Raw genomic sequence first — 72,089 nt, 5'->3', positions numbered from 1 at the left:
GGGAAACCACCCCAGCGCCGGGGCCGCCGGCCGCGCCCCATCGTCACGGCTCGTTTTCCGTGTGCCCGCGACATGCCCCGAGCCAGAACGGGCCCTGTTCCACGCGGAACTGGGCGCTGACCAGGGCTGCCCAACGCCGGCCAATTCTCACGAGCGTTCTGCCCAAATCGATCCCGATTTGGGCAGAACGCTCGTGAGAATTGGCCGGCAAACGCCCGCGAACACACTTCGGGCACCACAGGGCCGCAGGACCGCCCTCCTGTGCCTTGCACGGGATCCAGTGTCATCACCTTCCAGCACCACCAGGAGTTCCAGAAGGCAGGCACCAGGGAAGCCAACGCCTCCCACTCTTCAGCCTCCAGGGGTCCCTTCCCTGCAGCCGGCAGCAGGGTTCGGTCCCAGCCCGAAACCTTGGCTCGGGCCAAGACCTGCTTCCTCAGCCTTCCCTTGCCAGGGGACTGAGCCTGGGGGACTCCTCAAGGGGAACCCTGAGTCCTGAGCCACGAGTCGCCGACCGTCCCGGCGACAACGCCACCTTTCGCGGCGTCGTCCCATCCCTGGAGTGAGAGATCAATCCGTTCCCCCACAGAGGCCAGCCCCCTCCACGGGCGCCCCGGCCTCCCGCTACTGCGGATGCTGACGCCCGGCCACAGCGCCTCCATCAACTCTGCTCGGGGAAACCTCCCCGGCGCCGGGGCCGCCGGCCGCGCCCCATCGTCACGGCTCGTTTTTCGGCCGCCCCGGCCGCCCGCCACGGAGCAGGCGGACGCCCGGCCACGGCGCCTCCATCAACTCTGCTCGATGAAACCACCCCGGCGCCGGCGCCGTCGGCCGAGCCCCATCGTCACGGCTCGTTTTCCGGGTGGCCGCGACATGCCCCGAGCGAGAAAGTGCCCTGCTCCACGCGGAACTGGGCGCTTACCAGGGCTGCCCAACGCCGGCCAATTCTCACGTGCGTTCTGCCAGCATCACCTTGATCCCAAAACCAGACAAGCATCCCACCAAAAAAGAGAACTACAGACCAATATCCTTGATGAACACAGATGCAAAAATTCTCACCAAAATTCTAGCCAATAGGATTCAACAGTACATTAAAAGGATTATTCGCCACAACCAAGTGGGATTTATTCCAGGGCTGCAAGTTTGGTTCAACATCCACAAATCAATCAATGTGATAGAACACATTAATAAAAGAAAGAACAAGAACCATATGATACTCTCAATAGATGCTGAAAAAGCATTTGACAAAGTACAGCATCCCTTCCTGATCAAAACTCTTCAAAGTGTAGGGATAGAGGGCACATACCTTAAAATTATCAAAGCCATCTATGAAAAACCCACCACCATTCTCATTCTCAATGGAGAAAAACTAAAAGCTTTTCCGCTAAGGTCAGGAACATGGCAGGGATGTCCACTATCACCACTGCTATTCAACATACTACTAGAAGTCCTAGCCTCAGCAATCAGACAACAAAAAGGAATTAAAGGCATCCAAATCGGCAAAGAAGAAGTCAAACTATCACTCTTCGCAGATGATATGATACTATATGTGGAAAACCCAAAGGACTCCACTCCAAAACTGCTAGAACGTGTACAGGAATTCAGTAATGTGTCAGGATATAAAATCAATGCACAAAAATCATTTACATTGCTGTACCCCAACAAGACAGAAAAAGAGAAATTAAAGGAGTCAATCCCATTTACAATTGCACCCAAAACTATAAGATACCTAGGAATAAACCTAACCAAAGAGGCTAAGAATCTATATGCAGAATTCTCTAAAGTACTCATGAAAGAAATTGAGGAAGACACCAAGAAATGGGAAAAAGTTCCATGCTCCTGGATTGGAAGAATAAATATTGTGAAAATGTCTATGCTACCTAAAGCAATCTACACATTTAATGCAATCCCTATCAAAATTCCATCCATTTTTTTCCAAGAAATGGAGCAAATAATCCTAAAATTTATATGGAACCAGAAAAGACCTCGAATAGCCAAAGGAATATTGAAAAACAAAGCCAAAGTCGGTGGCATCACAATTCCGGACGTCAAGCTCTATTACAAAGCTGTCATCATCAAGACAGCATGGTACTGGCACAAAAACAGACACATACATCAATGGAACAGAATAGAGAGCCCAGAAATAGACCCTCAACTCTATGGTCAACTCATCTTCGACAAAGCAGGAAAGAACGTCCAATGGAAAAAAGACAGCCTCTTCAATAAATGGTGCTGGGGAAATTGGACAGCCACATGCAGAAAAATGAAATTGGACCCCTTTCTTACACCACACACGAAAATAGACACCAAATGGATGAAGGGCCTCAATGTGAGAAAGGAATCCATCAAAATCCTTGAGGAGAACACAGGCAGCAACCTCTTTGACCTCAGCCGCAGCAACATATTCCTAGGAACATCGGCAAAGGCAAGGGAAGCAAAGGGCAAAGATGAACTATTGGGATTTCGTCAAGATCTAAAGCTTTTGCACAGCAAAGGAAACAGTTGCCAAAACCAAAAGACAACTGACAGAATGGGAGAAGATATTTGCAAATGACATATCAGATAAAGGGCTAGTATCCAAAATCTGTAAGGAACTTAGCAAACTCAACACCCAAAGAACAAACAATCGAATCAAGAAATGCGCAGAGGACATGAACAGACATTTCTGCAAAGAAGACATCCAGATGGCCAACAGACACATGAAAAAGTGCTCCACATCCCTCGGCATCAGGGAAATACAAAGCAAAACCACAATGAGTTATCACCTCACACCAGTCAGGATGGCTAAAATTAACAAGTCAGGAAATGACAGATGCTGGCGAGGATGTGGAGAAAGGGGAACCCTCCTTCACTGTTGGTGGGAATGCAAGCTGGTGCAACCCCTCTGGAAAACAACATGGAGGTTCCTCAAAATGTTGAAAATAGAACTATCCTATGACCCAGCAATTACACTACTGGGTATTTACCCTAAAGATACAAATGCAGTGGTCCGAAGGGGCACGTGTACCCGAATTTTTATAGCAGCAACGTCTACAATAGCCAAACTATGGAAAGAACCTAGATGTCCATCAACAGAAGAATGGGTAAAGAAGATATGGTATATATACACAATGGAATACTATGCAGCCATCCAAAGAAATGAAATCTTGCCATTTGCAACGACGTGGATGGAACTAGAGGGTATCATGCTTAGTGAAATAAGTCAATTGGAGAAATACAACTATCGTATGATCTCCCTGATATGAGGACATGGAGATGCAACATGGGGGGTTAGGCGGATAGGAGAAGAATAAATGAAACAAGATGGGATTGGGAGGGAGACAAGCCATAAATGACTCTTAATCTCACAAAACAAACTGGGGTTTTCTGGGGGGAGGTGGGGTTGGGAGAAGGGGAGGGGGTTATGGACATTGGGGAGGGCTATCGTGAGTGCTGTGAAGTATGTAAACCTGGCGATTCACAGACCTGTACCCCTCGGGATAAAAATACATTATATGTTTATTAAAAAAAAATTGGAAGGGGAGGCGAACCATAAGAGACTATGGACTCTGAAAAACAACCTGAGGGTTTTGAAGGGGTGGGGGTGGGAGGTTTGGGGAACCAGGTAGTGAGTAATAGGGAGGGCACATATTGCATGGAGCACTGGGTATTGTGCAAAAACAATGAATACTGTTATGCTGAAAAAAAATAAATTTATTTTAAAAAAAATGAAAAATCCAGAGTACACCAGCTATCTCTACACCTTAAAGAGCTGGAGAAGCAACAACAAATAAAACCAACTCCACACATAAGAAGGGAAATAATCAAGATGAGAGCAGAGATCAATGAGGTAGAAACCAAAGACACAGTAGAACATATCAATAAAACTAGAACCTGGTTTTTTGAAAGAATCAATAAGATCAATAAACAATTGGCCACACCAATCCAAAAGAAACGAGAGAAAGCCAATATTAATAAAATTATGGATGAAAAGGGAGAGATCACAACTAACACTGGGAAGTAGAAACAATCATCAGAAGTTATTATCAACAGTTATATGCCAATAAGCTAAGCAAACTAGATGAAATGGGTGCATTCTTGGAAAACTATAAACTCCCAAAATTGAACCAGGAAGAAGTTGACAACCTGAATAGATGGATATCTAGTAACAAGATCGAAGTTGTCATCAAAAACCTCCCAAAAAACAAGAGCCCAGGATCTGACGAATTCCCTGGGGAATTCTATCAAACTTTCAAAGAAGAAATAACACCTATTCTCCAGAAACTGTTTCAAAAAATTGAAGCAGGAAGAAAACTTCCAGACTCATTTTATGAAGCCGGCATTACCCTGGTCTCCAAACCAGGCAAAGACCCTACCGAAAAGGAGAATTTCAGACCAATATCACTGATGAATATGGATGCAAAGATTCTCAACAAGATCCTAGCAAACAAAATCCAAAAGTACATTAGAAAGATTATCCACCATGACCAGGTGGGATTCATCCCTGGGTTGCAAGGATGGTTCAACATTCGCAAATCAATCGATGTGATAGAACAAATCAATAAGAGAAGAGAGAAGAACCACATGGTCCTCTCAATGGATGCAGAAAAAGCATTTGACAAAATCCAGCATCCGTTCTTGATGAAAACACTTCAAAGTATAGGGATGGAGGGAACATTCCTGAACTTCATAAAATCTCTCTATGAAAGACCCACAGCAAAAATCGTCCTCACTGGGAAAAAGCTTGTAGCTTTCCTGTTGAGATCAGGAACACAACAAGGATGCCCATTGTCACCACTCTTGTTCAACATAGTATTAGAAGTCCTAGCAATGGCAATCAGACAACAAAGACAAATAAAATGTATCGAAATTGGCAAGGAAGAAGTCAAACTCTCTCTTTTCACACATGACATGATTCTTTGTTTGGAAAACCCCAAATATTCCACCACCAAACTGCTAGAACTCATACAGCAATTCAGTAACGTGGCAGGATACAAAGTCAATGTACAGAAATCAGTGGCTTGGGGCGCCTGGGTGGCTCAGTGGGTTAAAGCCTCTGCCTTCAGCTCAGGTCATGATCTCGGGGTCCTGGGATCGAGCCCCGCATCGGGCTCTCTGCTCAGTGGAGAGCCTGTTTCCCCTCTCTCTCTCTGCCTGCCTCTCTGCCTACTTATGACCTCTGTCAAATAAACAAATAACATATTAAAAAAAAGATTTAAAAAAAAAGAAATCAGTGGCTTTCTTATACAGTAACAATGAAAATACAGAAAGGGAAATTAGAAAATCGATTCCATTTACTATAGCACAAAGAACCATCAGATACCTGGGAATAAACCTAACCAAAGAAGTAAAGCATCTGTTCTCGCAGAACTACAGAACACTCATGAAAGAAATTGAAGAAGACACAAAAAGATGGAAGACAATTCCATGCTCTTGGATCAGAGAATAACATTGTTAAAATGTCGATACTGTTTAGGGCAATCTATACTTTTAATGTCATTCTGATCAATAATCCTACCGTATTTTTCAAAGAGCTGGAGCAAATAATCCAAAAATTGTATGGAATCAGAAGAGACCCCGAATTGCTAAGGAAATGTTGAAAAACAAGCAAACAAACAAACAAACAAAAAAACCTGGCAGCATCACATTACCTGATTTCAAGCTTTACTACAAAGCTGTGATCACCAAGAGAGCGTGGTACTGGCATAAAAACAGACACATAGACCAGTGGAACAGACTGGAGAGCCCAGATATGGACCCTCAACCCTATGGTCAAATAATCTTCGACAAAACAGGAAAAAATATACAGTGGAAAAAAGACAGTCTCTTCAATAAATGGTGCTGGGAAAACAGGACAGGTATATGTAGAATAATGAAACTCAACCATTCTCTTACACTCGAAATGGATAAAAGACCTCATCATGAGACAGGAATCCATCAGAATCCTAGAGAACATAGGCAGTAACCTCTTCGATATCAGCCACAGCAACTTCTTTCAAGATATGTCTCCAAAGGCCAAGGAAACAAAAGCGAAAATGAACTTTTGGGACTTCATCAAGATCAAAAGCTTCTGCACAGCAAAGGAAACAGTCCACTAAACAAAAAGGCAACCCACGGAATGGGAGAAGATATTTGTAAATGACAGTACAGACAAAAGGTTGAGATCCAGGATCTATAAAGAACTTCTCAAACTCAACACACACAAAACAGATAATCATATCCAAAAATGGGCAGAAGATATGAACAGACCCTTCTCCAACGAAGACATACAAATGGCTATCAGACACATGAAAAAATGTTCATCATCACTAGCCATCAGGGAGATTCAAATTAAGACCACATTGAGATACCACCTGACACCAGTTAGAATGGCCAAAATTAGCAAGACAGGAAACAACGTGTGTTGGAGAGGATGTGGAGAAAGGGGAACCCTCTTACACTGTTGGTGGGAATGCAAGTTAGTGCAGCCACTTTGGAGAACAGTGTGGAGATTCCTCAAGAAATTAAGAATAGAGCTTCCCTATGACCCTGCAATTGCATTGCTGGGTATTTACCCCAAAGATACAGATGTAGTGAAAAGAAGGGCCATCTGTACCCCAATGTTTATAGCAGCAAAAGCCTCGGTCGCCAAACTGTGGAAAGAACCAAGATGCCCTTCAACGGACGAATGGATAAGGAAGATGTGGTCCATATCCAAGATGGAGTATTATGCCTCCATCAGAAAGGATGAATACCCAACTTTTGTAGCAATATGGACGGGACTGGAAGAGATTATGCTGAGTGAAATACGTCAAGCAGAGAGAGTCAATTATCATATGGTTTCACTTATTTGTGGAGCATAACAAAGAACAAGGAGGACATGGGGAGATGGAGAGGAGAAGGAAGTTGTGGGAAATGGGAAGGGGGGGTGAACCATGAGAGACTATGGACTCTGAAAAAGAACCTGAGGGTCTTGAATGGGTGGGGAGTGGGAGGTTGGGAGAACAAGGTGGTGGGTATTAGGGAGGGCACGTGTTGCATGGAGCACTGGGTGTGGTGCAAAAATAAGGAATACTGTTACGCTGAAAAGAAATAATATAGATAGATAGATAGATAGATAGATAGATATTGAAAGTGAAAAAAAAAAAAGGAATGTGCTGAACCTACAGAGCAGAAGAAACCAGAATGCCTCCCTGATGCCACCCCCAATACCGGCGCCCCTGAGGAGCAGGAACGAGGAGTCTCACGGTCCTGCAGACTCACGCCCTCAACTCAGGCATCGGGATTGGTCACCACTGTGCCGGCAGATCCGGGCCGCCATGCCCCTGTGACCTAAACCTAACCCTCGGTTGGGTGTTCAGGCTTCAGTCCCCAGAGGACTGGCTCCCTAGCCCTCCAGACTGGGGACCCCATATTCCCAACGTAGGACTCTGGCTGCCACCCATGATGAAACTTGACCACATGGACCTTTGCAGAACGCTCCTTGCCGGAGAAACCTCCATGACCCCTAAAGCCAACCACATCTTCTGAGCACCCCCACACCACAATTCCTTAGCCTTACAGGCCGCCAGAACAATGCCCTCAGCCCAGCCCTCCAGAGAGCCTGAGTCCGTGCTGGCACATCAGGCCTGCCATTCTCCCAGGACCAAACCCTAAGCCTAGGTTGGGTGTTCAGGTTCTAGAACCCTGACACCCAATTCCACCCATGGGTGGGAGCATCAAACTGATGGCATGACTCAGCTTCTCAACCAGTAGGAGATTCCATTTGGTGCTCTCCAACACCCTCAGATCCCTAGGAACCGGCCATGCTGCCCTGAGGCCATTCCCGCCATCTTTGCACCTCCAGGCCAAAAACCCAGGGCCTGAGAAGCCTCCGGAGCCCTGCCCTCAACTTAGCCCTTGAGTGAGCCAATATCTGTGCTGGCAGATCCCACATGCCTTCTCCCTAAGACAAAACCTTAACGCTAAGCCTAACTCTAATACTAACTCTAGCCCAGGTTGTGTGTTCAGGCATCCCTCCTCCATAGCCTGGTCCCCCAAACGGCCAGATGGGGGACCCCTGAGCTGCACCCCATAATTGCACCTGATCCCAGGAGGAAACCCTGCCCTTTAGAAATGTGTTGAACCCGCAGAGCGGGAGAAACCTGCATGCCTCCCAGAGGCCACTGCCACTTCTGGCACACCCAAGGACCAGGAACCAGGACTCTCACAGTGCTACAGACTCGCGCCCTCAACTCACGCATTGGGAAGCAACACCACAGCGCCATCAGATCGGGGCTGCCTTGCCCTTACAACCCTACCCTAACCCTAGGTTGGGAGTCAGGCTTCTGTCCCCTGAGGACTGGACCCCTAGCCCTCCAGACTGGGGACCCTGGATTCCCAATGCAGGACTCTGGCTGCCACCCACGATGAAACTGGACCATATGGCCCTGTGCAGTATGCTCCTGGCCACAGAAACCTCCATGCCCCCTTAAGCCAGCCACGCCTTCCAAGAAATGCAACACCACAAACCCAGAGCCTGACAGGCCACCAGAGCAATGCCCTCAACTCAGCCCTCCAGAGAGCCTGAGCTGCACTGGCAGGCCTGCCATTCTCCCAGGACGAAACCCTAACACTAGCTTGGGTGTTCAGGCATTGGACCCAGAGGCCTGACACCCAATTCCTCCCATGGGTTGAGCATCAGACTGTCGGCAGGACTCAGTTCTCAGCCAGGAGGAGACCTTTTCATTTGGTGTTCTCTCACACCCTCAGAGCAGTAGCAACCAGCCATTCTCCCTTGAGGCCATTCCCACCAGCTTTGCTCCTCCAGGCCAAGAACCCAGGGCCTGAGGAGCCTCCTGAGTCCTGCCCTCAACTCAGCCCTTGGGTGAGCCTGTATCTGTGCTAGCAGATCTGACATGCCCTGTCCCTAAGCCTAACACTAACCATAATACTAAACCTAGCCCAGGTTGTGTGTTCAGGCGACCATACTCTGACTCCTGGTCCCCAAGGCCCCAGATGGGGGACCCGTGAGCGATACCCCATCATTGAACCTGACACCAGGAGGAAACCATGCTGTTTAGAATTGTGCTGAACCCACAGAGCGGGATAAATTTGAATGTCTCCCTGAGGCCACCCCACTTCCCGCGCCCCCAAGGACCAAGAACCAGGAGTCTCATGGTCCTGCAGACACACGCTCTGAACTCAGGCATTGGGATGGGTCACCACAGCGCCAGCAGATTGGGGCTGCAATGCCCCTACAACCTAACCCTCTCAGCAGGACTCACCCCCTCAGCCAGAAGGTGACCTTTCATTTCGTGCTATCTAATGCCCTGAGAATTGTAGAAACTGGCATGCTCCCCTGAGGCGATTTCCAACATCGTTGCCCGTACAGCCCAAAACCCCAGTGCCCGAGGAGCCTCCTGAGTCCCGCCCTCAACTCAGCCCTTGGGCGAGCTGATATCTGTGCTTGCATATCCGACATGCCTTGTCCCTAAGACATAACCCTAACCCTAATCCTAATACTAACCCTAGCCCAGGTTCGTGCTCAGGCATCATCCTCCCACAACTGGTCGGTCCTCAAAACCCCAGATAGGGGACCCCTGAGTTGCACCCCATAATTGCACATGATCCCAGCATGAACCGTGCCGTTTAGAATCGGGCTGAAGCCACAGAGCAGGAGAAGCCTGCAAGTCTCCCTGAGGCCAAAGCACTTCTGGACCCTCCCAAGGACCGGGAACCAGGAGTCTCAAGGTCCTGCAGACATAGCCTCAACTCAGGCATCAGGATGGGTCACCACAGCACCGGCAGATCGGGGTTACCATGCCCCAAAGACTTAACCATAATGCTAGGATGGGTGTTTATGCTTCGATCCACAGAGGCCTGGCTCCCTAGCCGTCCAGACTGGGGACCCTGTACTTGCAATGCTGGACTCTGGCTGCCACCCACAAGGAAAATGGCCCACATGGCCCTGTGCAGTACGCTCCTGGCCGGAGAAACCTCCATGCCCCCTAAAGACACCCACACCTTCCGAGGTCCCACACACCACCGCCCGGTGCCTGATGGGCCACCAGAGAAATACCCTCAACTCAGCCCTCTGGAGAGCCTGAGTCCGCACTGGCACCTCAGGCCTGCCATGCTCCCAGGACCAAACCCTAATACCCTAGCTCAGGTGGTCAGGCTCTGGACCCCAGAGGCCTGATACCCAATTCCATCCCAGTGGATAGGATCATCAGACTGATGGCAGGACTCAGCCTCTCAGCCAGGAGAATAAATGAAATAAACCATTTCATTTAGTGCTATCTAACACTCTCAGAGCCCTAGAAACCAGCATGCTCCCCTGAGGCCACTCCCACCATCTTTACCTTCTAGGAAAAAAACCCAGGGCCTAAGGAGCCTCCTGAGTCCCGCCTTCAACTCAGCCCTTGGGTGAGCCCATATAAGTGTTACCAGATCCAACATGCCTTGTCCCTAAGACATAACCCTAACCCTAAACTTTTTATTTTTTTTTAAGATTTTATTCATTTCTTTGACAGAGACAGATCAGAAGAAGGCAGAGAGAGGACGAAGCACGCTCCCCGCTGAGCAGAGAGCCTGATGCGGGGCTGGATCCCAGGACCCTGAGATCATGACCTGAGCTGAAGGCAGACGCTTTAACCAACTGAGCCACCCAGGCGCCCCACCCTAACACTAATCTTAACACTAACCCTAACCACAAAACCTAACCCTATGCCCTAAACCTAACATAACAACCTCGGAGCAGTAGAAACCATCATGCTCCCCAGAGGCGATTCCCACCTTCTTTGCCCCTCCAATCCAAAAATCCAGGGCCTGAGGAGACTCCTGAGTCCCGCCCTCAACACAGCCCTTGGGTGATTCCATATCTGTGCTGGCAGATCTGACATGCCTTGTCCCTAAGACATAGGCCTATCCCTAAGCCTAACCCTAAACCTTACCTCTAACCCTATCCCCTAACTCCTAACCCTAACCCTAACCCTAACCCCTAACAACTAACCCTAACCCTCTCCCCAACCTCTATCCCTAACCCTAACCCTCCAGACTGGGGATTCCAAAGTCACAACACAGGACTCTGCCTGCCCTCCAGAAAGAAAGGTGCATGAGCACCTAAACACACCCGCCATTGGAAATGCCCCAGACATAATGCCAGATTCTGCCACAACGCCAGATGCATGTCATCCACTCAGCCCTGAGGGAGCCCGCCTCAACACAGCATATCAACGGCATATCAGAGCTGCCATGCCCCTAGGCCTTAACCCTAATCCTAGGTTGGGTGTACAGGCTTCCGTACCCAGAGGCCTAGCCCCCAAACCCGCCAGATTGTGGATGCATGAGACTCACTCTGGCAGTCTGGAGGCTGCCTATGCTGTTACAGTGCCATTTGGAGCTACTCAGACCTCAGAGCAAAAGATAACTTCATGCCCCCCAAGGCAAGCCCCAGCATCTGAGCCCCTCCTGAACACAAACCCAGATTCACACTAGCCACCTATCACCGACCCTCAACTCAGGCCACCGGGGAGTCCGCCTCAGCACTGGCAGATTGGGCCTGTCACGCCCCAAGACCTTAACCTTACTTTGAGTTTCCAGGCTTCCATCCCAAGAGGCCTAGCCTCCAGGCCCCCTGGATTAAGGACCCCTGAGTGACATTGCAGGACTCCAACAGCCACGCAGGATGAAACCTTGCAGTTTGGAGCTGCTGAATACTCAGAGGGTGAGAAACCTTCAAGCCCCCGTAAAGCTATCCGCACAATTTGCGGCACCCCAGGCCAGAAAGCTGTTTTCTATGAAGCTACCGGACATATGCCCTCAACTCAGCCCTGAGGGGAGCCCATCTCAGCGCCGGCAGATTGGGCCTGCCATGACCCTAGACCCTAACCCTAACCCTAGGTGGGGTATACAGCCTTCCGTGCCCAGAGGCCTGTACCCCAAGCCCATCAGACTGAGGATGACTGAGACTCCCGCCAGCACTCCTCCAGCCTCCTAGGGCAAAATGGTGCCATTTGGAACTGTGCAGGAACCTCAGAGCAGGAGAAAGCCGCCTGCCCCCCAAGGACACCACTAGCTTCTTTGCCCCCACAAACACAAACACAGACCTCAATTCCTGCCTGATTCCCACCCTCCATTCAGCCTATCCAGGAGACCACCTCAATTGCAGCAGATCGGGCCTGCCAAGTCCCTAAGCCTTAACCCTAACCCTAGTTTGGATTTTCAGGCTTCCATCCCAAGAGGCCTGGCCCCCACGCCCCCCAAATTAAGGACTTCTGAGCATCACCACAGGACACAGCCTGTCACACAAGTGGAAACCTTGTGGTTTGGAGCTGCAATGAACCCTCAGATGGGGAGAAACCTTCATGCCACCCTAAAGCCACCCCAACAATCAACAGCCACTCTGGCCATAGAGCTGGATTCCGTCCCGCCACCAAATGCATACCCTCAACTGAGCCCATAGGGGATCCCGCCTCAGCACTGGCAGATCAGGCCTGCCATTGGCCCTAGGCCCTAACCCTAACACAAGTTTGGGTGTTCAGTCTTCCATTCTGAGGGTCCAGGCAACAAAATCCCCTGGATTAAGGAATCTTGACATACACCTCAGGACTCCGCTTGCCACACAGTAGGAACCTGTGCCTTGGAGTTGTGCTGAACCCTCAGAGAGGGAGAAACTTGCCCCTCTAAAGGCACTCCCATCATCTGCACCCGTCCCCCCGGCCATAAACCAGATTCTGCTGAGCTGCCGGATGCATGCCATAAATTCAGACCCTAGGGCGTCCCACCTCAACATAAGCAGATCGGGCCACCATGCCCCTAGGCCCTTACCAGAACCCCTCTTTAGGTTTTCAGGCTTCCATCCCAGGGGGCCTGGCTCCCATGTCCCCCCAGATTAAGGTCTACTGAGCGCCACCACGGGACTCCACCTGGCACTCGTGAGGAAAACTTGTGGTTTAGAGCTGCACTGAACACTCAGACGGGGAGAAACCTGCAAACCCCCGTAATGCCACCCCACCATGAGTCACCCCCATGGCCATAAAACCAGATTCTCCTGCGATGCCAGATCTATGCCCTCAACTCGACCCTTAGGGGAGCCCGCATCAGTACCGGCACATCGGACCCGCCATGCCCTTCGGCCCTAACCATAAACCTAGGTGGGGTGTACAGGCTTTCATGAACAGAGGCCTGTCCCCCAAGCCCGCCAGATTGGGCACCTCCGAGACTCATGCCAGTAGAGATTAAGGATTCCTCGTGACACCCCAGGACTGCGTCTGCCACACGGGAGGAAACCATGCCATTTGGAGCTCTGCAGAACCCTCAGGGTAGGAGAAACCTGCATGCAACCCTGAGGTCACGCCCAGCTTCTGTGGCATCCCTGGACACAAACTCTGAGTCTGACATGCCACCTGATACTCACCCTGAAGTCAGCCCACCAGGGAGCCCACCTCAGCAGTAGCAGATTGAGCATGCCACGCCCCTACGCCCTTACCGTAGCTCTAGTTTCTGATTTCGGGCTTCCATCCCAAGAGGCCTGGCCCCCAAACTCCCCAGATTCAGGACCCGTCTGTAACAAGCCAGAAACCTGAATGCCATGCAGGGGGAAGCCATGACATTTGAAGCTCCAAAGTTTCCTCAGAGAGGGAGAAACCAGCATGCCCCTCTAAAGCCACCCCCACGATCAGCCGTCCCTCTGGCCACAAACCCTGACTCTTCTGCATTGCAGGATGCATTTCCTCAACTCAGTTCTGAGGGTATTCCACTTCTGTGTCGGCTGATCAGGCCTGTCCTGCCCAGCCCATTACCCTTAACCCTATGTTGCATTTTCAGGCTTCCTTCCCCAGGGGCCTATCCAGCAAGCCCTCTAGATTGGTAAACTTGGAGCCACACTGTAGGAGTCTCCCTGCCACCCAGCAGGAAACTTGTCCCTTTGGAGCTGTGCAGAACCCTCAGAGCCAGAGAAACCTGCATGACCCCATTAGGACTCCCCCACATTCTGCAGCCCCCTGGCCACAAACCCAGAGCCTGATTCACCACCTGACCCCCATTCTCAACTCAGCTCCTTGGGGAACTCACCTCAACACCAGAAGTTCGGGCCTGCCACGCCACTAGCTCAGCTCTGCTCATGGATACCACCAGCTCTAGGCAGACCTAGAACTCCCCTGTCTGCGGCAAAGCTCTGGGATTCCCCCCTCCTTCTTCCCAATTTACACTGGCCCAGGCATTCATGAGAAAGGGGAAGGCTACCTCTTGAATGCTTAATACCTCCTTTCCTCTTCAGCCCTATTTCTCTCCACTTACCTTTGCACCTGGGCAAACTGAAAGTAACATATCAATGGAACATGTACATGCTCTGAGATCTAAATCTTTCATGGCAACTTTCTGAGGGCTCCTTATGCAAGAGGAAACTAGTGTATCCTGCCACAGAGTGTTTCATAATGAACAGCTACAGAACAGGAGAGCAAAAGTCATTCCAGTTTTACCTCAGTCTTCATGAAGTAGAATATGGTCTTCTTTTCTTTATTGACTTCAATTCCAATTCGTTTCCATGCAGTGTTCATTCCTCTCCTTCAGGGGTAGGATTTTGTGATTCCTCACCTGCATAGAACACCCAGAGCTCATCACAACAAGTACTCTCCCTAATAGCTGTCACCCACTCAACCCTTCGCCGCACACCCCTGCCCCCTAGCAACCCTCGATATTGCTCTAGGTTAGAGTCTGTTTCCTCATTGGCCTTTCTCTCCTCACTATGTTCATCTGTTTTCTTTCTGAAATTCCATAGAGGTCAAGATATAGGCTATTGGTCTTTTCTTACTGATTTTACTTAGCTAAATCCACTGTAGATCCATCCACATCCTTGCAGATGGTAAGATTTCATCCTTTTTGAACCTGGATCCTATTCCATTAAGAAGATGTGGGAGAATGAATACGCACACACACACACACACACACACACACACACACACACATATGATATATACGAGTGATATATATATATATATATATATATATATATATATATATCACTCATCAGTGAATGGACATTTGGTCTCCCTCCATTGTTTTACAATGGTTGATAATGCTGCTGTAAATATCACGGTGCTTATACCCCACTGAATGTGCATTTTTGTGCCCTTTAGGGAAATAACTAGGAGGGCAATTGCTGGATCCTACTGTTGTTCAGTTCTTAGCTTTTGGAGGACACACTGTATTCTTTCCAAGAGTGGCTGCAACAACACGCATGCCCACCAACAATGTAGGAGGGTTCCGGTTTTGTTTTTATATTTTTTTAGATTTTATTTATTTATTTGACAGAGGTCACAAGTAGGCAGAGAGGCAGGCAGAGAGAGAGGACGAAGCAGACTCCCCGCTGAGCAGAGAGCCCAATGCGGGGCTCCATCTCAGGACCCTGAGACCATGACCTGAGCCGAAGGCAGTGGCTTAACCCACTGAGCCACACAGGTGCCCCCGAGGGTTCCACTTTAAGCAGAACATTCCCTGCCAGCAATTTCCTAAGGAGGAAATGTAAAACCTGTGGGAAAAACTGACTCACTGAGCATCAGGAAAGCAGCCACAGAAATTCAGCCCAGGGTTCCTGACACCAAGTCCCTGGAAGCCACCAGAGTGCCTTTATCCAGGGAAATTCCCAAAGACTCTCCTTCTGACTTCACTACCCATGAAACTGCAGAGAAAATACAGCATGTCCAACCATATATAGCCGTTTGAGTGAACCTAGGAAGACAAGCATCCCTTTTAAATTGTCCAAGAAAGACTCCTTGGAATCATTTTGAATTTTCCCTCTGCCCTCATTGGAACTCTTTGGATTCAAAGACGAATCCATTAGGATACATCACCTTGGACAAAGAAGAAGCCATCATCCAAGTCTCTATCTGACCACAAACAGCCACCTCACTCTAGATGCCAGCCGTTCCACCAGAGCCTAGGCCCAGTGGAGTAAACACTGTTCGATGAAGGAATACTTTCTATGTTCAAAAGGCACACCAAGTCAATCTCACCTTTCCTTTCGAATCCAAGGGATTTCCTAGGAAAGAGATGTTCCAAATACCTTTGTAAGCCAGAAATAAACAGAGAAAATGAGATCCCTGCCAGGTGCTCCCTGCAGAGAAGCTCAGGAGCTCTGGCACCCGCACGAGATTGCTTACAGCTGGTTCAGGGTGCCATTTGTGAGCTCCACTGGAGACAAGAGAAAAGCCCAGGAAATTTGGGGTGAAAGGGAATTTTTACCTGCCATCCTGGCATGGATGTGACATTGTGGCCCACGGGCCTGCTGTTTTCTCTGAACACTGACGTCCTGGGACAAGCTGCATGACTGACTCAGACGCTGACTTCCAAACTTCAGGTCTCATGGAGCCAGAGTGAAGAAGGGTTGTCAGGTGCAGATAAGCAGGCGTCTCCCACCTAAAGCCTGCACACCTGCTCTGATTCCTGGGAGAAGGAGAGACACAGGCTTGTTTCTTAACTGGTCATTCACTTCCCTCTCAAGCTGGCCAATGCCCTTGTCCTTTTTGGAGAAACAAACATACTTTTCCAAACAGACACTCAGCTCCTCGGTTACAAATGCACCATGAGTCGGGTTTGATTCCCCTGGCTCCAGAGCCCAACTGGGAGGACCCTCCTGAACGATCCTGACAGCACATTACCAGCAAACCTGGGGAAAGAGGGCACAATGCTGAGTGGGGGACAGGCTCCATCAATTCTTACCACCACCCTTGAGCCTGGAGAAACAGAGACTATACAGCTCACCACTCCGTCCTGTAAAAACAAGCTGTAGTGCCTCATGTTTCAGGGTCTCTCACCAGGCACCTCCGCCCTGCCTTCAGAGCCAGCAGGCTGCAGGGACTTCTCTTCATGTGTGTTTCCCATGGCAGCTCGCCGCTGCCTCCAGTGGTGGCAAGCAGCATCGCCATGCCTTCCAGGGTATCTCACACCACGGCTCACCACTCCCTCAAGTGGCGTGAACTGACACTGCCGGGCCTTCCATAGACTCATTTTTTTTTTATTTGTTTATTTACAGCATAACAGTGTTCATTGTTTTGGCATCACACCCAGTGCTCCATGCAGTACGTGCCCTCCCTATTACCCACAACCTGATTCCTCAAACTCCCACCCCACCCTGCCCCTCTAAAACCCTCTGGTTGTTTTTCAGAGTCCATAGTCTCTCATAGTTCATCTCCCCTTCCAGTTTCTCTCAACTCCCTCTCCTCTCCATCTCCCTATGTCCTCCGTGTTATTTGCTATGTTCTACAAATAAGTGAGACCATATGATACATGACTCTCTCTCTGCTTGACTTATTTCGCTTAGCATAATTTCTTCCAGTCCCGTCCATGTTGCTACAAAAGTTGGGTATTCATCCTTTCTGATGGAGGCATAATACTCCATTGTGTATATGTACCACATCTTCCTTATCCATTCATCCGTTGAAGGGCATCTTGGTTCTTTCCACAGTTTGGTGAGCATAACCATTGCTACAATAAACATTGGGGTACAGATGGCCCTTCTTTTCACTACATCTCTATCTTTGGGGTAAATACCCATCAGTGCAATTGCAGGGTCAAAGGGAAGCTCTATTCTTAATTTCTTGAGGCATCTCCACACTGTTCTCCAAAGTGGCTGCACTAACTTGCATTCCCACCAACAGTGTAAGAGGGTTCCCCTTTCTCCACATCCTCTCCAACACACGTTGTTTCCTGTCTTGCTAATTTTGGCCATTCTAACTGGTGTCAGGTGGTATCTCAATGTGGTTTTTTTTTTAAAGATTTTATTTATTTATTTGACAGGCAGAGATCACAAGCAGGCAGAGAGAGAGAGAGAGAAGTAGGCTCCCCGCCGAGCAGAGAGCCCAATGTGGGGCTGTATCCCAGGATCCTGGGATCACGACCCGAGCTGAAGGCAGAGGCTTTAACCCACTGAGCCACCCAGGTGCCCCTCAATGTGGTTTTAATTTGAATCTCCCTGATGGCTAGTGATGATGAACATTTTTTCATGCGTCTGATAGCCATTTGTATGTCTTCGTTGGAGAAGGGTCTGTTCATATCTTCTGCCCATTTTTGGATATGATTATCTGTTTTGTGTGTGTTGAGTTTGAGAAGTTCTTTATAGATCCTGGATCTCAACCTTTTGTCTGTACTGTCATTTGCAAATATCTTCTCCCATTCCGTGGGTTGCCTTTTTGTTTGGTGGACTGTTTCCTTTGCTGTGCAGAAGCTTTTGATCTTGATGAAGTGCCAAAAGTTCATTTTCGCTTTTGTTTCCTTGGCCTTTGGAGACATATCTTGAAAGAAGTTGCTGTGGCTGCTATCGAAGAGGTTACTGCCTATGTTCTCCTCTAGGATTCTGATGGATTCCTGTCTCATGATGAGGTCTTTTATCCATTTCGAGTGTAAGAGAATGGTTGAGTTTCATTATTCTACATATAGCTGTCCAGTTTTCCCAGCACCATTGATTGAAGAGACTGTCTTTTTTTCCATTGAATATTTTTTCCTGTTTTGTCGAAGATTATTTCACCGTGGAGTTGAGGGTCCATATCTGGGCTCTCCACTCTGTTCCACTGGTCTATGTGTCTGTTTTTATGCCAGGACCACGCTGTCTTGGTGATCACAGCTTTGTATTAAAGCTTGAAATCGGGTAACGTGATGCCGCCAGTTTTGTTTTTGTTTTTCAACATTTCCTTAGCAATTCGGGATCTCTTCTGATTCCATACAAAATTTAGGATTATTTGCTCCAGCTCTTTGAAAAACACCGGTGGAATTTTGATCGGAATGGCATTAAAAGTATAGATTGCTCTAGGCAGTATAAACATTTAACAATGTTTATTCTTCCAATCCAAGAGCATGGAATTGTCTTCCATCTTTTTGGGTCTTCTTCAATTTCTGTCATGAGTGTTCTGTAGTTCCTCAAGTACAAGTCCTTTACCTCTTTGGTTAGGTTTATTCCCAGGTATCTTATGGTTCTTGATGCTATAGTAAATGGAATCGATTCTCTAATTTCCCTTTCTGTATTTTCATTGTTAGTGTATAAGAAAGCCACTGATTTCTGTACATTGACTTTGTATCCTGCCACGTTACTGAATTGCTGTATGAGTTCTAGTAGTTTGGGGGTGGACTCTTTGGGGTTTTCCATATAAAAAATCATGTCATCTGCGAAGAGAGAGAGTTTGACTTCTTCCTTGCCAATTTGGATACCTTTTATTTCTCTTTGTTGTTTGATTGCCGTTGCTAGGACTTCTAATACTATGTTGAACAAGAGTGGTGAGAGTGGGCATCCAAGCCCATTACAATAACGTCAGACCTTTTCACAGAGACCTGGCAAGCCAGGAAGGGCTGGCAAAATATATTCAGAGTACTAAATGAGAAGAACATGCAACCAAGAATACTCTATCCAGCAAGACTGACATTTAAAATGGATGGAGAGATAAAGAGTTTCCAAGACCGGCAAGGCTTAAAAGACTATGCAACCACCAAGCCGACACTGCAGGAAATATTAAGGGGGGTCCTATAAAAGAGAAAAAATCCCAAGAATATCATTGAACAGAAATATAGAAACAATCTACAGACAGAAAGACTTCAAAGGCAACATGACATGAATCAAAACCTATCTCTCAATAATCACTCTCAATGTGAATGGCCTAAATGCGCCCATAAAACGACACAGGGTTGCAGATTGGATAAAACGACAGGACCCATCCATATGTTGTCTACAAGAGACCCATTTTGAACCTAAGGATACACCCAGACTGAAAGTGAACGGATGGAGAAGCATCTTTCATGCCAATGGGCCTCAAAAGAAGGCCGGGGTAGCGATTCTCATATCAGATAAATTAGATTTTAAACTAAAGACTGTAGTCAGAGATACAGAAGGACACTCCATAATTCTTAAAGGGACTATCCGCCAAGATGATCTAACAATTGTGAATATCTATGCCCCCAATATGGGAGCACCCAATTCCATAACAAAACTATTAATCAAGATAAAAAGTCATATTGATATGAATACAATAATAGTAGGAGATCTTCATATGCCTCTCTCAGAAATAGACAGATCATCGAAGCAGAAAATTAAAAAAGAAATAAGAGCATTGAATGAAACATTGGACCAGATGGACCTCATAGACATATACAGAACATTCCACCCTAAAACAACAGAATACTCATTCTTCTCAAGTGCACATGGAACCTTCTCCAGAATAGACCACATACTGCGTCACAAGGATTGAGGATGCCTGATACTCATGCTGGGAATCTGCCTGCCACGCAGGGCACCGCTGTGCTGTTTGGAGCTGCGCTGAACCCTCAGAGCTGGAGAAACTTCCATGCACCCCTGAAGTCACCCCGGCGAACAACGCCCGGCGAACAACGCCCGGCGAACACACTTCGGGCACCACAGGGCCGCAGGGCCGCCCCCCCGTGGCCCTGTCCGGGATCGCGTGTCTCGCGTTCCGGCACCGCCAGGGGGAGCTCTGGGAGGCGGGCCCCGGGGAGCCCGACGCCTCCCGCCCCTCAGCCTCCGGGGGTCCCCTCCCTGGCGCCGGCAGCTGGGGCCGGGCCAGCCCCGAAAGCCGGGCCCGGGCCCGGGCCTGCTTGCTCAGCCTTCCGTTGCCAGGGGCCTGAGCCTGGGGGCCTCGGCATGGGGAACCCTGAGTCCCGCGCCACGATTCTCCCCGACCGTCCCATCGACAACGGCACCTTTCGCGGCTTCGTCGCAGCCGTGGAGTGAGAGATCAATCCGTTCCCCCACAGAGGCCAGCCCCCTCCACGGGCGCCCCGGCCGCCCGCCACGGCGGAGGCGGACGCCCGGCCACGGCGCCTCCATCCACTCTGCTCGGGGAAAACTCCCCGGCGCCGGGGCCGCCGGCCGCGCCCCGTCGTCGCGGCTCGTTTTCCTGGTGCCCGCGACATGCCCCGAGCGAGAAAGGGCCCTGCTCCACGCGGAACTTGGCGCTGACCAGGGCTGCCCAACGCCGGCCAATTCTCACGAGCGTTCTGCCCAAATCGATCCCGATTTGGGCAGAACGCTCGTGAGAATTGGCCGGAAAACGCCCGGCGAACACACTTCGGGCACCACAGGGCCGCAGGGCCGCCCCCCCGGGGCCCTGGCCGGGATCGCGTGTCGTCGCGTTCCGGCACCGCCAGGAGGAACTCCGTGAGGCTGGCGTGGGCAAGTCGACACCTCCCGCTACTCAGACTCTGGTGATCCCCTCCCTTCGCTGGCAGCTGGGGCCGGGCCAGCCCCGAAAGCCGGGCCCGGTCCAGGCCTGCTTGCTCAGCCTTCCGTTGCCAGCGGCCTGAGCCTGCGGGCCTCCCCATGGGGAATCCTGAGTCCCGCGCCATGAGTCCCCCGACCCTCCCGGCGCCATCGGCCCCTTTCGTGGCTGCGACACAGCTGTGGAGCGACAGATCTTTTTGTTCCCCCAGAGAGGCCAAGCCCTTCCTGGGCGCCCCGGCCTCCCTTCAAGGCGGAGCCGGATGCCCGACCACAGCCCCTCCATCAACTCTGCTCCGAGCTAGCTCCCCGGCGCTGAGGCCCCCGGCCGGGCCCCGTCGTCTCGGCGCGTTTTTGGGTGGCTGGGACATACCCCGAGCGAGAAAGGGTCCTGGGCCACGCGGAACAAGGCGGTCCCGATGGTTGTCCAACGCCAGCTAATTTTCATGAGCGCTCTGCCCAAATCGATCCCGATTAGATATGGACCCTCAACTCTATTGTGATATAATCATCGAGAAATCAGGAAAAAATATTCAATGTAACAAAAGACATTCTCCTCAATCAGTGGTGCTGGGAAAACTGGACAGCTATATGTAGAAGAATGAAACTCGACCATTCTCTTACACCATACACAATGATAAACTCGAACTCGATAAAGGAGCTCAACGTGAGACAGGATTCTCTCAGAATCCTAGAGGAGTTCATAGGCAGTAACCTCTTCGATATCAGCCACAGCAACTTCTTTCAAGATATGTCTCCAAAGGCCAAGGAAAGAAAAGCGAAAATGAACTTTTGGCACTTCATCAAGATCAAAAGGTTCTGCACAGCAAAGGGAACAGTCCACCAATCAAAAGGCAACCCACGGAATGGGAGAAGATATTTGTAAATGACAGTTCAGACAAAAGGTTGATATCCAGGATCTAGAAAGAACTTCTCAAACTCAACACACACAAAACAGATAATCATATCCAAAAATGGGCAGAAGATATGAACAGACACTCCTCCAACGAAGACATACAAATGGCTATCAGACACATGACAAAATGTTCATCATCACTAGCCATCAGGGAGATTCAAATGAAAACGACATTGAGATACCACCTGACACCAGTTAGAAAGGCCACAATTAGCAAGACAGGAAACAACGTGTGTTGGAGAGGATGTGGAGAAAGGGGAACCCTCTTACACTGTTGGTGGGAATGCAAGTTAGTGCAGCCACTTTGGAGAACAGTGTGGAGATTCCTCCAGAAATTAAGAATAGAGCTTCCCTATGACCCTGCAATTGCACTGCTGGGTATTTACCCCAAAGGTACAGATGGAGTGAAAAGAAGGGCCATCTGTACCCCAATGTTTATAGCAGCAAAGGCCTCGGTCGCCAAACTGTGGAAAGAACCAAGATGCCCTTCAATGGACGAATGGATAAGGAAGATGTGGTCCATATACAAGATGGAGTATTATGCCTCCATCAGAAAGGATGAATACCAACTTTTGTAGCAATATGGACGGGAGTGGAAGAGATTATGCTGAGTGAAATAAGTCAAGCAGAGAGAGTCAATTATCATATGGTTTCACTTATTTGTGGAGCATAACAAAGAACAAGGAGGACATGGGGAGATGGAGAGGAGAAGGAAGTTGTGGGAAATGGGAAGGGGGGGTGAACCATGAGAGACTACGGACTCTGAAAAAGAACCTGAGGGTCTTGAATGGGTGGGGAGTGGGAGGTTGGGAGAACAAGGTGGTGGGTATTAGGGAGGGCACGTGTTGCATGGAGCACTGGGTGTGGTGCAAAAATAAGGAATACTGTTACGCTGAAAAGAAATAATATAGATAGATAGATATTGAAAGTGAAAAAAAAAGGAATGTGCTGAACCTACAGAGCAGAAGAAATCAGAATGCCTCCCTGACGCCACCACCAATACCGCCGCCCCTGAGGAGCAGGAATGAGGAGTCTCACGGTCCTGCAGACTCACGTCCTCAACTCAGGCATCGGGATTGGTCATCACTGGGCCGGCAGATCCGGGCCGCCATGCCCCTGTGACCTAAACCTAACCCTCGGTTGGGTGTTCAGGCTTCAGTCCCCAGAGGACTGGCTCCCTAGCCCTCCAGACTGGGGACCCCATATTCCCAACGTAGGACTCTGGCCGCCACCCATGATGAACCTTGACCACATGGACATTTGCAGAACGCTCCTTGCTGGAGAAACCTCCATGACCCCTAAAGCCAACCACATCTTCTGAGCACCCCCACACCACAATTCCTTAGCCTTACAGGCCGCCAGAACAATGCCCTCAGCCCAGCCCTCCAGAGAGCCTGACTCCGTGCTGGCACATCAGGCCTGCCATTCTCCCAGGACCAAACCCTAAGCCTAGGTTGGGTGTTCAGGTTCTAGAACCCTGACACCCAATTCCACCCATGGGTGGGAGCATCAAACTGATGGCATGACTCAGCTTCTCAACCAGCAGGAGATTCCATTTGGTGCTCTCCAACACCCTCAGAGCCCTAGGAACCGGCCAAGCTGCCCTGAGGCCATTCCCGCCATCTTTGCACCTCCAGGCCAAAAACCCAGGGCCTGAGAAGCCTCCGGAGCCCTGCCCTCAACTCAGCCCTTGAGTGAGCCAATATCTGTGCTGGCAGATCCCACATGCCTTCTCCCTAAGACATAACCTTAACGCTAAGCCTAACCCTAATACTAACTCTAGCCCAGGTTGTGTGTTCAGGCATCCCTCCTCCATAGCCTGGTCCCCTAAACGGCCAGATGGGGGACCCCTGAGCTGCACCCCATAATTGCACCTGATCCCAGGAGGAAACCCTGCCCTTTAGAAATGTGTTGAACCCGCAGAGCGGGAGAAACCTGCATGCCTCCCAGAGGCCACTGCCACTTCTGGCACACCCAAGGACCAGGAACCAGGACTCTCACAGTGCTACAGACTCGCACCCTCAACTCAGGCATTGGGAAGCATCACCACAGCGCCATCAGATCGGGGCTGCCATGCCCTTACAACCCTACCCTAACCCTAGGTTGGGTGTCAGGCTTCTGTCCCCTGAGGACTGGACCCCTAGCCCTCCAGACTGGGGACCCTGGATTCCCAATGCAGGACTCTGGCTGCCACCCACGATGAAACTGGACCATATGATCCTGTGCAGTATGCTCCTGGCCACAGAATCCTCCATGCCCCCTAAGGCCACCCACGCCTTCCAAGAAATGCCACACCACAAACCCAGAGCCTGACAGGCCACCAGAGCAATGCCCTCAACTCAGCCCTCCAGAGAGCCTGAGCCGCACTGGCAGGCCTGCCATTCTCCCAGGATGAAACCCTAACACTAGGTTGGGTGTTCAGGCATTGGACCCAGAGGCCTGACACCCAATTCCTCCCATGGGTTGAGCATCAGACTGTCGGCAGGACTCAGTTCTCAGCCAGGAGGAGACCTTTTCATTTGGTGTTCTCTCACACCCTCAGAGCAGTAGCAACCAGCCATTCTCCCTTGAGGCCATTCCCACCAGCTTTGCTCCTCCAGGCCAAGAACCCAGGGCCTGAGGAGCCTCCTGAGTCCTGCCCTCAACTCAGCCCTTGGGTGAGCCCGTATCTGTGCTAGCAGATCCGACATGCCCTGTCCCTAAGCCTAACACTAACCATAATACTATACCTAGCCCAGGTTGTGTGTTCAGGCGTCCATACTCTGACTCCTGGTCCCCAAGGCCCCAGATGGGGGACCCGTGAGCGATACCCCATCATTGAATCTGTCACCAGGAGGAAACCATGCTGTTTAGAATTGTGCTGAACCCACAGAGCGGGATAAATTTGAATGTCTCCCTGAGGCCACCCCACTTCCAGCGCCCCCAAGGACCAAGAACCAGGAGTCTCATGGTCCTGCAGACACACGCTCTGAACTCAAGCATTGGGATGGGTCACCACAGCGCCAGCAGATTGGGGCTGCAATGCCTCTACAAACTAACCCTCACAGCAGGACTCACCCTCTCAGCCAGAAGGTGACCTTTCATTTCGTGCTATCTAATGCCCTGAGAATTGTAGAAACTGGCATGCTCCCCTGAGGTGATTTTCAACATCTTTGCCCGTATAGCCCAAAACCCCAGTGCCCGAGGAGCCTCCTGAGTCCCGCCCTCAACTCAGCCCTTGGGTGAGCTGATATCTGTGCTTGCATATCCGACATGCCTTGTCCCTAAGACATAACCTTAACCCTAATCCTAATACTAACCCTAGCCCAGGTCTGTGCTCAGTCATCCTCCTCCCACAACTCGTCCTCAAAACCCCAGATAGGGGACCCCTGAGTTGCACCCCATAATTGCACATGATCCCAGCATGAACCGTGCCATTTAGAAATGGGCTGAAGCCACAGAGCAGGAGAAGCCTGCAAGTCTCCCTGAGGCCAAAGCACTTCTGGACCCTCCCAAGGACCGGGAACCAGAGTCTCAATGTCCTGCAGACATAGCCTCAACTCAGGCATCAGGATGGGTCACCACAGCACCGGCAGATCGGGGTTACCATGCCCCAAAGACTTAACCATAATGCTAGGATGGGTGTTTATGCTTCGATCCACAGAGGCCTGGCTCCCTAGCCGTCCAGACTGGGGACCCTGTATTTGCAATGCTGGACTCCGGCTGCCACCCACAAGGAAAATGGCCCACATGGCCCTGTGCAGTACGCTCCTGGCCGGAGAAACCTCCATGCCCCCTAAAGACACCCACACCTTCCGAGGACCCACACACCACCGCCCAGTGCCTGATGGGCCACCAGAGCAATACCCTCAACTCAGCCCTCCGGAGAGCCTGAGTCCGCACTGGCACCTCAGGCCTGCCATGCTGCCAGGACCAAACCCTAATACCCTAGCTCAGGTGGTCAGGCTCTGGACCCCAGAGGCCTGATACCCAATTCCATCCCAGTGGATAGGATCATCAGACTGATGGCAGGACTCAGCCTCTCAGCCAGGAGAATAAATGAAATAAACCATTTCATTTAGTGCTATCTAACACTCTCAGAGACCTAGAAACCAGCATGCTCCCCTGAGGCCATTCCCACCATCTTTACCTTCTAGGAAAAATACCCAGGGCCTAAGGAGCCTCCTGAGTCCCGCCGTCAACTCAGCCCTTGGGTGAGCCTATATAAGTGTTACCAGATCCAACATGCCTTGTCCCTAAGACATAACCCTAACCCTAATCTTTTTATTTTTTTTAAGATTTTATTCATTTCTTTGACAGAGACAGATCAGAAGAAGGCACAGAGAGGACGAAGCACGCTCCCCGCTGAGCAGAGAGCCTGATGTGGGGCTCGATCCCAGGACCCTGAGATCATGACGTGAGCGGAAGGCAGAGGCTTTAACCAACTGAGCCACCCAGGCGCCCCACCCTAACACTAATCTTAACACTAACCCTAACCACAAAACCTAACCCTAACCTCTAAACCTAACATAACAACCTCGGAGCAGTAGAAACCATCATGCTCCCCAGAGGCGATTCCCACCTTCTTTGCCCTTCCAGTCCAAAAATCCAGGGCCTGAGGAAACTCCTGAGTCCCGCCCTCAACACAGCACTTGGGGGAGTCCATATCTGTGCTGGCAGATCTGACATGCCTTGTCCCTAAGACATACGCCTAACCCTAAGCCTAACCCTAAACCTTACCTCTAACCCTATCCCCTAACTCCTAACCCTAACCCTAACCCTAACCCTAACCCTAACCCCTAACAACTAACCCTAACACTCTCCGAACCTCTATCCCTAACCCTAACCCTCCAGACTGGGGATTCCAAAGTCACAACACAGGACTCTGCCTGCCCTCCAGAAAGAAAGGTGCATGAGCACCTAAACACACCCGCCATTGGAAATGCCCCAGACATAATGCCAGATTCTGCCACAACGCCAGATGCATGTCATCCACTCAGCCCTGAGGGAGCCCGCCTCAACACAGCATATCAGCAGCATATCAGAACTGCCATGCCCCTAGGCCTTAACCCTAATCCTAGGTTGGGTGTACAGTCTTCCGTACCCAGAGGCCTAGCCCCCAAACCCGCCAGATTGTGGATGCATGAGACTCACTCTGGCAGTCTGGAGGCTGCCTATGCTGTTACAGTGCCATTTGGAGCTACTTAGACCTCAGAGCCAAAGATAACTTCATGCCCCCCAAGGCAAGCCCCAGCATCTGAGCCCCTCCTGAACACAAACCCAGATTCACACTAGCCACCTATCACCGACCCTCAACTCAGGCCACCGGGGAGTCCGCCTCAGCACTGGTAGATTGGGCCTGTCGCGCCCCAAGACCTCAACCTTAGTTTGAGTTTCCAGGCTTCCATCCCAAGATGCCTAGCCTCCAGGCCCCCTGGATTAAGGACCCCTGAGTGACATTGCAGGACTCCAACAGCCATGCAGGATGAAACCTTGCAGTTTGGAGCTGCTGAATACTCAGAGGGTGAGAAACCTTCAAGCCCCCGTAAAGCTATCCACACAATTTGCGGCACCCCAGGCCAGAAAGCTGTTTTCTATGAAGCTACCGGACATATGCCCTCAACTCAGCCCTGAGGGGAGCCCATCTCAGCGCCGGCAGATTGGGCCTGCCATGACCCTAGACCCTAACCCTAACCCTAGGTGGGGTATACAGCCTTCTGTGCCCAGAGGCCTGTACCCCAAGCCCATCAGACTGGGGATGACTGAGACTCCCGCCAGCACTCCTCCAGCCTCCTAGGGCAAAATGGTGCCATTTGGAACTGTGCAGGAACCTCAGAGCAGGAGAAAGCTGCATGCCCCCCAAGAACACCACTAGCTTCTTTGCCCCCACAAACACAAACACAGACCTCAAGTCCTGCCTGATTCCCACCCTCCATTCGGCCTATCCAGGAGACCACCTCAATTGCAGCAGATCGGGCCTGCCATGTCCCTAAGCCTTAACCCTAACCCTAGTTTGGATTTTCAGGCTTCCATCCCAAGAGGCCCGGCCCCCACGCCCCCCAGATTAAGGACTTCTGAGCAACACCACAGGACACAGCCTGTCACACAAGTGGAAACCTTGTGGTTTGGAGCTGCAATGAACCCTCAGATGGGGAGAAACTTTCATGCCACCCTAAAGCCACCCCAATAATCAACAGCCACTCTGGCCATAGAGCTGGATTCCATCCCGCCACCAAATGCATACCCTCAACTCAGCCCATACGGGATCCCGCCTCAGCACTGGCAGATCGGGCCTGCCATTGCCCCTAGGCCCTAACCCTAACACAAGTTTGGGTGTTCAGTCTTCCATTCTGAGGGTCCAGGCAACAAAATCCCCTGGATTAAGGAATCTTGACATACACCTCAGGACTCCGCTTGCCACACAGTAGGAACCTGTGCCTTGGAGTTGTGCTGAACCCTCAGAGGGGGAGAAACTTGCCCCTCTAAAGGCACTCCCATCATCTGCACCCATCCCCCCGGCCATAAACCAGATTCTGCTGAGCTGCCGGACGCATGCCACAAATTCAGACCCTAGGGCGCCCCACCTCAACATAAGCAGATCGGGCCACCATGCCCCTAGGCCCTTACCAGAACCCCTCTTTAGGTTTTCAGGCTTCCATCCCAGGGGGCCTGCCTCCCATGTCCCCCCAGATTAAGGTCTACTGAGCGCCACCACGGGACTCCACCTGGCACTCAGAAGGAAAACTTTTGGTTTAGAGCTGCACTGAACACTCAGACGGGGAGAAACCTGCAAACCCCCGTAATGCCACCCCACCATGAGTCACCCCCATGGCCATAAAACCAGATTCTCCTGCGATGCCAGATCTATGCCCTCAACTCGACCCTTAGGGGACCCCGCATCAGCACTGGCACATTGGACCTGCCATGCCCTTCGGCCCTAACCATAAACCTAGGTGGGGTGTACAGGCTTTCATGAACAGAGGCCTGTCCCCCAAGCCCGCCAGATTGGGCACCTCCGAGATTCATGCCAGTAGAGATTAAGGATTCCTCACTGACACCCCAGGACTGCGTCTGCCACACAGGAGGAAACCATGCCATTTGGAGCTCTGCAGAACCCTCAGGGTAGGAGAAACCTGCATGCAACCCTGAGGTCACGCCCAGCTTCTGTGGCATCCCTGGACACAAACTCTGAGTCTGACATGCCACCTGATACCCACCCTGAAGTCAGCCCACCAGGGAGCCCACCTCAGCAGTAGCAGATTGAGCATGCCATGCCCCTACGCCCTTACCGTAGCTCTAGTTTCTGATTTCGGGCTTCCATCCCAAGAGGCCTGGCCCCCAAACTCCCCAGATTCAGGACCCCCCTGTAACAGGGCAGAAACCTGAATGCCATGCAGGGGGAAGCCATGACATTTGGAGCTCCAAAGTTTCCTCAGAGAGGGAGAAACCAGCATGCCCCTCTAAAGCCACCCCACGATCAGCCGTCCCTCTGGCCAGAAACCCTGACTCTTCTGCATTGCAGGATGCATTTCCTCAACTCAATTCTGAGGGTATCTCACCTCTGTGTCGGCTGATCAGGCCTGTCCTGCCCAGCCCATTACCCTTAACCCTATGTTGCATTTTCAGGCTTCCTTCCCCAGGGGCCTATCCACCAAGCCCTCTAGATTGGTAAACTTGGAGCCACACTGTAGGAGTCCCCCTGCCACCCAGCAGGAAACTTGTCCCTTTGGAGCTGTGCGGAACCCTCAGAGCCAGAGAAACCTGCATGACCCCATTAGGACTCCCCCACATTCTGCAGCCCCCTGGCCACAAACCCAGAGCCTGATTCACCACCTGACCCCCATTCTCAACTCAGCTCCTTGGGGAACTCACCTCAACACCAGCAGTTCGGGCCTGCCACGCCACTAGCTCAGCTCTGCTCATGGACACCACCAGCTCTAGGCAGACCTAGAACTCCCCTGTCTGCGGCAAAGCTCTGGGATCCCCCCTCCTTCTTCCCAATTTACACTGGCCCAGGCATTCATGAGAAAGGGGAAGGCTACCTCTTGAATGCTTAATACCTCCTTTCCTCTTCAGCCCTATTTCTCTCCACTTACCTTTGCACCTGGGCAAACTGAAAGTAACATATCAATGGAACATGTACATGCTCTGAGATCTAAATCTTTCATGGCAACTTTCTGAGGGCTCCTTATGCAATAGGAAACTAGTGTATCCTGCCACAGAGTGTTTCATAATGAACAGCTACAGAACAGGAGAGCAAAAGTCATTCCAGTTTGACCTCAGTCTTCATGAAGTAGAACATGGTCTTCTTTTCTTCATTGACTTCAATTCCAATTCGTTTCCCTGCAATGTTCATTCCTCTCCTTCAGGGGTAGGATTTTGTGATTCCTCACCTGCATAGAACACCCAGAGCTCATCACAACAAGTACTCTCCCTAATAGCTGTCACCCACTTAACCCTTCGCCCCACACCCCTGCCCCCTAGCAACCCTCGATTTTGCTCTAGGTTAGAGTCTGTTTCCTCATTGGCCTTTCTCTCCTCACTATGTTCATCTGTTTTCTTTCTGAAATTCCATAGAGGTCAAGATATAGGCTATTGGTCTTTTCTTACTGATTTTACTTAGCTAAATCCACTGTAGATCCATCCACATCCTTGCAGATGGTAAGATTTCATCCTTTTTGAACCTGGATCCTATTCCATTAAGAAGATGTGGGAGAATGAATACACACACACACACACATATGATATATACGAGTGATATATATATATATATATATATATATCACTCATCAGTGAATGGACATTTGGTCTCCCTCCATTGTTTTACAATGGTTGAAAATGCTGCTGTAAATATCACGGTGCTTATACCCCACTGAATGTGCATTTTTGTGCCCTTTAGGGAAATAACTAGGAGGGCAATTGCTGGATCCTACTGTTGTTCAGTTCTTAGCTTTTGGAGGACAGACTGTATTCTTTCCAAGAGTGGCTGCAACAACACGCATGCCCACCAACAATGTAGGAGGGTTCCGGTTTTGGGTGTTTTGGTTTTTTTTTAGATTTTATTTATTTATTTGACAGAGGTCACAAGTAGGCAGAGAGGCAGGCAGAGAGAGAGGACGAAGCAGACTCCCCGCTGAGCAGAGAGCCCAATGCGGGGCTCCATCTCAGGACCCTGAGACCATGACCTGAGCCGAAGGCAGTGGCTTAACCCACTGAGCCACACAGGTGCCCCCGAGGGTTCCACTTTAAACAGAACATTCCCTGCCAGCAATTTCCTAAGGAGGAAATATAAAACCTGTGGGAAAACCTGACTCACTGAGCATCAGGAAAGCAGCCACAGAAATTCAGCCCAGGGTTCCTGACACCAAGTCCCTTGAAGCCAACAGAGTGCCTTTATCCAGGGAAATTCCCAAAGACTCTCCTTCTGACTTCACTACCCATGAAACTGCAGAGAAAATACAGCATGTCCAACCATATATAGCCGTTTGAGTGAACCTAGGAAGACAAGCATCCCTTTTAAATTGTCCAAGACTCCTTGGAATCATTTTGAATTTTCCCTCTGCCCTCATTGGAACTCTTTGGATTCAAAGACGAATCCATTAGGATACATCACCTTGGACAAAGAAGAAGCCATCATCCAAGTCTCTATCTGACCACAAACAGCCACCTCACTCTAGATGCCAGCCGTTCCACCAGAGTCTAGGCCCAGTGGAGTAAACACTGTTCGATGAAGGAATACTTTCTATGTTCAAAAGGCACACCAAGTCAATCTCACCTTCCCTTTCGAATCCAAGGGATTTCCTAGGAAAGAGATGTTCCGAATACCTTTGTAAGCCAGAAATAAACAGAGAAAATGAGATCCCTGCCAGGTGCTCCCTGCAGAGAAACTCAGGAGCTCTGGCACCCGCACGAGATTGCTTACAGCTGGTTCAGTGTGCCATTTGTGAGCTCCACTGGAGACAAGAGAAAAGCCCAGGAAATTTGGGGTGAAAGGGAATTTTTACCTGCCATCCTGGCATGGATGTGACATTGTGACCCACAGGCCTGCTGTTTTCTCTGAACACTGACGTCCTGGGACCAGCTGCGTGACTGACTCAGACGCTGACTTCCAAACTTCAGGTCTCATGGAGCCAGAGTTAAGAAGGGTTGTCAGGTGCAGATAAGCAGGCGTCTCCCACCTAAAGCCTGCACACCTGCTCTGATTCCTGGGAGAAGGAGAGACACAGGCTTGTTTCTTAACTGGTCATTCACTTCCCTCTCAAGCTGGCCAATGCCCTTGTCCTTTTTGGAGAAACAAACATACTTTTCCAAACAAACACTCAGCTCCTCGGTTCCAAATGCACCATGAGTCGGGTTTGGTTCCCCTGGCTCCAGAGCCCAACTGGGAGGACCCTCCTGAACCATCCTGACAGCACATTACCAGCAAACCTGGGGAAAGAGGGCACAATGCTGAGTGGGGGACAGGCTCCATCAATTCTTACCACCACCCTTGAGCCTGGAGAAACAGAGACTATACAGCTCACCACTCCGTCCTGTAAAAATAAGCTGTAGTGCCTCACGTTTCAGGGTCTCTCACCGGGCACCTCCGCCCTGCCTTCAGAGCCAGCAGGCTGCACGGACTCCTCTTCAGGTGTGTTTCCCATGGCAGCTCGCCGCTGCCTCCAGTGGTGGCAAGCAGCATCGCCATGCCTTCCAGGGTATCTCACACCACTGCTCACCACTCCCTCCAGTGGAGTGAACTGGCACTGCCGGGCCTTCCATAGACTCATTTTTTTTTTTTATTTGTTTATTTACAGCATAACAGTGTTCATTGTTTTGGCATCACACCCAGTGCTCCATGCAGTACGTGCCCTCCCTATTAACCACCACCTGATTCCTCAAACTCCCACCCCACCCTGCCCCTCCAAAACCCTCTGGTTGTTTTTCAGAGTCCATAGTCTCTCATGGTTCATCTCCCCTTCCAGTTTCTCTCAACTCCCTCTCCGCTCCATCTCCCTATGTCCTCCGTGTTATTTGCTATGCTCCACAAATAAGTGAGACCATATGATACATGACTCTCTCTCTGCTTGACTTATTTCGCTCAGCATAATTTCTTCCAGTCCCGTCCATGTTGCTACAAAAGTTGGGTATTCATCCTTTCTGATGGAGGCATAATACTCCATTGTGTATATGTACCACATCTTCCTTATCCATTCATCCGTTGAAGGGCATCTTGGTTCTTTCCACAGTTTGGTGAGCATAGCCATTGCTACAATAAACATTGGGGTACAGATGGCCCTTCTTTTCACTCCATCTGTATCTTTGGGGTAAATACCCAGCAGTGCAATTGCAGGGTCATAGGGAAGCTCTATTCTTAATTTCTGGAGGAATCTCCACACTGTTCTCCAAAGTGGCTGCACCAACTTGCATTCCCACCAACAGTGTAAGAGGGTTCCCCTTTCTCCACATCCTCTCCAACACACGTTGTTTCCTGTCTTGCTAATTTTGGCCATTCTAACTGGTGTCAGGTGGTATCTCAATGTGGTTTTAATTTGAATCTCCCTGATGGCTAGTGATGATGAACATTTTTTCATGTGTCTGATAGCCATTTGTATGTCTTCGTTGGAGAAGTGTCTGTTCATATCTTCTGCCCATTTTTTGATATGATTATCTGTTTTGTGTGTGTTGAGTTTGAGAAGTTCTTTATAGATCCTGGATCTCAACCTTTTGTCTGTACTGTCATTTGCAAATATCTTCTCCCATTCCGTGGGTTGCCTTTTTGTTTGGTGGACTGTTTCCTTTGCTGTGCAGAAGCTTTTGATCTTGATGAAGTGCCAAAAGTTTATTTTTGCTTTTGTTTCCTTGGCCTTTGGAGACATATCTTGAAAGAAGTTGCTGTGGCTGATATCGAAGAGGTTACTGCCTATGTTCTCTAGGATTCTGATGGATTCCTGTCTCATGATGAGGTCTTTTATCCATTTCGAGTGTAAGAGAATGGTTGAGTTTCATTATTCTACATATAGCTGTCCAGGTTTCCCAGCACCATTGATTGAAGGGACTGTCTTTTTTTCCATTGAATATTTTTTCCTGTTTTGTCGAAGATTATTTCACCGTGGAGTTGAGGGTCCATATCTGGGCTCTCCACTCTGTTCCACTGGTCTATGTGTCTGTTTTTATGCCAGGACCACGCTGTCTTGGTGATCGCAGCTTTGTAGTAAAGCTTGAAATCGGGTAACGTGATGCCGCCAGTTTTGTTTTTGTTTTTCAACATTTCCTTAGCAATTCGGGGTCTCTTCTGATTCCATACAAATTTTAGGATTATTGGCTCCAGCTCTTTCAAAACTACCGGTGGAATTTTGATTGGAATGGCATTAAAAGCATAGATTGCTCTAGGCAGTATAAACATTTTAACAATGTTTATTCTTCCAATCCAAGAGCATGGAATTGTCTTCCATCTTTTTGGGTCTTCTTCAATTTCTTTCATGAGTGTTCTGTAGTTCCTCGAGTACAGGTCCTTTACCTCTTTGGTTAGGTTTATTCCCAGGTATCTTATGGTTCTTGGTGCTCTAGTAAATGGAATCGATTCTCTAATTTCCCTTTCTGTATTTTCATTGTTAGTGTATAAGAAAGCCACTGATTTCTGTACATTGACTTTGTATCCTGCCACGTTACTGAATTGCTGTATGAGTCTAGTAGTTTGGGGGTGGAGTCTTTGGGGTTTTCCATATAAAAAATCATGTCATCTGCGAAGAGAGAGAGTTTGACTTCTTCCTTGCCAATTTGGATACCTTTTATTTCTCTTTGTTGTCTGATTGCCGTTGCTAGGACTTCTAATACTATGTTGAACAAGAGTGGTGAGAGTGGGCATCCAAGCCCATTAGAATAACGTCAGACCTTTTCACAGAGACCTGGCAAGCCAGGAAGGGCTGGCAAAATATATTCAGAGTACTAAATGAGAAGAACATGCAACCAAGAATACTCTATCCGGCAAGACTGACATTTAAAATGGATGGAGAGATAAAGAGTTTCCAAGACCGGCAAGGCTTAAAAGACTATGCAACCACCAAGCCAACACTGCAGGAAATATTAAGGGGGGTCCTATAAAAGAGAAAAAATCCCAAGAATATCATTGAACAGAAATATAGAAACAATCTACAGACAGAAAGACTTCAAAGGCAACATGACATGAATCAAAACCTATCTCTCAATAATCACTCTCAATGTGAATGGCCTAAATGCGCCCATAAAACGACACAGGGTTGCAGATTGGATAAAACGACAGGACCCATCCATATGTTGTCTACAAGAGACCCATTTTGAACCTAAGGATACACCCAGACTGAAAGTGAACGGATGGAGAAGCATCTTTCATGCCAATGGGCCTCAAAAGAAGGCCGGGGTAGCGATTCTCATATCAGATAAATTAGATTTTAAACTAAAGACTGTAGTCAGAGATACAGAAGGACACTCCATAATTCTTAAAGGGACTATCCGCCAAGATGATCTAACAATTGTGAATATCTATGCCCCCAATATGGGAGCTCCCAATTCCATAAGAAAACTATTAATCAAGATAAAGAGTCATATTGATATGAATACAATAATAGTAGGAGATCTTCATACGCCTCTCTCAAAAATAGACAGATCATCGAAGCAGAAAATTAAAAAAGAAATAAGAGCATTGAATGAAACATTGGACCAGATGGACCTCATAGACATATACAGAACATTCCACCCTAAAACAACAGAATACTCATTCTTCTCAAGTGCACATGGAACCTTCTCCAGAATAGACCACATACTGCGTCACAAGGATTGAGGATGCCTGATACTCATGCTGGGAATCTGCCTGCCACGCAGGGCACCGCTGTGCTGTTTGGAGCTGCGCTGAACCCTCAGAGCTGGAGAAACTTCCATGCACCCCTGAAGTCACCCCCAGGTTATGCGAACGTCTGGACACACACCCAGAGGCTAATGCCCCGTCTGACACCCGAACTCAACTCAGCGCACCAGGGCACCTGCCTCTGCACTGGCATATCAGGTCTACCATGGCCCTAGGCCTTAACCCTATCCCTAATTTTGGTTTTCAGGTATCATCCCCAAGAGTCCTGACCCCAAGACCCCAAGATTAAAGAATCCTGAGTGACACCTCAGGACTCTGTCCACCATGCAGGAGGAAACCATGCTGTTTGGAGCTGTGTCGAATCCTCAGAGCGGGAGAAACCTGCACGGTTCACCTGAGGCTATCCCCCACCCTCTGCACACTATTGGGCCACAAATGTGGAGGCTGGCACTCAGCCTGCCTACCACCCAGGAGGAAACCGTGCCATTTGAAACAGAGTAGAACACTCAGAGTGGGAGAAACTGCATGCCTCCCTGAGCACAACCACTCCTTCAGCGGTCCCCTGACCACAAACCTGGACCCTCTCATGCCACCGGACCTCTGCCCTCAATTCATCCCCCTGGGATCCCTTCTCAGTGCCAGCAAATTGGGCCTGCCATGCCCCTGACCCTAACCTTAAGCCTAGGTTGCATTTTCAGTCTTCATCCCCAGAGGCTGGTCCCCCAATTCCTCCATATTTGGACCCCTGAGCCACAACCCAGTGCTCTGTCTGCCACCCGGGAGGAAACCGTTCTGTTTGGAGCTGCACAGAACCATCGGAACGGGAGAAATCTTCATGCTCCCTGAAGCCACCTCCACCTTCGGCCACCCCCCAGGCACAAACCCAGATCGTAATGCACCACCTGACCATGGCCCTCAACTCAGTACCCCAGACATCTAGCCTCGGCACCAGCAGATCAGGCCAGCCATGCCCCTGTGCTCTTTTCCAAGCCCTAGGTTGTTTTCAGTCTTCTGTCCTCTGATGATTGACACCAAAGCTCCGCTGATGGGTTACACCTGAACTATACCAGAATATTTCTTGGCCCCCTGAGGCTATCCCACTTTCAGCACCCCCCGTTCACACCTGGATCTTAACACTCACACTGACCCACGTCCTCAACTCTGCTCCCCAGGTCACTCCTCTCAGGGTGGACTATTGAGACTGACATGACCCTCAGCCCTAACCAAAACTTAGGTACATTTTCTGTCTTGTGTCCCAAGAATACAGGTACCAAAGCCCCACATATGTGGGACCCCTGAGAAATGCCAGAGGACTCTGTCTTCAACCCAGAAGGAAACAGTAGAATTGGAACTCTGCCAAGGACTGAGAGCAGGAGAAATCTGCCTTTCCCCCCATGGCCACCAACCCGGAGCCTGACTCAGACTGACCCATGTTCTCTACTCAGTCCCCGTGAGAGCTCTGCACAGCACCAGCAAATCAGGCCTGTCATGTTGCTGGGACCTAGACCTAACCCTAGGTTGGGGTTTCATGCTCTGTCCCCAGAGGACTGGCACCCAAGTCCCACGGATGGGGACCCCTGAGCAAGATTTGAGATCTCTGCCTGCCACCCAGAAGGAAACCATACCATTTGGGACTCTGCAAAGGATTCTGAGCAGGAGAAATCTGCCACGCACCACTGAGTTCACCCAGAGTCAGCAGCTGGACACAAACCTGAACCTGACACTTACTCTATCCATCCCTCTGTACTCAGCCCTCTGGATAGCTTGCCACACCACCATCAGATTGGGCCTGCCATGCTCCTAACCCCTAACTGAAGCTTAGTTTGTGTTCTGAGCATTCAATTCCTAGGGGTCTGGCTCCCTACCCCACGGACTGGGGTCACCTTAGCCATACCACAGGAGGAAAGTGTGCCATGTAGACCTCTAGAAAGTATTCAAAGCAGGATAAAATGCCTGCCCATCTGAGCCTATACCAGCAAACCCCCAATGTCAGTGGCCTCTAGGTCACAAACCCTGTGCCTGACCAGAACCAGAACACTGATCCTTCATTCCAGCCTCTAGGAACCACACACACTGTCAGCTGTTTGGGCCTGCAATGTCCTTTGGCCCTAACTCTATCCCTAGCTTGGGTTCTCATGTCTCCGTCCCCTAAGGGTGGGCTCCAAAGCCCTAGGATTTGGGGATGCCTGAGCAATACCACAGGACTCAGCCTCACACCCAGATGGAAATGTTTCCATAATGGACTCCAGTAAGTATATAGGTCAGTATAAATATGAAGGCCCATCTGTTTCCATCCCAGTGAACTCCCACATTCAAGGGCTCATGGATTGAAACCCTGAGCCGGACACTCACCCTGACCCATGTCCTCAACTCAGCCCTCCAGGACGCTCACCACACGGTTGGCAATTCAGACCTTCCATTTTCCTAGGTCCTAACCCTAACCCTATTTGGAGTTCTGAGAGGTCCATCTGTAGAGGCCTGGATCCCAAGCCCCGGGTATTGGGAACACTTTAGCAAAACCAGAGGATCAGCCCGCCACACAAAAGGAAACTCCTTTTTTTACTCCAGACTGGATTCAGAGCATGAGACATCTGAATGCAAACCTGAGACAATGTCAGTGAACCTACACTTCCATCCACCCTCTGAAGACAATCCCTGAGCTTGATACACACCCTAAATCTCCATTGTATCTCAGACCTTGTGAAAATCTCCACAGTTCTGGCTGATTGTATCTTCGAGGCTTCTGGGCCTTAATCCAACGGAAGGTCTAGACATGGGCGAAAATATGAACAGATATTTCTCCAATGATGACACGCATGTGACCAACAGATATATACATAAATGTTCTATATCACATGGCTTCTGGGAAATGCAAATCTAAACCACATTGAGGTGTCCTATCACACCAGGCAGAATGTCCAAAGTTAACAGGACATGAAACCACAAATATTGGTGAGGATGCAGAGAATGGAGAACCCTCCTACACTCCTGGTTGGAATGCAGACTGTTATATCCACTCTGGAAAACAGTACGGGGTTTCCTCAAGAAGTTAAAAGTAACGTTACCCTAAAACACAGCAATTTCACTACAGGGCTTTTACCACAAAAATAGAGATGTAGGGGAAAGAACTGGCACCTGCACCTCAGTGTTCATCGCAACAATATCCAATCTAGATAAACTATGGAAAGAACCCAGATATCTATGGACAGAGGAATGGATAAAGAAGATGTGGTTCATATATTCAAAGGAATATTCCTCAGCCATCAGAAAGGATGAATACTTACCATCACATCAACCTGGATGGGTCTGGAAGATATTATGCTGAGTAAAATATGTCCATGAAAGAAACACAATTATCATAGGGTTTCACTCATATGTGAAATATCAGAAACAGGGCAGAGAACCATAGGCAAAGGAAGGGGAAACAGAATGGGAAGTCATCAGAGATGGGGATAAAACCATGATAGACTCTTAACTATAGCAACCAACTGAGGGTTGCTGGATGGGGGGTGGGGGGGTAACTGGGGTGATGGGCATTAAGGAGGGCACGTGATGCAATACACATCTGATATATTATTTAACACTACATCTGAAAATAATGATGTATGATAAGTTGGCTCATTGAATTCAAATAAAAAATGAAAGAACTCAAATAAACTACCCTAACACTTTGTATGGAATCACAAAAATACTGAACAACCAGCACAATGTTATGAAGAAAAACAAAGCTGGAGGCATCACAATTCCATATTTCAAATTATACTACAAAGCTGCGTTCATCCTCACAGTATGGGACTGGCAAAAAAAAAAAAAATACACACAGTGACCAAGGAAACGGAATAGAAGCTCAGACATCAGCCCACAATCACGTGCCCAATTAATCTTCTGCAAAACAGGCAAAACTATTAAAAGGGAAAAGGACAGTTTCTACAACAAATGGTGTTGGGAAAACTGAACAGCTATGCACAAAACAATGAAATTAGACTGCTTTCTTACACCATATGGACAAATAAACTCAAAACAGTTTCAAGACCTCAATGTGAGACCTTAAATCATAAAAGTCCTACAAGAGGGCACAAACAGTAACTTCTCTGACATGAACCATACATTTAATAGACATGCCTCCTAAGGCAAAGGAAACAAAAGCAAAAATAAACTACTAGAGCTCCATCAATAAAAAACTTACCGCACAGCAGAACAGCAATGAAAATGTAATAAATAGAATACAACGTACTTAAGAGGAGAAGATGTTTGCAAATATCATGTGCAATAAAGGGGTAGTGTCCAAAATATGTAGAACTGATACAACGCAACAACCAAAAAACAAAAAATCCAATTAAAAAATAGACAGAAGACATGAACAGACATTGCTCCAAAGAAGACATACAGATGGCCAACAGTCACGTGAGAAGATGTTCACATCAGCCATCAACAGGAAAATCCAAATGAAAAGGTCCGTGAGATATTACCTCATACTATCAGAATGGCTAACAGCACCAGCACAAGAAAAGAAATGTTGGGAGGATGTGGGTAAAAGGGAACCCTCTTGCACTGTGGTGGGAATGCTAGCTGCGGCAGACCCTGTGGAAAACAGTATCACTGTTCCTCAAAACGTTAAATATTAGAACTACCTTATAATCCAGCAATCACACTACCGGGTGATTACCCGACGAATATGAGAACAGTAAATCAAAAGGATACATGTGCCCCTATGTTTCATGCAACATTAATTAAAATATTACAATATGGAAACAATCCAAGTATTTCTTGAAAACATGATAAATGAGATGATAAATGTACACACACACACACACACACACACACAGTGCGAAATTACTCAGCCATAAAAAATCTTGCCATTTGCAGACACATGGATGGAGCTAGAGAATACTATCCTAAGTGAAATCAGTCAGTCAGAGAAAGACAAAGGCCTTTGGATGTCACTCTTCCATGGAATTTAGGAAACAAACATACATAAATAAAGGAGAAAGAAGATACAAAACAAAAACCGACTCTGTGGTTACCAGAGTGGAAGTGGATGGAGGGATGAGTGATATAGATGACGGGGTCTAAGAGTACAATTTTCTTTTTTTTTTTTTTGTTTATTTTCAGCATAACAGTGTTCACTGTTTTTGCACCACACCCAGTGCTCCATGCAGTACGTGCCCTCCCTATTACCCACCACCTGGTTCCCCAACCTCCCAACCCCCGCCCTTCCAAAACACTCAGGTTGTTTTTCAGAGTCCATAGTCTCTCATGGTTCATCTCCCCTTCCAGGTTCCCTCAACTCCCTCTCCTCTCCATCTCCCCATGTCCTCCGTGTTCTTTGTTATGCTCCACAAATAAGGGAGACCATATGATATTTGACTCTCTCTGCTTGACTTATTTCACTCAGCATAATCTCTTCCACGCCCGTCCATGTTGCTACAAAAGTTGGGTATTCATCCTTTCTGATGGAGGCATAATACTCCATTGTGTATATGGACCACATCTTCCTTATCCATTCATCCGTTGAAGGGCATCTTGGTTCTTTCCACAGTTTGGCGACCGTGGCCATTGCTGCAATAAACATTGGGGTACAGATGGCTCTTCTTTTCACTCCATCTGTATCTTTGGGGTAAATACCCATCAGTGTAATTGCAGGGTCATAGGGAAGCTCTATTTTTAATTTCTTGAGTCATCTGCACACTGTTCTCCAAAGTGGCTGCACTAAATGGCAGTCTCACCAACAGTGTAACAGGGTTCCACTTTCTCGACATCCTAAACAACAAACGTTATTTCCTGTCTTCCTAATTTTGGACATTCTAACTGGTGTCAGGTGGTATCTCAATGTAGTTTTAATCAGAATCTCCCTGATGGCGAGGCAGACGCCTCCCTCTCCACAGATTCTGGGGGTCTCACCTTGGCGGTGGCAGCTGGGGCCGGGCCTGCCATGAAATCCGGGCCCGGACCCAGGCCTGCTTGTTCAGACTTCCATTGCCAGGGGCCTGTACCTAGGGCCTCACACCGGGAATCCTGAGTCCTGGGCCACAAGTCCGCCACAGTCCCAGAGACAATGGTGCCTTTCGCGGCTGCATCCCAGCCGAGGAGTGAGAGATCAATTCGTTCCCCCACAGAGGCCAGACCCCTCCAAGGGCGCCCCGGGGGCCTACCACGGCGAAGGCGGACGCCCGGCCACAGCCCCTCCATTAACTCTGCTCGGGGAAAACTCCCCGGCACCGGGACCGCCGACCGCGCCCCATCGTCACGGCTCGTTTTCCGGGTGGCCGCGACATGCCCCAAGAGAGAAAGGGCCCTGGTCCACACGGAACTGGGCGGTCAGAATGGCTGCCGAAAGCCGGCCAATTCTCACGAGCGTTCTGCCCAAATCGGGACCGATTTGGGCAGAACGCTCGTGAGAATTGGCCGGAAAACGCCCGGCGAACACACTTCGGGCACCACAGGGCCGCATGGCGGCCCCCCCGGGGCCCTGTCTGGGATCGCGTGTCGTCGCGTACCGGCACCGCCAGGAGGAGCTCCGGGAGGCGTGCCCCGGGGAGGCCGACGCCCCCCGCTCCGCAGCCTCCGGGGGTCCCCTCCCTGGCGCCGGCAGCTGGGGCCGGGCCAGCCCCGAAAGCCGGGCCCGGGCCCGGGCCTGCTTGCTCAGCCTTCCGTTGCCAGGGGCCTGAGCCTGGGGGCCTCCCCACGGGGAAACCTGAGTCCCGCGCCACGAGTCCCCCGACCGTCCCAGCGACAACGGCACCATTCGCGACTTCGTCCCAGCCGTGGAGTGAGAGATCTATCCATTCCCCCACAGTGGCCATAACCCTCCACGGGCGCCCCGGCCGTCCGCCACGGCGGAGGCAGACGCCCAGCCACGGCGCCTCCATCAACTCTGCTCGGGGAAAACTCCCAGGCGCCGGGGCCGCCGGCCGCGCCCCAACCTCACGGTTCGTTTCCCGGGTGGCCGCGACATGCCCCGAGCGAGAACGGGCCCTGCTGCACGCGGAACTGGGCGCTCACCAGGGCTGCCCAACGCCGGCCAATTCTCACGAGCGTTCTGCCCAAATCGATCCCGATTAGGGCGAACACACTTCGGGCACCACAGGGCCGCAAGGCCGCTCCCCGGGGCCCTGTCCTGGATCGCGTGTCGTCGCGTTCCGGCACCGCCAGGTGGAGCTCCGGGAGGCGGGCCCCGTAGAGGCCGACGCCTCCCGCTCCTCAGCCTCCGGGGGTCCCCTCCCCGGCGCTGGTAGCCGGGGCTGGGCCAGCCCCGAAACCCGGGCTCGGGTCAGGCCTGCTTGCTCAGCCTTCCGTTGCCAGGGGCCTGAGCCTGGGGGCATCCCCATGGGGAACCCTGCGTCCCGCGCCACGAGTCCCCCGACCGACCCGGCGACAACGGCATCTTTCGCGGCTTCTTCCAGCCGTGGATTGAGAGATCAATCCGTTTCCCCACGGAGGCCAGCCCCCCCAACGTGCGCCCTGGCCGCCCAAACGGCAGAGGCGGACGCCCGGCCACGGCGCCTCCATCAACTCTGCTCGGGGAAAACTCCCGGGCACCGGGGCCGCCGGCCGCGCCCCAACCTCACGGTTCGTTTTCCGGGTGGCCGCGAAATGCCCCGAGCGAGAAAGGGCCCTGCTGCCCGCGGAACTGGGCGCTCACCAGGGCTGCCCAACGCAGGCTAATTCTCACGAGCGTTCTGCCAAAATCGATCCCGATTTGGGCAGAACGCTCGTGACAATTGGCCGGAAAACGCCCGGCGAACACACTTCGGGCACCACAGGGCCGCAGGGCCGCCCCCCCGGGGCCCTGTATGGGATCGCGTGTCGTCGCGTTCTGGCACCGCCAGGAGGAGCTCCGGGAGGCGGGCCCAGGGGAGGCCAATGCCTCCCGCACCTCAGCCTCCGGGGGTCCCCTCCTTGGCGCCGGCAGCTGGGGCCGGGCCAGCCCCGAAACCAGGGCCCGGGCCCGGGCCTGCTTGCTCAGCCTTCCGTTGCCAGGGGCCTGAGCCTGGGGGCCTCCGCATGGGGAACCCTGAGTCCCGCGCCACGAGTCCCCCCGACCGTCCCGGCGAGAACGGCACCTTTCGCGGCTTCGTCCCAGCCGTGGAGTGAGAGATCACTCCGTTCCCCCACAGAGGCCAGCCCCCTCCACGGGCGCCCCGGCCGCCCGCCACGGCGGAGGCAGACGCCCGGCCACGGCGCCTCGATCCACTCTGCTCGGGGAAAACTCCCCGGCGCCGGGGCCGCTGGCCGCGCCCCATCGTCGCGGCTCGTTTTCCGGGTGACCGCGCCCTGCCCCGAGCGAGAAAGGGCCCTGCTCCACGCGGCACTGGGCGCTGACTAGGGCTGCCCAACGCCGGCCAATTCTCACGAGCGTTCTGCCCAAATCGATCCCGATTTGGGCAGAACGCTCGTGAGAATTGGCCGGAAAACGCCCGGCGAACACACTTCGGGCACCAGAGGGCCGCAGGGCCGCCCCCCCGGGGCCCTGTCCGGGATCGCGGGTCGTCGCGTTCCGGCACCGCCGGGAGGAGCTCCGGGATGAGGGCCCCGGGGAGGCCGACGCCTCCCGCTCCTCAGCCTCCGGGGGTCCCCTCCCTGGCGCCGGCAGCTGGGGCCGGGCCGGCCCCGAAAGCCGGGCCCGGGCCCTGGCCTGCTTGCTCAGCCTTCCGTTGCCAGGGGCCTGAGCCTGGGGGCCTCCCCATGGGGAACCCTGAGTCCCGCGCCACGAGTCCCCCGAACGTCCCGGCGACAACGGCACCTTTCGCGGCTTCGTCCTAGCCGCGGAGTCAGAGACCAGTCCGTTACCCCACAGAGGCCAGCCCCCTCCAGGGGCGCCCCGGCCGCCCGCCACGGCGGAGGCGGACGCCCGGCCACGGCGCCTCCATGCACTCTGCTCGGGGAAAACTCCCCGGCGCCGCGGCTGCCGGCCGCGCCCCATCGTCGCGGCTAGTTTTCCAGGTGGCCGCGACATGCCCCGAGCGAGAAAGGGCCCTGCACCACGCGGAACTGGGCGCTGACCAGGGCTGCCCAACGCCGGCCAATTCTCACGAGCGTTCTGCCCAAGTCGATCCCGATTTGGGCAGAACGCTCGTGAGAATTGGCCGGAAAACGCCCGGCGAACACATTTCGGGCACCACAGGGCCGCAGGGCGGCCCCCCCGGGGCCCTGTCCGGGATCGCGTGTCGTCGCGTTCCGGCACCGCCAGGAGGAGCTCCGGGAGGCGTGCCCCGGGGAGGCCGACGCCTCCCGCTCCTCAGACTCCGGGGGTCCCCTCCCTGGCGCCGGCAGCTGGGGCCGGGCCAGCCCCGAAAGCCGGTCCCGGGCCCGGGCCTGCTTGCTCAGCCTTCCGTTGCCAGGGGCCTGAGCCTGGGGGCCTCCCCATGGGGAACCCTGAGTCCCGCGCCACGAGTCCCCCGACCGTCCCGGCGACAACGGCACCATTCGCGGCTCCGTCCCAGCCGTGGAGGGAGTGATCAATCCGTTCCCCCACAGGGGCCAGCCCCCTCCACGGGCGCCCCGGGCGCCCGCCACGGCGGAGGCGGACGCCCGGCCACGGCACCTCCATCCACTCTCCTCGGGGAAAACTCCCCGGCGCCGGGTCCGCCGGCCGCGCCCCATCGTCGCGGCTCGTTTTCCGGGTGGCTGCGCCATGCCCCGAGCGAGAAAGTGCCCTGCTCCACGCGGAACTGGGCGCTGACCAGGGCTGCCCAACGCCGGCCAATTCTCACGAGCGTTCTGCCCAAATCGATCCCGATTTGGGCAGAACGCTCGTGAGAATTGGCCGTACAACGCCCGGCGAACACACTTCGGGCACCACAGGGCCGCAGGGCCGCCCCCCCGTGGCCCTGTCCGGAATCGCGTGTCTCGCATTCCGGCACCGCCAGGGGGAGCTCCGGGAGGCGGGCCCCGGGGAGCCCGACGCCTCCCGCCCCTCAGCCTCCGGGGGTCCCCTCCCTGGCGCCGGCAGCTGGGGCCGGGCCAGCCCCGAAAGCCGGGCCCGGGCCCGGGCCTGCTTGCTCAGCCTTCCGTTGCCAGGGGCCTGAGCCTGGGGGCCTCGGCATGGGGAACCCTGAGTCCCGCGCCACGATTCTCCCCGACCGTCCCATCGACAACGGCACCTTTCGCGGCTTCGTCGCAGCCGTGGAGTGAGAGATCAATCCGTTCCCCCACAGAGGCCAGCCCCCTCCACGGGCGCCCCGGCCGCCCGCCACGGCGGAGGCGGACGCCCGGCCACGGCGCCTCCATCCACTCTGCTCGGTGAAAACTCCCCGGCGCCGGGGCCGCCGGCCGCGCCCCGTCGTCGCGGCTCGTTTTCCTGGTGCCCGCGACATGCCCCGAGCGAGAAAGGGCCCTGCTCCACGCGGAACTTGGCGCTGACCAGGGCTGCCCAACGCCGGCCAATTCTCACGAGCGTTCTGCCCAAATCGATCCCGATTTGGGCAGAACGCTCGTGAGAATTGGCCGGAAAACGCCCGGCGAACACACTTCGGGCACCACAGGGCCGCAGGGCCGCCCCCCCGGGGCCCTGGCCGGGATCGCGTGTCGTCGCGTTCCGGCACCGCCAGGAGGAACTCCGTGAGGCTGGCGTGGGCAAGTCGACACCTCCCGCTACTCAGACTCTGGTGATCCCCTCCCTTCGCTGGCAGCTGGGGCCGGGCCAGCCCCGAAAGCCGGGCCCGGTCCAGGCCTGCTTGCTCAGCCTTCCGTTGCCAGCGGCCTGAGCCTGCGGGCCTCCCCATGGGGAATCCTGAGTCCCGTGCCATGAGTCCCCCGACCCTCCCGGCGCCATCGGCCCCTTTCGTGGCTGCGACACAGCTGTGGAGCGACAGATCTTTTTGTTCCCCCAGAGAGGCCAAGCCCTTCCTGGGCGCCCCGGCCTCCCTTCAAGGCGGAGCCGGATGCCCGACCACAGCCCCTCCATCAACTTTGCTCCGAGCTAGCTCCCCGGCGCTGAGGCCCCCGGCCGGGCCCCGTCGTCTCGGCGCGTTTTTGGGTGGCTGGGACATACCCCGAGCGAGAAAGGGTCCTGGGCCACGCGGAACAAGGCGGTCCCGATGGTTGTCCAACGCCAGCTAATTTTCATGAGCGCTCTGCCCAAATCGATCCCGATTAGATATGGACCCTCAACTCTATTGTGATATAATCATCGAGAAATCAGGAAAAAATATTCAATGTAACAAAAGACATTCTCCTCAATCAGTGGTGCTGGGAAAACTGGACAGCTATATGTAGAAGAATGAAACTCGACCATTCTCTTACACCATACACAATGATAAACTCGAACTCGATAAAGGAGCTCAACGTGAGACAGGATTCTCTCAGAATCCTAGAGGAGTTCATAGGCAGTACCCTCTTCGATATCAGCCACAGCAACTTCTTTCAAGATATGTCTCCAAAGGCCAAGGAAAGAAAAGCGAAAATGAACTTTTGGCACTTCATCAAGATCAAAAGGTTCTGCACAGCAAAGGGAACAGTCCACCAATCAAAAGGCAACCCACGGAATGGGAGAAGATATTTGTAAATGACAGTTCAGACAAAAGGTTGATATCCAGGATCTAGAAAGAACTTCTCAAACTCAACACACACAAAACAGATAATCATATCCAAAAATGGGCAGAAGATATGAACAGACACTCCTCCAACGAAGACATACAAATGGCTATCAGACACATGACAAAATGTTCATCATCACTAGCCATCAGGGAGATTCAAATGAAAACGACATTGAGATACCACCTGACACCAGTTAGAAAGGCCACAATTAGCAAGACAGGAAACAACGTGTGTTGGAGAGGATGTGGAGAAAGGGGAACCCTCTTACACTGTTGGTGGGAATGCAAGTTAGTGCAGCCACTTTGGAGAACAGTGTGGAGATTCCTCCAGAAATTAAGAATAGAGCTTCCCTATGACCCTGCAATTGCACTGCTGGGTATTTACCTCAAAGGTACAGATGGAGTGAAAAGAAGGGCCATCTGTACCCCAATGTTTATAGCAGCAAAGGCCTCGGTCGCCAAACTGTGGAAAGAACCAAGATGCCCTTCAATGGACGAATGGATAAGGAAGATGTGGTCCATATACAAGATGGAGTATTATGCCTCCATCAGAAAGGATGAATACCAACTTTTGTAGCAATATGGACGGGAGTGGAAGAGATTATGCTGAGTGAAATAAGTCAAGCAGAGAGAGTCAATTATCATATGGTTTCACTTATTTGTGGAGCATAACAAAGAACAAGGAGGACATGGGGAGATGGAGAGGAGAAGGAAGTTGTGGGAAATGGGAAGGGGGGGTGAACCATGAGAGACTACGGACTCTGAAAAAGAACCTGAGGGTCTTGAATGGGTGGGGAGTGGGAGGTTGGGAGAACAAGGTGGTGGGTATTAGGGAGGGCACGTGTTGCATGGAGCACTGGGTGTGGTGCAAAAATAAGGAATACTGTTACGCTGAAAAGAAATAATATAGATAGATAGATATTGAAAGTGAAAAAAAAAGGAATGTGCTGAACCTACAGAGCAGAAGAAATCAGAATGCCTCCCTGACGCCACCCCCAATACCGCCGCCCCTGAGGAGCAGGAATGAGGAGTCTCACGGTCCTGCAGACTCACGTCCTCAACTCAGGCATCGGGATTGGTCATCACTGGGCCGGCAGATCCGGGCCGCCATGCCCCTGTGACCTAAACCTAACCCTCGGTTGGGTGTTCAGGCTTCAGTCCCCAGAGGACTGGCTCCCTAGCCCTCCAGACTGGGGACCCCATATTCCCAACGTAGGACTCTGGCCGCCACCCATGATGAACCTTGACCACATGGACATTTGCAGAACGCTCCTTGCTGGAGAAACCTCCATGACCCCTAAAGCCAACCACATCTTCTGAGCACCCCCACACCACAATTCCTTAGCCTTACAGGCCGCCAGAACAATGCCCTCAGCCCAGCCCTCCAGAGAGCCTGAGTCCGTGCTGGCACATCAGGCCTGCCATTCTCCCAGGACCAAACCCTAAGCCTAGGTTGGGTGTTCAGGTTCTAGAACCCTGACACCCAATTCCACCCATGGGTGGGAGCATCAAACTGATGGCATGACTCAGCTTCTCAACCAGCAGGAGATTCCATTTGGTGCTCTCCAACACCCTCAGAGCCCTAGGAACCGGCCAAGCTGCCCTGAGGCCATTCCCGCCATCTTTGCACCTCCAGGCCAAAAACCCAGGGCCTGAGAAGCCTCCGGAGCCCTGCCCTCAACTCAGCCCTTCAGGGAGCCAATATCTGTGCTGGCAGATCCCACATGCCTTCTCCCTAAGACATAACCTTAACGCTAAGCCTAACCCTAATACTAACTCTAGCCCAGGTTGTGTGTTCAGGCATCCCTCCTCCATAGCCTGGTCCCCCAAACGGCCAGATGGGGGACCCCTGAGCTGCACCCCATAATTGCACCTGATCCCAGGAGGAAACCCTGCCCTTTAGAAATGTGTTGAACCCGCAGAGCGGGAGAAACCTGCATGCCTCCCAGAGGCCACTGCCACTTCTGGCACACCCAAGGACCAGGAACCAGGACTCTCACAGTGCTACAGACTCGCACCCTCAACTCAGGCATTGGGAAGCATCACCACAGCGCCATCAGATCGGGGCTGCCATGCCCTTACAACCCTACCCTAACCCTAGGTTGGGTGTCAGGCTTCTGTCCCCTGAGGACTGGACCCCTAGCCCTCCAGACTGGGGACCCTGGATTCCCAATGCAGGACTCTGGCTGCCACCCACGATGAAACTGGACCATATGATCCTGTGCAGTATGCTCCTGGCCACAGAATCCTCCATGCCCCCTAAGGCCACCCACGCCTTCCAAGAAATGCCACACCACAAACCCAGAGCCTGACAGGCCACCAGAGCAATGCCCTCAACTCAGCCCTCCAGAGAGCCTGAGCCGCACTGGCAGGCCTGCCATTCTCCCAGGACGAAACCCTAACACTAGGTTGGGTGTTCAGGCATTGGACCCAGAGGCCTGACACCCAATTCCTCCCATGGGTTGAGCATCAGACTGTCGGCAGGACTCAGTTCTCAGCCAGGAGGAGACCTTTTCATTTGGTGTTCTCTCACACCCTCAGAGCAGTAGCAACCAGCCATTCTCCCTTGAGGCCATTCCCACCAGCTTTGCTCCTCCAGGCCAAGAACCCAGGGCCTGAGGAGCCTCCTGAGTCCTGCCCTCAACTCAGCCCTTGGGTGAGCCCGTATCTGTGCTAGCAGATCCGACATGCCCTGTCCCTAAGACTAACACTAACCATAATACTATACCTAGCCCAGGTTGTGTGTTCAGGCGTCCATACTCTGACTCCTGGTCCCCAAGGCCCCAGATGGGGGACCCGTGAGCGATACCCCATCATTGAATCTGTCACCAGGAGGAAACCATGCTGTTTAGAATTGTGCTGAACCCACAGAGCGGGATAAATTTGAATGTCTCCCTGAGGCCACCCCACTTCCAGCGCCCCCAAGGACCAAGAACCAGGAGTCTCATGGTCCTGCAGACACACGCTCTGAACTCAAGCATTGGGATGGGTCACCACAGCGCCAGCAGATTGGGGCTGCAATGCCTCTACAAACTAACCCTCACAGCAGGACTCACCCTCTCAGCCAGAAGGTGACCTTTCATTTCGTGCTATCTAATGCCCTGTGAATTGTAGAAACTGGCATGCTCCCCTGAGGTGATTTTCAACATCTTTGCCCGTATAGCCCAAAACCCCAGTGCCCGAGGAGCCTCCTGAGTCCCGCCCTCAACTCAGCCCTTGGGTGAGCTGATATCTGTGCTTGCATATCCGACATGCCTTGTCCCTAAGACATAACCTTAACCCTAGTCCTAATACTAACCCTAGCCCAGGTCCGTGCTCAGTCATCATCCTCCCACAACTCGTCCTCAAAACCCCAGATAGGGGACCCCTGAGTTGCACCCCATAATTGCACATGATCCCAGCATGAACCGTGCCATTTAGAAATGGGCTGAAGCCACAGAGCAGGAGAAGCCTGCAAGTCTCCCTGAGGCCAAAGCACTTCTGGACCCTCCCAAGGACCGGGAACCAGAGTCTCAATGTCCTGCAGACATAGCCTCAACTCAGGCATCAGGATGGGTCACCACAGCACCGGCAGATCGGGGTTACCATGCCCCAAAGACTTAACCATAATGCTAGGATGGGTGTTTATGCTTCGATCCACAGAGGCCTGGCTCCCTAGCCGTCCAGACTGGGGACCCTGTATTTGCAATGCTGGACTCCGGCTGCCACCCACAAGGAAAATGGCCCACATGGCCCTGTGCAGTACGCTCCTGGCCGGAGAAACCTCCATGCCCCCTAAAGACACCCACACCTTCCGAGGACCCACACACCACCGCCCAGTGCCTGATGGGCCACCAGAGCAATACCCTCAACTCAGCCCTCCGGAGAGCCTGAGTCCGCACTGGCACCTCAGGCCTGCCATGCTGCCAGGACCAAACCCTAATACCCTAGCTCAGGTGGTCAGGCTCTGGACCCCAGAGGCCTGATACCCAATTCCATCCCAGTGGATAGGATCATCAGACTGATGGCAGGACTCAGCCTCTCAGCCAGGAGAATAAATGAAATAAACCATTTCATTTAGTGCTATCTAACACTCTCAGAGCCCTAGAAACCAGCATGCTCCCCTGAGGCCATTCCCACCATCTTTACCTTCTAGGAAAAATACCCAGGGCCTATGGAGCCTCCTGAATCCCGCCTTCAACTCAGCCCTTGGGTGAGCCCATATAAGTGTTACCAGATCCAACATGCCTTGTCCCTAAGACATAACCCTAACCCTAATCTTTTTTTTTAAGATTTTATTCATTTCTTTGACAGAGACAAATCAGAAGTAGGCAGAGAGAGGACGAAGCACGCTCCCTGCTGAGCAGAGAGCCTGATGCGGGGCTCGATCCCAGGACCCTGAGATCATGACCTGAGCTGAAGGCAGAGGCCTTAACCAACTGAGCCACCCAGGCGCTCCACCCTAACCCTAATCTTAACACTAACTCTAACCACAAAATCTAACCCTAATGGCTAAACCTAACAAAACAACCTCGGAGCAGTAGAAACCATCATGCTCCCCAGAGGCGATCCCCACCTTCTTTGCCCCTCCAGTCCAAAAATCCAGGGCCTGAGGAGACTCCTGAGTCCAGCCCTCAACACAGCCTTTGGGTGAGTCCATATCTGTGTTGGCAGATATGACATGCCTTGTCCCTAAGACATACGCCTAACCCTAAGCCTAACCCTAAACCTTACCTCTAACCCTATCCCCTAACTCCTAACCTTAACCCTAACCCTAACCCCTAACAACTAACCCTAACACTCTCCGAACCTCTATCCCTAGCCCTAACCCTCCAGACTGGGGATTCCAAAGTCACAACACAGGACTCTGCCTGCCCTCCAGAAAGAAAGGTGCATGAGCACCTAAACACACCCGCCATTGGAAATGCCCCAGACATAATGCCAGATTCTACCACAACGCCAGATGCATGTCATCCACTCAGCCCTGAGGGAGCCCGCCTCAACACAGCATATCAGCAGCATATCAGAACTGCCATGCCCCTAGGCCTTAACCCTAACCCTAGGTTGGGTGTACAGTCTTCCGTACCCAGAGGCCTAGCCCCCAAACCCGCCAGATTGTGGATGCATGAGACTCACTCTGGCAGTCTGGAGGCTGCCTATGCTGTTACAGTGCCATTTGGAGCTACTTAGACCTCAGAGCAAAAGATAACTTCATGCCCCCCAAGGCAAGCCCCAGCATCTGAGCCCCTCCTGAACACAAACCCAGATTCACACTAGCCACCTATCACTGACCCTCAACTCAGGCCACCGGGGAGTCCGCCTCAGCACTGGCAGATTGGGCCTGTCGCGCCCCAAGACCTCAACCTTAGTTTGAGTTTCCAGGCTTCCATCCCAAGATGCCTAGCCTCCAGGCCCCCTGGATTAAGGACCCCTGAGTGACATTGCAGGACTCCAACAGCCACGCAGGATGAAACCTTGCAGTTTGGAGCTGCTGAATACTCAGAGGGTGAGAAACCTTCAAGCCCCCGTAAAGCTATCCGCACAATTTGCGGCACCCCAGGCCAGAAAGCTGTTTTCTATGAAGCTACCGGACATATGCCCTCAACTCAGCCCTGAGGGGAGCCCATCTCAGCGCCGGCAGATTGGGCCTGCCATGACCCTATATCCTAACCCTAACCCTAGGTTGGGTATACAGCCTTCCGTGCCCAGAGGCCTGTACCCGAAGCCCATCAGACTGGGGATGACTGAGACTCCCGCCAGCACTCCTCCAGCCTCCTACGGCAAAATGGTGCCATTTGGAACTGTGCAGGAACCTCAGAGCAGGAGAAAGCTGCATGCCCCCCAAGAACACCACTAGCTTCTTTGCCCCCACAAACACAAACACAGACCTCAAGTCCTGCCTGATTCCCACCCTCCATTCGGCCTATCCAGGAGACCACCTCAATTGCAGCAGATTGGGCCTGCCATGTCCCTAAGCCTTAACCCTAACCGTAGTTTGGATTTTCAGGCTTCCATCCCAAGAGGCCTGGCCCCCACGCCCCCCAGATTAAGGACTTCTGAGCAACACCACAGGACACAGCCTGTCACACAAGTGGAAACCTTGTGGTATGGAGCTGCAATGAACCCTCAGATGGGGAGAAACTTTCATGCCACCCTAAAGCCACCCCAATAATCAACAGCCACTCTGGCCATAGAGCTGGATTCCATCCCGCCACCAAATGCATACCCTCAACTCAGCCCATACGGGATCCCGCCTCAGCACTGGCAGATCGGGCCTGCCATTGCCCCTAGGCCCTAACACTAACACAAGTTTGGGTGTTCAGTCTTCCATTCTGAGGGTCCAGGCAACAAAATCCCCTGGATTAAGGAATCTTGACATACACCTCAGGACTCCGCTTGCCACACAGTAGGAACCTGTGCCTTGGAGTTGTGCTGAACCCTCAGAGGGGGAGAAACTTGCCCCTCTAAAGGCACTCCCATCATCTGCACCCATCCCCCCGGCCCCATAAACCAGATTCTGCTGAGCTGCCGGACGCATGCCATAAATTCAGACCCTAGGGCGCCCCACCTCAACATAAGCAGATCGGGCCACCATGCCCCTAGGCCCTTACCAGAACCCCTCTTTAGGTTTTCAGGCTTCCATCCCAGGGGGCCTGCCTCCCATGTCCCCCCAGATTAAGGTCTACTGAGCGCCACCACGGGACTCCACCTGGCACTCATGAGGAAAACTTGTGGTTTAGAGCTGCACTGAACACTCAGACGGGGAGAAACCTGCAAACCCCCGTAATGCCACCCCACCATGAGTCACCTCCATGGCCATAAAACCAGATTCTCCTGCGATGCCAGATCTATGCCCTCAACTCGACCCTTAGGGGACCCCGCATCAGCACCGGCACATTGGACCTGCCATGCCCTTCGGCCCTAACCATAATCCTAGGTGGGGTGTACAGGCTTTCAAGAACAGAGGCCTGTCCCCCAAGCCCGCCAGATTGGGCACCTCTGAGATTCATGCCAGTAGAGATTAAGGATTCCTCAGTGACACCCCAGGACTGCGTCTGCCACACAGGAGGAAACCATGCCATTTGGAGCTCTGCAGAACCCTCAGGGTAGGAGAAACCTGCATGCAACCCTGAGGTCACGCCCAGCTTCTGTGGCATCCCTGGACACAAACTCTGAGTCTGACATGCCACCTGATACCCACCCTGAAGTCAGCCCACCAGGGAGCCCACCTCAGCAGTAGCAGATTGAGCATGCCATGCCCCTACGCCCTTACCGTAGCTCTAGTTTCTGATTTCGGGCTTCCATCCCAAGAGGCCTGGCCCCCAAACTCCCCAGATTCAGGACCCCCCTGTAACAAGGCAGAAACCTGAATGCCATGCAGGGGGAAGCCATGACATTTGGAGCTCCAAAGTTTCCTCAGAGAGGGAGAAACCAGCATGCCCCTCTAAAGCCACCCCCACGATCAGCCGTCCCTCTGGCCAGAAACCCTGACTCTTCTGCATTGCAGGATGCATTTCCTCAACTCAATTCTGAGGGTATCTCACCTCTGTGTCGGCTGATCAGGCCTGTCCTGCCCAGCCCATTACCCTTAACCCTATGTTGCATTTTCAGGCTTCCTTCCCCAGGGGCCTATCCACCAAGCCCTCTAGATTGGTAAACTTGGAGCCACACTCTAGGAGTCCCCGTGCCACCCAGCAGGAAACTTGTCCCTTTGGAGCTGTGCGGAACCCTCAGAGCCAGAGAAACCTGCATGACCCCATTAGGACTCCCCCACATTCTGCAGCCCCCTGGCCACAAACCCAGAGCCTGATTCACCACCTGACCCCCATTCTCAACTCAGCTCCTTGGGGAACTCACCTCAACACCAGCAGTTCGGGCCTGCCACGCCACTAGCTCAGCTCTGCTCATGGACACCACCAGCTCTAGGCAGACCTAGAACTCCCCTGTCTGTGGCAAAGCTCTGGGATCCCCCCTCCTTCTTCCCAATTTACACTGGCCCAGGCATTCATGAGAAAGGGGAAGGCTACCTCTTGAATGCTTAATACCTCCTTTCCTCTTCAGCCCTATTTCTCTCCACTTACCTTTGCACCTGGGCAAACTGAAAGTAACATATCAATGGAACATGTACATGCTCTGAGATCTAAATCTTTCATGGCAACTTTCTGAGGGCTCCTTATGCAATAGGAAACTAGTGTATCCTGCCAGAGAGTGTTTCATAATGAACAGCTACAGAACAGGAGAGCAAAAGTCATTCCAGTTTTACCTCAGTCTTCATGAAGTAGAACATGGTCTTCTTTTCTTCATTGACTTCAATTCCAATTCGTTTCCATGCAATGTTCATTCCTCTCCTTCAGGGGTAGGATTTTGTGATTCCTCACCTGCATAGAACACCCAGAGCTCATCACAACAAGTACTCTCCCTAATAGCTGTCACCCACTTAACCCTTCGCCCCACACCCCTGCCCCCTAGCAACCCTCGATTTTGCTCTAGGTTAGAGTCTGTTTCCTCATTGGCCTTTCTCTCCTCACTATGTTCATCTGTTTTCTTTCTGAAATTCCATAGAGGTCAAGATATAGGCTATTGGTCTTTTCTTACTGATTTTACTTAGCTAAATCCATTGTAGATCCATCCACATCCTTGCAGATGGTAAGATTTCATCCTTTTTGAACCTGGACCCTATTCCATTAAGAAGATGTGGGAGAATGAATACACATACACACACACACACACACATATGATATATACGAGTGATATATATATATATCACTCATCAGTGAATGGACATTTGGTCTCCCTCCATTGTTTTACAATGGTTGAAAATGCTGCTGTAAATATCACGGGGCTTATACCCCACTGAATGTGCATTTTTGTGCCCTTTAGGGAAATAACTAGGAGGGCAATTGCTGGATCCTACTGTTGTTCAGTTCTTAGCTTTTGGAGGACAGACTGTATTCTTTCCAAGAGTGGCTGCAACAACACGCAGGCCCACCAACAATGTAGGAGGGTCCCGGTTTTGGGTTGTTTTTTTTTTTTTTTAGATTTTATTTATTTATTTGACAGAGGTCACAAGTAGGCAGAGAGGCAGGCAGAGAGAGAGGACGAAGCAGACTCCCCGCTGAGCAGAGAGCCCAATGCGGGGCTCAATCTCAGGACCCTGAGACCATGACCTGAGCCGAAGGCAGTGGCTTAACCCACTGAGCCACACAGGTGCCCCCGAGGGTTCCACTTTAAACAGAACATTCCCTGCCAGCAATTTCCTAAGGAGGAAATATAAAACCTGTGGGAAAACCTGACTCACTGAGCATCAGGAAAGCAGCCACAGAAATTCAGCCCAGGGTTCCTGACACCAAGTCCCTTGAAGCCAACAGAGTGCCTTTATCCAGGGAAATTCCCAAAGACTCTCCTTCTGACTTCACTACCCATGAAACTGCAGAGAAAATACAGCATGTCCAACCATATATAGCCGTTTGAGTGAACCTAGGAAGACAAGCATCCCTTTTAAATTGTCCAAGACTCCTTGGAATCATTTTGAATTTTCCCTCTGCCCTCATTGGAACTCTTTGGATTCAAAGACGAATCCATTAGGATACATCACCTTGGACAAAGAAGAAGCCATCATCCAAGTCTCTATCTGACCACAAACAGCCACCTCACTCTAGATGCCAGCCGTTCCACCAGAGTCTAGGCCCAGTGGAGTAAACACTGTTCGGTGAAGGAATACTTTCTATGTTCAAAAGGCACACCAAGTCAATCTCACCTTCCCTTTCGAATCCAAGGGATTTCCTAGGAAAGAGATGTTCCAAATACCTTTGTAAGCCAGAAATAAACAGAGAAAATGAGATCCCTGCCAGGTGCTCCCTGCAGAGAAACTCAGGAGCTCTGGCACCCGCACGAGATTGCTTACAGCTGGTTCAGTGTGCCATTTGTGAGCTCCACTGGAGACAAGAGAAAAGCCCAGGAAATTTGGGGTGAAAGGGAATTTTTACCTGCCATCCTGGCATGGATGTGACATTGTGACCCACTGGCCTGCTGTTTTCTCTGAACACTGACGTCCTGGGACAAGCTGCATGACTGACTCAGACGCTGACTTCCAAACTTCAGGTCTCATGGAGCCAGAGTGAAGAAGGGTTGTCAGGTGCAGATAAGCAGGCGTCTCCCACCTAAAGCCTGCACACCTGCTCTGATTCCTGGGAGAAGGAGAGACACAGGCTTGTTTCCTAACTGGTCATTCACTTCCCTCTCAAGCTGGTCAATGCCCTTGTCCTTTTTGGAGAAACAAACATACTTTTCCAAACAAACACTCAGCTCCTCGGTTCCAAATGCACCATGAGTCGGGTTTGGTTCCCCTGGCTCCAGAGCCCAACTGGGAGGACCCTCCTGAACCATCCTGACAGCACATTACCAGCAAACCTGGGGAAAGAGGGCACAATGCTGAGTGGAGGACAGGCTCCATCAATTCTTACCACCACCCTTGAGCCTGGAGAAACAGAGACTATACAGCTCACCACTCCGTCCTGTAAAAATAAGCTGTAGTGCCTCACGTTTCAGGGTCTCTCACCGGGCACCTCCGCCCTGCCTTCAGAGCCAGCAAGCTGCACTGACTCCTCTTCAGGTGTGTTTCCCATGGCAGCTCGCCGCTGCCTCCAGTGGTGGCAAGCAGCATCGCCATGCCTTCCAGGGTATCTCACACCACGGCTCACCACTCCCTCCAGTGGCGTGAACTGGCACTGCCGGGCCTTCCATAGACTCATTTTTTTTTTATTTGTTTATTTACAGCATAACAGTGTTCATTGTTTTGGCATCACACCCAGTGCTCCATGCAGTACGTGCCCTCCCTATTAACCACCACCTGATTCCTCAAACTCCCACCCCACCCTGCCCCTCCAAAACCCTCTGGTTGTTTTTCAGAGTCCATAGTCTCTCATGGTTCATCTCCCCTTCCAGTTTCTCTCAACTCCCTCTCCTCTCCATCTCCCTATGTCCTCCGTGTTATTTGCTATGCTCCACAAATAAGTGAGACCATATGATACATGACTCTCTCTCTGCTTGACTTATTTCGCTCAGCATAATTCCTTCCAGTCCCGTCCATGTTGCTACAAAAGTTGGGTATTCATCCTTTCTGATGGAGGCATAATCCTCCATTGTGTATATGGACCACATCTTCCTTATCCATTCATCCGTTGAAGGGCATCTTGGTTCTTTCCAAAGTTTGGTGAGCATAGCCATTGCTACAATAAACATTGGGGTACAGATGGCCCTTCTTTTCACTACATCTGTATCTTTGGGGTAAATACCCAGCAGTGCAATTGCAGGGTCATAGGGAAGCTCTATTCTTAATTTCTTGAGGAATCTCCACACTGTTCTCCAAAGTGGCTGCACCAACTTGCATTCCCACCAACAGTGTAAGAGGGTTCTCCTTTCTCCACATCCTCTCCAACACACGTTGTTTCCTGTCTTGCTAATTTTGGCCATTCTAACTGGTGTCAGGTGGTATCTCAATGTGGTTTTAATTTGAATCTCCCTGATGGCTAGTGATGATGAACATTTTTTCATGCGTCTGATAGCCATTTGTATGTCTTCGTTGGAGAAGTGTCTGTTCATATCTTCTGCCCATTTTTGGATATGATTATCTGTTTTGTGTGTGTTGAGTTTGAGAAGTTCTTTCTAGATCCTGGATATCAACCTTTTGTCTGTACTGTCATTTGCAAATATCTTCTCCCATTCCGTGGGTTGCCTTTTTGTTTGGTGGACTGTTTCCTTTGCTGTGCAGAAGCTTTTGATCTTGATGAAGTGCCAAAAGTTTATTTTCGCTTTTGTTTCCTTGGCCTTTGGAGACATATCTTGAAAGAAGTTGCTGTGGCTGATATCAAAGAGGTTACTGCCTATGTTCTCCTCTAGGATTCTGATGGATTCCTGTCTCATGATGAGGTCTTTTATCCATTTCGAGTGTAAGAGAATGGTTGAGTTTCATTATTCTACATATAGCTGTCCCGTTTTCCCAGCACCATTGATTGAAGAGACTGTCTTTTTTTCCATTGAATATTTTTTCCTGTTTTGTCGAAGATTATTTCACCGTGGAGTTGAGGGTCCATATCTGGGCTCTCCACTCTGTTCCACTGGTCTATGTGTCTGTTTTTATGCCAGGACCACGCTGTCTTGGTGATCGCAGCTTTGTAGTAAAGCTTGAAATCGGGTAACGTGATGTCGCCAGTTTTGTTTTTGTTTTTCAACATTTCCTTAGCAATTCGGGGTCTCTTCTGATTCCATACAAATTTTAGGATTATTGGCTCCAGCTCTTTGAAAAATACCGGTGGAATTTTGATTGGAATGGCATTAAAAGCATAGATTGCTCTAGGCAGTATAAACATTTTAACAATGTTTATTCTTCCAATCCAAGAGCATGGAATTGTCTTCTATCTTTTCGGGTCTTCTTCAATTTCTTTCATGAGTGTTCTGTAGTTCCTCGAGTACAGGTCCTTTACCTCTTTGGTTAGTTTTATTCCCAGGTATCTTATGGTTCTTGATGCTATAGTAAATGGAATCGATTCTCTAATTTCCCTTTCTGTATTTTCATTGTTAGTATATAAGAAAGCCACTGATTTCTGTACATTGACTTTGTATCCTGCCACGTTACTGAATTGCTGTATGAGTCTAGTAGTTTGGGGGTGGAGTCTTTGGGGTTTTCCATATAAAGAATCATGTCATCTGCAAAGAGAGAGAGTTTGACTTCTTCCTTGCCAATTTGGATACCTTTTATTTCTCTTTGTTGTCTGATTGCCATTGCTAGGACTTCTAATACTATGTTGAACAAGAGTGGTGAGAGTGGGCATCCAAGCCCATTAGAATAACGTCAGACCTTTTCACAGAGACCTGGCAAGCCAGGAAGGGCTGGCAAAATATATTCAGAGTACTAAATGAGAAGAACATGCAACCAAGAATACTCTATCCGGCAAGACTGACATTTAAAATGGATGGAGAGATAAAGAGTTTCCAAGACCCCTGACCACAAACCTGGACCCTCTCATGCCACCGGACATCTGCCCTCAATTCATCCCCCTGGGATCCCTTCTCAGTGCCAGCAAATTGGGCCTGCCATGCCCCTGACCCTAACCTTAACCCTAGGTTGCATTTTCAGTCTTCATCCCCAGAGGCTGGTCCCCCAATTCCTCCATATTTGGACCCCTGAGCCACAACCCAGTGCTCTGTCTGCCACCGGGAGGAAACCGTTCTGTTTGGAGCTGCACAGAACCATCGGAACGGGAGAAATCTTCATGCTCCCTGAAGCCTCCTCCAACTTCGGCCACCCCCCAGGCACAAACCCAGATCGTAATGCACCACCTGACCATGGCCCTCAACTCAGTACCCCAGACATCTAGCCTCAGCACCAGCAGATCAGGCCAGCCATGCCCCTGTGCTCTTTTCCAAGCCCTAGGTTGTGTTTTCAGTCTTCTGTCCTCTGATGATTGACACCAAAGCTCCGCTGATGGGTTACACCTGAACTATACCAGAATATTTCTTGGCCCCCTGAGGCTATCCCACTTTCAGCACCCCCCGTTCACACCTGGATCTTAACACTCACACTGACCCACGTCCTCAACTCTGCTCCCCAGGTCACTCCTCTCAGGGTGGCCTATTGAGACTGACATGACCCTCAGCCCTAACCAAAACTTAGGTACATTTTCTGTCTTGTGTCCCAAGAATACAGGTACCAAAGCCCCACATAAGTGGGACCCCTGAGAAATGCCAGAGGACTCTGTCTTCAACCCAGAAGGAAACAGTAGAATTGGAACTCTGCCAAGGACTGAGAGCAGGAGAAATCCGCCTTTCCCCCCATGGCCACCAACCCGGAGCCTGAATCAGACTGACCCATGTTCTCTACTCAGTCCCCGTGAGAGCTCTACACAGCACCAGCAAATCAGGCCTGTCATGTTGCTGGGACCTAGCCCTAACCCTAGGTTGGGGTTTCATGCTCTGTCCCCAGAGGACTGGCACCCAAGTCCCACGGATGGGGACCCCTGAGCAAGATTTGAGATCTCTGCCTGCCGCCCAGAAGGAAACCATACCATTTGGAACTCTGCAAAGGATTCTGAGCAGGAGAAATCTGCCACGCACCACTGAGTTCACCCAGAGTCAGCAGCTGGACACAAACCTGAACCTGACACTTACTCTATCCATCCCTCTGTACTCAGCCCTCTGGATAGCTTGCCACACCACCATCAGATTGGGCCTGCCGTGCTCCTAACCCCTAACTGAAGCTTAGTTTGTGTTCTGAGCATTCAATTCCTAGGGGTCTGGCTCCCTACCCCACGGACTGGGGTCACCTTAGCCATACCACAGGACTCATCCTAACACACAGGAGGAAAGCGTGCCATGTAGACCTCTAGAAAGTATTCAAAGCAGGATAAAATGCCTGCCCATCTGAGCCTATACCAGCAACCCCCCAATGTCAGTGGCCTCTAGGTCACAAACCCTGTGCCTGACCAGAACCAGAACACTCATCCTTAATTCCAGCCTCTAGGAACCACACACACTGTCAGCTGTTTGGGCCTGCAATGTCCTTTGGCCCTAACTCTATCCCTAGCTTGGGTTCTCATGTCTCCATCCCCTAAGGGTGGGCTCCAAAGCCCTAGGATTTGGGGATGCCTGAGCCATACCACAGGACTCAGCCTCACACCCAGATGGAAATGTTTCCATAATGGACTCCAGTAAGTATATAGGTCAGTATAAATATGAAGGCCCATCTGTTTCCATCCCAGTGAACTCCCACATTCAAGGGCTCATGGATTGAAACCCTGAGCCGGACACTCACCCTGACCCATGTCCTCAACTCAGCCCTCCAGGACGCTCACCACACGGTTGGCAATTCAGACCTTCCATTTTCCTAGGTCCTAACCCTAACCCTATTTGGAGTTCTGAGAGGTCCATCTGTAGAGGCCTGAATCCAAAGCCCCGGGTATTGGGAACACTTTAGCAAAACCAGAGGATCAGCCCGCCACACAAAAGGAAACTCCTTTTTTTACTCCAGACTGGATTCAGAGCATGAGACATCTGAATGCAAACCTGAGACAATGTCAGTGAACCTACACTTCCATCCACCCTCTGAAGACAATCCCTGAGCTTGATACACACCCTAAATCTCCATTGTATCTCAGACCTTGTGAAAATCTCCAAAGTTCTGGCTGATTGTATCTTCTAGGCTTCTGGGCCTTAATCCAACGGAAGGTCTAGACATGGGTGAAAATATGAACAGATATTTCTCCAATGATGACACGCATGTGACCAACAGATATATACATAAATGTTCTATATCACATGGCTTCTGGGAAATGCAAATCTAAACCACATTGAGGTGTCCTATCACACCAGGCAGAATGTCTAAAGTTAACAGGACATGAAACCACAAATATTGGTGAGGATGCAGAGAATGGAGAACCCTCCTACACTCCTGGTTGGAATGCAGACTCTTATATCCACTCTGGAAAACAGTACGGGGTTTCCTCAAGAAGTTAAAAGTAAAGTTACCCTAAAACACAGCAATTTCACTACAGGGCTTTTACCACAAAAATAGAGATGTAGGGGAAAGAACTGGCACCTGCACCCCAGTGTTCATTGCAACAATATCCACTCTAGATAAACTATGGAAAGAACCCAGATATCTATGGACAGAGGAATGGATAAAGAAGATGTGGTTCATATATTCAATGGAATATTCCTCAGCCATCAGAAAGGATGAATACTTACCATCACATCAACCTGGATGGGTCTGGAAGATATTATGCTGAGTAAAATATGTCAATGAAAGAAACACAATTATCATAGGGTTTCACTCATATGTGAAATATCAGAAACAGGGCAGAGAACCATAGGCAAAGTAAGGGGAAACAGAATGGGAAGTCATCAGAGATGGGGAAAAAACCATGATAGACTCTTAACTATAGCAACCAACTGAGGGTTGCTGGATGGGGGGTGGGGGGGTAACTGGGGTGATGGGCATTAAGGAGGGCATGTGATGCAATACACATCTGATATATTATTTAACACTACATCTGAAAATAATGATGTATGATAAGTTGGCTAATTGAATTCAAATTAAAAAAATGAAAGAACTCAAATAAACTACCCTAACACTTTGTATGGAATCACAAAAGATACTGAACAACCAGCACAATGTTATGAAGAAAAACAAAGCTGGAGGCGTCACAATTCCATATTTCAAATTATACTACAAAGCTGCATTCATCCTCACAGTATGGGACTGGCAAAAAAAAAAAAAATACACACAGTGACCAAGGAAACAGAATAGAAGCTCAGACATCAGCCCACAATCACGTGCCCAATTAATCTTCTGCAAAACAGGCAAAACTATTAAAAGGGAAAAGGACAGTTTCTACAACAAATGGTGTTGGGAAAACGGAACAGCTATGCACAAAACAATGAAATTAGACTGCTTTCTTACACCATATGGACAAATAGACTCAAAACAGTTTCAAGACCTCAATGTGAGACCTTAAATCATAAAAATCCTACAAGAGGGCACAGACAGTAACTTCTCTGACATGAACCATACATTTAATAGACATGCCTCCTAAGGCAAAGGAAACAAAAGCAAAAATAAACTACTAGAGCTCCATCAATATAAAAACTTACCGCACAGCAGAACAGCAATGAAAATGTAATAAATAGAATACAACGTACGTAATAGGAGAAGATGTTTGCAAATATCATGTGCAATAAAGGGGTAGTGTCCAAAATATGTAGAACTGATACAACGCAACAACCAAAAAACAAAAAATCCAATTAAAAAATAGACAGAAGACATGAACAGACATTGCTCCAAAGAAGACATACAGATGGCCAACAGTCACGTGAGAAGATGTTCACATCAGCCATCAACAGGAAAATCCAAATGAAAAGGTCCATGAGATATTACCTCATACTATCAGAATGGCTAACAGCACCAGCACAAGAAAACAAATGTTGGGAGTATGTGGGTAAAAGAGAACCCTCTTGCACTGTGGTGGGAATGCTAGCTGCTGCAGTCCCTGTGGAAAACAGTATCACTGTTCCTCAAAACGTTAAATATTAGAACTACCTTATAATCCAGCAATCACACTACCGGGTGATTACCCGACGAATATGAGAACAGTAACTCAAAAGGATACATGTGCCCCTATGTTTCTTGCAACATTAATTACAATATTACAATATGGAAACAATCCAAGTATTTCTTGATAACTTGATAAATGAGATGATAAATGTACACACACACACACACACACACACACACACAGTGCGAAATTACTCAGCCATAAAAAATGAAATCTTGCCATTTGCAGACACATGGATGGAGCTAGAGAATACTATCCTAAGTGAAATCAGTCAGTCAGAGAAAGACAAAGGCCTTTGGATGTCACTCTTCCATGGAATTTAGGAAACAAACATACATAAATAAAGGAGAAAGAAGATACAAAACAAAAACCGACTCTGTGGTTACCAGAGTGGAAGTGGATGGAGGGATGAGTGATATAGATGACGGGGACTAAGAGTACAATTTTCTTTTTTTTTATTTGTTTATTTTCAGCATAACAGTGTTCACTGTTTTTGCACCACACCCAGTGCTCCATGCAGTACGTGCCCTCCCTATTACCCACCACCTGGTTCCCCAACCTCCCAACCCCCGCCCTTCCAAAACACTCAGGTTGTTTTTCAGAGTCCATAGTCTCTCATGGTTCATCTCCCCTTCCAGGTTCCCTCAACTCCCTCTCCTCTCCATCTCCCCATGTCCTCCGTGTTCTTTGTTATGCTCCACAAATAAGGGAGACCATATGATATTTGACTCTCTCTGCTTGACTTATTTCACTCAGCATAATCTCTTCGAGTCCCGTCCATGTTGCTACAAAAGTTGGGTATTCATCCTTTCTGATGGAGCCATAATACTCCATTGTGTATATGGACCACATCTTCCTTATCCATTCATCCATTGAAGGGCATCTTGGTTCTTTCCACAGTTTGGCGACTGTGGCCATTGCTGCAATAAACATTGGGGTACAGTTGGCTCTTCTTTTCACTCCATCTGTATCTTTGGGGTAAATATCCATCAGTGTAATTGCAGGGTCATAGGGAAGCTCTATTTTTAATTTCTTGAGTCATCTGCACACTGTTCTCCAAAGTGGCTGCACTAAATTGCAGTCTCACCAACAGTGTAACAGGGTTCCCCTTTCTCGACATCCTCTCCAACAAACGTTATTTCCTGTCTTCCTAATTTTGGCCATTCTAACTGGTGTCAGGTGGTATCTCAATGTAGTTTTAATTAGAATCTCCCTGATGGCAAGGCAGACGCCTCCCTCTCCACAGATTCTGGGGGTCTCTCCTTGGTGGTGGCAGCTGGGGCCGGGCCTGCCACGAAATCCGGGCCCGGACCAAGGCCTGCATGTTCAGCCTACCATTGCCAGGAGCCTGTACCTCGGGGCCTCACCCCGGGAATCCTGAGTCCCGGACCACAAGTCCGCCACAGTCCCAGCGACAATGGTGCCTTTCGCGGCTGCGTCCCAGCAGAGGAGTGAGAGATCAATTCGTTCCCCCACAGAGGCCAGACCCCTCCACGGGCGCCCCGGGGGCCTGCCACGGCGAAGGCGGATGCCCGGCCACAGCCCCTCCATCAACTCTGCTCGGGGAAAACTCCCCGGCGCCGGGACCGCCGACCGCGCCCCATCGTCACGGCTCGTTTTCCGGGTGGCCGCGACATGCCCCGAGAGAGAAAGGGCCCTGGTCACACGGAACTGGGCGGTCACCATGGCTGCCGAAAGCCGGCCAATTCTCACGAGCGCTCTGCCCAAATCGATCCCGATTTGGGCAGAACGCTCATGAGAATTGGCCGGAAAACAGCCGGCGAACACACTTCGGGCACGACGGGGCTGCAGGGCCGCCCCCCTGGGCCCTGCCCGGGATCGCGTGTCGTCACGTACCGGCACCGCCAGGAAGAGCTCCAGGAGGCAGGCCCCGGGGAGGCCGCCGCCTCCCGCTCCTCAGCCTCCGGGGGTCCCTTCCCTGGCGCCGAGAGCAAGGTTCGGGCCTGGCCCGAAACCTGGGCTCGGGACAAGGCCTGCTGCCTCAGCCTTCCGTTTCCAGGGGCCTTTGCCTGGTGGACTCCCCCCGGGGAACCCTGAGTCCCGAGCCACGAGTCCCCCGACTGTCCCGGCGCCAACGGCCCCTTTCGTGACTGCGACACAGCCGTGGAGCGAGAGAGCCAATCGCTCCCCCAGAGGGGCCAAGCCCAGCCCAGGCGCCCCGGCCACCCACCAAGGCGGAGGCGGACGCCAGACCCCTCCATCTATTCTGCTCGGGGAAAGCTCCCCGGCACCGGGGCCCCCGGCCGGGCCCCGTCGTCACGGCGCGTTTCCGGGTGGCCGCGACATACCACGAGGGAGAAAGGGCCCTGGGCCACGCGGAACAAGGCGGTCCCCAGGGTTGCCCAACGCTGGCCAATTCTCACGAGCGTTCTGCCGAAATCGATCCCGATTTGGGCAGAACGCTCGTGAGAATTGGCCGGAAAACGCCCAGCGAACCCTCTTCCTGAGCTGCAGGGCCGCAGGGCCGCACCCCTGGACCTGGCCGGGATCGCGAGGGGTGGCGTCCCGGCACTGCCACTAGGACTTCCGTGAGGCAGGCGTGGGCGAGTCCGAGGCTTCCCGCTCCTCAGACTCCGCTGGTCCCCTCCAAGGCGCCGGCAGCTGGGGCCGGGTCAGCCCCGAAAGCCGGGCCCGGGCCCAGGACTGCTTGCTCAGCCTTCCGTTGCCAGGTGCCTGAGCCTGGGGGACTCCCCACGGGGAACCCTGAGTCCCGCGCCACGAGTCCCCGACCGTCCCGGCGACAAAGGCACCTATCACGGCTTCGTCCCAGCCGTGGAGTGAGAGATCAAACCTTTCCCCCACAGAGGTCAGCCCCCTCCACGGGCGCCCGGGACGCCCGCCACGGCGGAGGAGGACGCAGGCCACAGCGCCTCCATCAACTCTGCTCCGGGAAAACTCCCCGGCGCTGGGGCCGCCGGCCGCGCCCCATCGTCACGGCTCGTTTTCCGGGTGGCCGCGACATGCCCCGAGCGAGAAAGGGCCCTGCTGCACGCGGAACTGGGCGCTGACCAGGGCTGCCCGACGCCGGCCAATTCTCACGAGCGTTCTGCCCAAATCGATCCCGATTTGGGCAGAACGCTCGTGAGAATTGGCCGGAAAACGCCCGGCGAACACACTGCGGGCACCACAGGGCCGCAGGGCTGCCCCCCCCGGGGCCCTGTCCGCGATCTCCTGTCGTCGCGTTCCGGCACCGCCAGGAGGAGCCCCGGGAGGCAGACCCTGGGGAGGCCGACGCCTCCCACTCCTCAGTCTCCGGGGGTCCCCTCCCTGGCGCCGGCAGCTGGGGCCGGGCCAGCCCCAAAAGCCGGGCCTGGGCCCAGGCCTGCTTGCTCAGCCTTCCGTTGCCAGGGGCCTGAGCCTGGGGGCCTCCCCATGGGGAACCCTGAGTCCCGCGCCTCGAGTCCCCCGACCGTCCCGGCGACAACGGCACCTTTCGCGGCTTCGTCCCAGCCGTGGAGTGAGAGAACCATCCGTTCCCAACAGAGGCCAGCCCCCTCCACGGGCGCCCCGGCCACCCGCCACGGCGGAGGCGGACGCCCGGCCACAGCGCTTCCATCAACTCTGCTCGGGGAAAACTCCCCGGCGCCGGAGCCGCCGGCCGCGCCCCATCGTCACGGCTTGTTTTCCAGGTGGCCGCAACATGCCCCGAGCGATAAAGGGCCCTTCTCCATGCGGAACTGGGCGCTGACCAGGGCTGCCCAACGCCGGCCAATTCTCACGAGCGTTCTGCCCAAATCGATCCCGATTTGGGCAGAACGCTCGTGAGAATTGGCCGGAAAACGCCCGGCGAACACACTTCGGGCACCACAGGGCCGCAGGGCCGCCCCCCCGGGGCCCTGTCCGGGATCGCGTGTCGTCTTGTACCGGCACTGCCAGGAGGAGCTCTGGGAGGCGGGCCCCGGGGAGGCCGACGCCTCCCGCTCCTCAGCATCCTGGGGTCCCCTCCCCGGCGCCGGCAGCTGGGGCCGGGCCAGCCCCGAAAGCCGGGCCTGGGCCCAGGCCTGCTTGCTCAGCCTTCCGTTGCCAGGGGCCTGAGCCTGGGGGCCTCCCCATGGGGAACCCTGAGTCCCGCGCCACGAGTCCCCCGACCGTCCCGGCGACAACGGCACCTTTCGCGGCTTCGTCCCAGCCGTGGAGTGAGAGAACCATCCGTTCCCAACAGAGGCCAGCCCCCTCCACGGGCGCCCCGGCCACCCGCCACGGCGGAGGCGGACGCCCGGCCACAGCGCTTCCATCAACTCTGCTCGGGGAAAACTCCCCGGCGCCGGAGCCGCCGGCCGCGCCCCATCGTCACGGCTTGTTTTCCAGGTGGCCGCAACATGCCCCGAGCGATAAAGGGCCCTTCTCCATGCGGAACTGGGCGCTGACCAGGGCTGCCCAACGCCGGCCAATTCTCACGAGCGTTCTGCCCAAATCGATCCCGATTTGGGCAGAACGCTCGTGAGAATTGGCCGGAAAACGCCCGGCGAACACACTTCGGGCACCACAGGGCCGCAGGGCCGCCCCCCCGGGGCCCTGTCCGGGATCGCGTGTCGTCTTGTACCGGCACTGCCAGGAGGAGCTCCGGGAGGCGGGCCCCGGGGAGGCCGACGCCTCCCGCTCCTCAGCATCCTGGGGTCCCCTCCCCGGCGCCGGCAGCTGGGGCCGGGCCAGCCCCGAAAGCCGGGCCTGGGCCCAGGCCTGCTTGCTCAGCCTTCCGTTGCCAGGGGCCTGAGCCTGGGGGCCTCCCCATGGGGAACCCTGAGTCCCGCGCCACGAGTCCCCCGACCGTCCCGGCGACAACGGCACCTTTCGCGGCTTCGTCCCAGCCGTGGAGTGAGAGATCAATCCGTTCCCCCAAGGAGGCCAGCCCCCTCCACGGGTGCCCCGGCCGCCCGCCACGGCGGAGGCGGACGCCCGGCCACGGCGCCTCCATCCACTCTGCTCGGGGAAAACTCCCCGGTGCCGGGGCCGCTGGCCGCACCCCATCGTCGCAGCTCGTTTTCCGGGTGGCCGCGACATGCCCCGAGCGACCAAGGGCCCTGCTGCACGCGGAACTGGGCGATGACCAGGGCTGCCCAATACCGGCCAATTCTCACGAGCGTTCTGCCCAAATCGATCCCGATTTGGGCAGAACGCTCGTGAGAATTGGCCGGAAAACTCCCGGCGAACACACTTCGGGCACCACGGAGCCGCAGGGTTGCCCCCCCCGGGGCCCTGTCTGGGATCGCGTGTCGTCGCGTTCTGGCACCGCCAGGAGGAGCTCCGGGAGGCGGGCCCCGGGGAGGCCGACGCCTCCCGCTCCTCAGCCTCCGGGGGTCCCCTCCCTGGCGCCGGCAGCTGGGGCCGGGCCAGCCCCGAAAGCCGGGCCCGGGCCCAGGCCTGCTTGCTCAGCCTTCCGTGTCCGGGGGCCTGGGCCTGGGGGCCTCCCCATGGGGAAACCTGAGTCCCGCGCCACGAGTCCCCCGACCGTCCTGGCGACAACGGCACCTTTCTCGGCTTCGTCCCAGCCGTGGAGTGAGAGATCAATCCGTTCCCCCACAGAGGCCAGCCCCCTCCATGGGCGCGCCGGCAGCCCGCCACGGCGGAGGCGGACGCCCGGCCACAGCGCCTCCATCAACTCTGCTCGGGGAAAACTCCCAGGCTCAGGGCCGCCGGCCGCGCCCCATCGTCACGGCTCGTTTTCCGGGTGGCCGCGACATGCCCCGAGCCCCCCAGGGGCCCTGTCCGGGATCGCGTGTCGTCGCGTTCCGGGACCGCCAGGAGGAGCTCCGGGAGGTACGCCCCGGGGAGGCCGACGCCTCCCGCTCCTCAGCCTCCGGGGGTCCCCTCCGTGACGCCGGTAGCAGGGGCCGGGCCTGGCCCGAAACCTGGGCTCGGGCCCAGGCCTGCTTCCTCAGCCTTCCGTTTCCAGGGGCCTCTGCCTGATGGACTCCCCCTGGGGAACCCTGAGTCCCGAGCCACGAGTCCCCCGACCGTCCCGGCGCCAACGGCCCCTTTCGTGGCTGCGACACTGCCGTGGAGCGAGAGATCCATTGTTCCCCCAGAGACGCCATGCCCAGCCTGGGCGCCGTGGCCGCCCTCCAAGGCGGAGGCGGACGCCCGACCACAGCCCCTCCATCAACTCTGCTCGGGGAAAGCTCCCGGCGCCGGGGCCCCCGGACGGGCCCCGTCGTCTCGGCGCGTTTCCGGGTGGCCGTGACATACTCCGAGCGAGAAAGGGCCCTGGGCCACGCGGACCAAGGCGGTCCCCAGCGTGGCCCAACGCCGGCCAATTCTCTCGAGCGTTGTGGACACTAATATGCATTCTGTCCCTCGGCTTAGCTCAGCTATAACTCACCCTGCTGGGTACCTCACCCCAGAGCCACCAGAGTGGGACTGTCATTCCCTGTGCCCTAACTATAGGCCTAAATTTTGTTTTCAGACTTCAATGCACAGAATCCTGGCCTAATAGCCCTCAAGACTGGGGACTCTTTAGCCACACCACAGGTCTCAGCCACCCCTTCAGAAGGAAACTGTGCCCTATGGAGCGCACAAAACTTCTGGAATAGCAGAAACCTGCATGACCGCAATGCCACCCCCAGATTCACAGTTCCACCCTGGACACTAATGTCCATCAGACACTCATCCGGAGTCCCCTTTTCAACTCAGCTCCCGGGTAAATCTCCCGAAAGAAATCAGATTCGGCTTGCCAATCCCGTAGGCCCTGAAACTACCCTATATTGGGTTTTCAAGCATCCATACCCATAGTCCCGGCATTGATTCCCTCCATACTTGGGACCCCTGAGCCATAAAACAAGACTCCTACTGTCGCACATAAGAAAACATTGCTATTTGGAGCTGTGCAAAAACTCCAGAGAGATAGAGACCTCCAAGGCCCCTTGAGACTGCCCACACAATCACTGGCCATCATGGACAAAAACTCAAGACTGAGTGAGTGCCTGAAGCTTGCCCTAACTTCAGATCCTGGGGAGCTTGCCTCTGCATCTGCAGATCAGGTATGCCAAGCCCTAGGGCCTAACCAACACCTTAACTTGTGTTTTCAGACTTCCTTCCCCAGATTAATGGCCCAGAAGCCCTCCAGAATGGGAAATCCAGAACCACACCACAGAACTCTACCTGAGTTCCCATGGAAACCATGACTTACGGAGCTGCACTAAACCCGCAGATTAGGAGAAACCTGAGGTCTCCCGAGGCCAAGCCAATTTCAGAGGATTTCCCGGGACACTAATTTGCATTCTGACCCTAAGCTGGAGCTCAGCTCTAAACTCAGCCCACTGGGTACCTCTCTCCAGAGCCACCAGGGTGGGACTGCCATGCCCTATGCCCTAACTATAGGCCCAACTTGGGTTTCAGACTTCAATGCACAGAATCCTGGAACAAAAGCCCTGCAGACTGGGGAATCTGGAGCCACACCACAGGACTCTGCCACCTCTTCAGAAGGAAACCATGCCCTAGGAAGAACACAAAACACTTGGAATAACAGAAACCTACATGGCCCCCATTGTCACCCCAGTTTCAGACTTCCTCCCTGGATACTAATGTCCATTAGACACTCAGTCTGAGACCTGCCCTCCACTGAGCAAACCCT

This window comes from Meles meles, chromosome 5, assembly GCF_922984935.1.
Source record: "Meles meles chromosome 5, mMelMel3.1 paternal haplotype, whole genome shotgun sequence".
NCBI lineage: Eukaryota > Metazoa > Chordata > Mammalia > Carnivora > Mustelidae > Meles > Meles meles.
This window is presented reverse-complemented; position numbering follows the sequence as displayed.